At 34.6% G+C, this 72,089-nt stretch overlaps 2 protein-coding genes, 1 long non-coding RNA gene and 1 pseudogene across 3 annotated transcripts; 1 reads left to right on the top strand and 3 right to left on the bottom strand.

Annotated features, from left to right (window-relative positions):
• Positions 1–28,246: 28,246 nt before the first annotated feature.
• LOC105791272 (probable methyltransferase PMT17) lies at positions 28,247–30,863 on the top strand. The gene is made up of 5 exons (XM_012619276.2): positions 28,247–28,992; positions 29,180–29,390; positions 29,467–29,743; positions 29,853–30,320; positions 30,405–30,863. The coding sequence occupies exons 1-5, from the start codon at positions 28,318–28,320 to the stop codon at positions 30,634–30,636; spliced, it is 1,863 nt and encodes a 620-aa protein (XP_012474730.1). The 5' UTR covers positions 28,247–28,317; the 3' UTR covers positions 30,637–30,863.
• Positions 30,864–31,070: 207 nt separating this feature from the next.
• LOC105793259 (polygalacturonase 1 beta-like protein 3) lies at positions 31,071–32,965 on the bottom strand (annotated as a pseudogene).
• Positions 32,966–56,587: 23,622 nt separating this feature from the next.
• Positions 56,588–58,634, bottom strand: LOC105791271 (uncharacterized). The gene is made up of 4 exons (XM_012619275.2): positions 58,570–58,634; positions 57,806–58,456; positions 57,639–57,720; positions 56,588–57,515 (listed from the first exon to the last, which is right to left on the bottom strand). Exons 2-4 carry the CDS (start codon positions 57,859–57,861, stop codon positions 56,682–56,684), a joined length of 972 nt encoding a protein of 323 aa, XP_012474729.1. The 5' UTR covers positions 57,862–58,456; positions 58,570–58,634; the 3' UTR covers positions 56,588–56,681.
• A 1,908-nt stretch (positions 58,635–60,542) lies between these two features.
• Positions 60,543–61,521, bottom strand: LOC128042930 (uncharacterized). The gene is made up of 2 exons (XR_008198531.1): positions 60,813–61,521; positions 60,543–60,736 (listed from the first exon to the last, which is right to left on the bottom strand). It is a non-coding gene; the product is annotated as an uncharacterized LOC128042930 (long non-coding RNA).
• Between the last annotated feature and the right edge of the window lie 10,568 nt (positions 61,522–72,089).

Below are 72,089 nucleotides of genomic sequence, written 5' to 3'. Positions count from 1 at the left end.
TGTTAAGGGACTCATCCATTCTGATAGTGAAAAGTGCATGACTACTATGGCTTTGGTGATTAATAGGTTGGTTATCTTTCTAAAGGCTCAAAGCCATGTTAGTACATCTTTTACTAAATTCATAGATCAAGTTGATTACAAAGTTAATATTCAATTTTAGCCATACTTTTCAAGATTATCTGATATTTGAATTTTGTTAGGTGCTTTAGTATGCTAGTTTTATTCGATGCATTAAACGTTTGTTCATATGGATGAAAGTAACTTTAAATGCAAGACAAGCCTATTTTGCAGCTTTTCGTTTGACATGCATCCTTTTGTAACACCCCAAAATAGGGCCTAAGAGTTTCGAGGGTATTTTAGGAATTTTATCCTATATGTGCTCAGAATTTCATAAGGTTGGTATTCAATAATGTTTTTGATAGTGGCTATTAGGAAATTAAGTCAATTTTTGATAATGGGTTTTAAATTTATTTAATTTTGATAGGACTAATTTATAAAAGATTCAAAACTAAGAGTTTTTATGAAGTAATTTGCCCAGAATTTTAAAATCAACCTAAAAACCGTATTCTCCAAACTATTTCACGATAGAAACTTCCCCCATTATGTTCTTGACGTCCCTTTGTTTCTTTTACTCTCCCAATCAATTTTTACTCCCAAATCCTATTTACTTTTGATCTCCAATATCTTTTGAACTATAAATCTCCATTGAAAACCAAGAAAACACCCAAAAACTTCATTAATTTCATCATCTTCTTCAAGACTGAATTTTTTAGAATTTCAACAAAGTTTATTTTTCTTACATTCAAGGTAACCAATCATCTTCTTATTAGTTTCAAATGTTATCTAGACTTTTAAACTGAATTATTAGCCATTAAAACACATCTTTTGGATAAAAGTCAAAAATTTGGTCATTAATGGTGGATTTCAGGTTTATGGACTAAAACTTGGTTAAGTGTTTTTCAACTTGTTTTAACATTATTAGAAGGTTTCTAAAGTTACTTTAAAGTCTCGTTAAGAAATTCTAAAGTTTTAATGAATTTTCGTTGTAATGGCCAAAACTTGTCGAAAAATTTTGATACCTTGAAACTTGTAGTTCTGTGTAGTTTCAATGTTGGGAAGTAGTTGTAGATGAATGAAACTTGTTTCATACGAAAAGATTAAGTGTAGACCGAGCTATTTGAATTTTAAGTTCATCATGCTAAAGGTTTCGGTTAGAGGAGAATGTAGCTTAGGCTTATGTTTGTGACTATTTAAGGTGAATTATTGACTGATTTTTCATTGAATATTTATGTGGTTTGTCTTGTTAAAGTTTCGGAGTCAATAGGACATTCAACGAGTAGAGACAAAGGCAAAGAAAAGCTTGTCTGAGCTTTTGGCTTTCCGGTGAATGTTTTGGAATAGTTGTTCATAGATGATTCATTGTGTAATTGGGAATTTAGAGGTAGCCTAAACCCCTAGTCTAAACTCCAAGTGTAAGTGTTCTCACACCTACGTTATAATGTGATAAATGTGTGTTGTGCAATTGTGAAAATATGAACATGTATGAGATACTATGATATGTATTGTAATTTGGTGATGACTATTATGAAAGTGAATATATGAGTATGTAATTCATGCCAAGAGATAGTACATAAGTGGGTACATTTTCATAATACGTGACAGTGGTTATAATGTGTTGATGATATGTATATATAATGAGCATGTGTGGAAATTGATATGTAAATATGTGTTGATAATGTGGATATTTTGGCCTTATGAACTTTGAGACCATTGGATATAGTGGGCATGCGATAGGATTGTGAGTACTCACCTTTGGGTTGCGATATTTGCCGCGTTAAGGCCTAAGATAGTTTTTAGAGAGAAGGGAATGTTATCCAAGTTCCATTCAGCGGGATATGTGTGTTTGGTCTGTTGGAGAGTGATAGCTATATGCTTCACTTGTGGAATATGTTTTATAACGACCCGTTTTTAGTGAAATCAAAATAGTGGTTTCGGGACCACAAATCCAAAGTCAAAAAATTTATTCTAATATTATTTTGTGGTTTATAGCATGATAATATGATGGTATAAAAATTTCGTTAAGAAATTTTACCATTTGTATGCTCTATTTGTGAAAAAGGACTAAATTGCGTAAAGTGTGAAACTTGTGTTCTATTAGCTAAAGATATTAAATAGCTATAGAACTTTGAAGTGGAGGTCCTTATATGGTAATTAGACCATTAAATGAGTTAGTGGATGTGCATGGCTTGGTAATTGAGTAATTTTTAAAGTTAGGTAAGGGTAAAATGGTAAAAATGTAATTAATGAGAAAAATAAATAAAAGAAAAACCAAAAAGCTATCATCTTCTTCTATTTTTCATGCCATAGTTGAATTCACAATAGGAGAAGGGAATAAATTTTTGCTCAAGCTTTTTCTTTGCATGTAAGTCATATTTCATCTCATTTTCGTTGATTTTTACTTTTTCGGAACCGTTGTAGCTTAATCTGGCTAAATAGGGGACTAAATTGCAATATGGTTGAAAGTCTAGGATTTTTTCATGAGAGCATATTAGTTGTTCTTGAAGTTTAATGGAAGAAAATGAACCATTGTTGTTAAATAAATAACTTTTGTTAAGTGAGTTTTGATGAAATTGTTAATTAGGGGTTAAATTGAGAAATATGAAAATTTTGTGATAAATGTGTGAATTTATGGAATATATGGGCTGATATGAGCATATATAATATTTGGCTAGGCTTGGATGTAGTGAAATTTCATGAATTTCATTTTGTTGCAAGCCTAGGGACTAAATTGTAAAAAGGTCAAATATTTAGGGGAAAAATGGTAATTTTTCGATAACATGAAATTTGATTGAATTGAATAGAATAAATATTATATAGATCAAGAAAAGTCACTTTCGGAATTAGATCGATGCAAAGATAAAGTATTGGATTGATCGGTCGATTGTTTCCGTGTAAATTTGAGGTAAGTTTGTATGTTTAATAAGAATTAAATTATATGTGTTTAAATGCTTAGTTGATATAATTGTGATGATACGACACCACGAAAATTCTCGACAAGGTATCAGCAATGTGTGGATCCCGGTTGAACCTTTGGAATAGATATGATACAAATGACAAGCATTAGGGGTTACTATGTTTTGGATGCTGGTCTCATATATGTAATTGACCATTTAGGTAACCTTTGAAGTATGTTTGGTATTTTTTAAAGTGGTCAAATGAATGTGTTTATGGATATCATGTTATGGTGTGAAAGTACATGTTATAAACTTGAAATATGTTGGACTTGAGAGCCTATTTATACCATGGTTTTATGTATTTTGATGTGTATAGGTTGACACCAATTTGGGTGAGAAATATGGCTTGGAAAATGGCCTATTTTTGTCTACACGGGAAGAGACACAGGCGTGTGTCTCAGCTGTGTATGACACATGGCCAGGTGACACAGTCGTGTGTCCCTTGTAATTTCCTTAGAAAGCAAGTCAGTAGCTTCACACGGCCTAGCACATGGGCGTGTGGCATGGTCGTGTGGCACAAGTCAGTATACCTTCCAGTTTTCACAAGGCCTAACACACGGCCTAGCACATGGGCGTGTGAGGCTATTTAGAAGGGTACATGGCCTGGCACACAGGCGTGTGGTCTGGCCGTGTGACCCAAGTCAGTGAGTTACACGGGTTTAGACACGAGCTAGGACATGGCCATGTGATCCCTTTTCGATTGCCCACACGGCCTGAGACACGGGCGTGTCTCTGTACCGTGTGAGACACATGGCGTGGCCACACAGGTGTGTGTCCCCTGCACTTTGAAAAATTTTAATGTTTTTCTAAAGATTTCTTGAATACTCAGTTTAGTCTCGAACCACCTTTAATGTCTATTTGGGGCCTCGAAGACTCGTAACAGGGACTGTATGAATGTATTTGGATGGATTTTGATTTGAATGATAATTGATTATGAAATGTATGATTGTTTAGGTCATAAGTCCGGTAATGCTCTGTAACCCTGTTTCGGCATTGGATACGGGTTGGAGGTGTTACATTTATTGGTATCAGAGTTACGGTTTAGTCGATTCTCAGACTAACATAGCATATGTGAGTCTAGCTATACATGCCATTTTGTAACCTGTGATAGTGTGCCATCACCAGACAGTTGAAAATCATGTTTTTCATATAGTAATGGATCCAAATTGAGCAGACTCCAATGATGTTGAGAGTAATGCGCCAACCTCCATTCGCGGGGCAACGTCGTTTCGATCTAGACCCGTGTCTGAGGGTCGTGGAGGAGATGCTAAGGAAGCCTTCTTTCAGATGATGAATGAGTGGTTCACTGAGTATGTCTGAACGAATCCAGCTGCTCAACAACCTCCACCCCCACCTTTTCCCCAACCGATCCCTATAGCTCCTCAAGTCTTAGAACCGGTACGTTTGAGCAAATCGCCTGTGGATAAAATTCAAAAATATGGGGTTGAAGAGTTTAGAGCTACAATTGATGATGACCCTGAGAGAGCCGAGTTTTGGCTTGAGAATACGATCCGAGTTTTCGATGAGTTGTTTTGCACACTGTCAGAATGCATTAAATGTGATGTGTCTCTTCTGAAAGATGCAACATTTTAGTGGTGGAACATATTAATATATGTAATGCCGAAAGACTGAGTCACATGGGAATTCTTTCAGATTGAGTTTAGAAAGAAATATATAAGTTAGCGGTTTCTTGATCAAAAGCGCAAGGGATTCTTAGAGCTAAAACAGGGTCATATGACCATAGCCTATTATGAAAGAGAGTTTGTTAGACTGAGCAAATATGCCCGAGAGTGCATTCCAACCGAAGTGGTTATGTCTAAACGGTTCGAAGACAGGTTGAATGTAGACATCAAGCTTTTAGTCAAGATTCTTGAACTGAAAGAATTTGTTGTGTTAGTTGATAGAGCACACAAAGCGGAAGGGCTTAGCAAAGAAAAGAGAAGAGCCGATTTCGAGGCTAGGGATTCGAGAAAGAGGTGACAGGTAAATCATATCATTCTTCATTTAAGAAATCGAAGGATTTTCATAACTGTTCGACAGCTTCAGTGGGGTATTCTAACAGAGATCGTGGGAAGCAACATGCGAGTCCAAGAGCTCAAGCCACTTCAGTAGCGAGCATTGGTAGTGTCAAGACCAACAAACCTGAATCTCAACGATATGGTAGACAACATTTTTGAGAATGTTGGATGAATGACAGAGCCTATTTTAGATGTGGCTCGCAAGAGCATTTCATTCATGATTGTCCTGAATTACCTGAGAAAAATAAACTTCCGACTGCTCGACCGAGCAATACAGCTGCAAGAGGGAGACCACCCCAAAACACTGGAAATGTGAGTGGTAGTAGAGGTGCAACAAAGGATTCTACTATGAGATCTGAGGCACGGGCGCCAGCCAGAGCTTATGCCATTCGCGTTCGCGAAGATGGATCGGCCCCAGTTATTATCACTGGTACTTTTTCTCTTTGTAACACTGATGTAACTGCACTGATTGATCATGGATCAACCAATTCTTATGTGTGTACAAATTTAGTGTCTAGTAAGAGTTTACATGTTGAGTCCAGTGAATTTGTGGTTAAGGTATCAAACCCCTTAAGTTAGTATGTTCTAATTGATAAAGTATGCAATAATTGTCTTTTGATGACTCGAGGTTACAAATTTTTTGCCGATTTAATACTTTTACTACTTGATGAGTTTGATGTGATATTGGATATGGATTGGCTAACTTTGCATGATGCGGTTGTGAATTGTAGATGAAAAATTATTGTGTTAAAATGTCAGAACGGTGAGACTCTACGTATTGAATCTGATGATTCAAGTGGGTTACCTATTGTAATATTGGTTATGCTAGCATAGAAGTATGTGAGAAAGGGTTGTGATGCATATCTTGTATATGTACTAGATACAAAAGTGTCTGAGATGAAGATTGATTTAGTACTAGTGATTAGTGACTATTTAGATGTATTTCTAGAAAAGTTACCCGTGCTACCACTGATTAGAGAGGCTGAATTTGCTATTGAGTTAGTATCGGGAACATCACCGGTATCGATAGCTCTGTACAGAATGGCTCCGACATAGTTTAAAGAGTTGAAAGCTCAGTTGCAAGAGTTAATGGATAGAGGTTTTGCACGACCAAGTTTCTCGCCCTAGGGTGCACCAGTTTTGATTGTAAAGAAGAAAGATGGATTAATGAGATTGTGTATCGACTATCGACAGCTCAACAAGGTTACGATTAAGAATAAGTATTAGTTGCCGAGAATTGATGATTTGTTTGATCAATTGAAAGGAGCAACAATATTTTCAAAGATTGATTTGAGATCTGGTTATTATTAGTTGCAGGTTAAAGATTCGAATGTGCCAAAAACTGCATTCAGAACCAGGTACGGGCATTATGAATTTCTTGTTATGTCGTTTGGGTTAACTAACGCTCCTACAATTTTTATGGATTTGATGAATAGAATTTTCAGACTGTATTTAGACAGATTCGTTGTTGTATTCATTGGTGATATTCTGGTCTATTTTCGAAATGAGTCTGATCATGCCGAGCATTTGAGAGTTGTGTAACAAACTTTGAGAGATAAACAACTATTTGCTAAATTCAGCAAATGCGAGTTTTGGCTCCAATAAGTTGGATTTTGGGGACACATTGTTTCCACGGAAGGCATCAAAGTTGATTCGAGCAAGGTTTCAGCGGTGGTTGACTGGAAACCACCAAGAAACATTTTTGAGGTTAGAAGTTTCTTAGGGTTAGCAGGCTATTATTGAAGATTTGTAAAAGGATTTTCAATGATAGCTATACAGATGACTCGGTTATTATTGAAAGATGTCAAATTTGAGTGGTCTGATAAATGCCAACAGAGTTTCAATCAGATGAAAGCACTGTTAACCGAAGCACCAGTTTTAGTTCAGCCTGAGTTGGGTAAAGAATTTTTGATTTTCAGTGATGTATCATTGAACGGTTTGAGATGTGTTCTAATATGAGAAGGCAAAGTAATAGCATATTCTTCCAAACAATTAAAGACGTACGAGAAGAATTATCTGACACACGACTTGGATTTAGCTGTTATTGTGTTTGCATTAAAAATTTGGCGACACCTCTTGTTTCGTGAGAAGTGCCACATATTTACCGATCACAAGAGTTTGAAGTATTTGATGTCATAGAAATATTTGAATTTGAGACAACGAAGATTGCTCGAATTGTTGAAAGATTATGAGTTAGTGATTGATTTATCATCCGGGGAAAGTGAACGTAGTCACGGATGCTTTGAGTAGAAAATCTTTGTTTGCTTTGAGAGTGATGAACACGAAATTGACTCTGTCTGATGGTGGATCAATTTTAGCCGAGTTAAAAGCTAAACTGTTATTTCTTCAGCAAATTTGCGAACCTCAAAAATGTGATCATGCATTGCAGACTAAACGAGTACAATATGAGTCAACTTCTGATTTTGAATTTCAGATCGGACCCAATGGTTGCCTATTGTTCTGTGATAGAGTTTGTGTGCTGAAGAATCCAGAACTTATACAAAAAATTTTGCACGAAGCTCACAGTGGTACCTTATCTGTTCATCCGGGAAGTAATAGGATGTACAGTGATTTAAGGCAAATTTATTGGTGGTCGGGTATGAAACATGACATTTCTGACTTTGTGTCCAGATGTTTGATTAGTAAATAGGTTAAAGCCGAACATCAAGTACCTCCAGAACTATTAGAGTCAGTGATGATACCATAGTGTAAATGGGATAGAGTTACAATGGATTTCGTATCAGGACTACCTTTATCCCCGAAAAAGAAAGACGTTATATGGGTTGTCGTTGATCAATTGACGAAGTCTACACATTTTATTCCGATACGTATAGACTTCTTGACAGATTAGTTGAGTTGTATATCTCAGAGATTGCCAGATTGCACGGAGTGCCAGTTTTTATTATTTCAGATAGAGATCCACGATTTACATTACAATTTTGGAAGAAGTTACAAGAGCTTTGGGTATGCGGTTGCATTTTAGCACCACATTTCATCCTTAAACTGATGGTCAGTCTGAGAGAGTGATTCAGATTCTTGAGGATATGCTTCATTACTGTGTCTTAGAATTCGAAGGTAATTGGGAAAAATATTTACCGTTGGTTAAATTCGCATACAATAATAGTTTTCAGTCGAGTATAAAGATCGCACCGTATGAAGCTTTATATGGTCATAAATGTTGAACTCCATTATAATGGACCGAACTTAGTGAGAAAAAGATACACGGGGTTGATTTCATCCGAGAGACCAAGGAGAAAGTGAAAGTGATTTGTGACAGTTTGAAGGTCGCTTCAGATCGACAGAAATCGTACGCGGATTTGAAACGTAAAGATATTGAATTTCAGATCGGCGATAAAGTATTTCTAAAAGTATCGCCTTAGAAAAGAATTCTCTGTTTTGGTCGCAAAGGAAAGTTGAGTCCTTGATTTATCGGACCGTATGAGATTATCGAAAAAACTGGGCCAATGGCTTATCGATTTGAATTACCATCAGAGTTGGAAAAGATTCATAATGTGTTTCATGTGTCTATGTTACGATGGTACCGTTCGGATCCTTCGCATATAATTTCTCCGACCGAGGTTGAGATTTAGCCCGACATGTTGTATAATGAAGAACAGATCAGAATTTTGGCACGAGAGATCAAAGAGTTGAGAAATAAGAGGATAGCCTTAGTGAAAGTTGTTTGGCATCATCACGGGATTGATGAGGCTACTTGGGAACTAGAGGAAACCATGAGAAAACAATACCCTAACCTATTTTCTGGTAAGATTTTCGAGGACAGAAAGTTCTAAGGGGGGAGAGTTGTAACGGCTCGTTTTCAGTGAAATCGAAACAGTAATTTTGAGACCACAAATCTGAAGTCAAAAATTTATTTTAATATTATTTTTTGGTCTATAGCATGATAATATGGTGGTATAAAAATTTCGTTAAGAAATTTTACCGTTTGTATGCTCAGTTTTTGAAAAAGGACTAGATCGCGTAGAGTGTAAAAGTTGTGTTCTATTAGCTAAAGGTGTTAAATAGCTATAGAAATTTAAAGTGGAGGTCCTTATATGGTAATTAGACTATTAAATGAGTTAGTGGATGTGCATGGTTTGGTAATTGAGTAATTTTTAAAGTTAGGTAAGGGTAAAATGGTAAAAACGTAATTAATGATAAAAATAAATAAAAGAAAAACCAAAAAGCTACCATATTCTTCTATTTTTCATTCCATAGTCGAATTCACAATAGGAGAAGGGAAGAAATTTTTGCTCAAGCTTTTTACTTGCATGTAAGTGTTATTTCATCCCGTTTTCGTTGATTTTTATATTTTGAGAACCGTTGTAGCTTAATCTAGCTAAATAGGGGACTAAATTGCAATATGGTTGAAATTATAGGGTTTTTCCAAGAGAGCATATTAGTTGTTCTTGAATTTTAATGGAAGAAAATAACCCTTGTTGTTAAATAAACAACTTTTGTTAAGTGAGTTTTGATGAAATTGTTAATTAGGGGTTAAATTGAGAAATATGAAAATTTTGTGATAAATATGTGAATTTATGGAATATATGGGCTGATATGTGCATATATAATTTTTTACTAGGCTTGGATGTGGTGAAATTTCATGAATTTCATTTTGTTACGAGCTTAGGGACTAAATTGTAAAAAGGTCAAATGTTTGGGGGCAAAATGATAATTTTTCCATAACATGAAATTTGATTGAATAGAATATAATAAATATTAAATTATTTAAATTTGATTATATAGATCAAGAAACGCAACGTTTGGAATTAGATCGAGGCAAAGATAAAGTAGTGGATTGATCGGTCAATTGTCTCCGTGTAAATTTGAGGTAAGTTTGTATGTTTAATAAGCATTAAATTATATGTGTTTAAATGCTTAATTGATATAATTGTGATGATACGACACCACGGAAATTCTCAACAAGGTATCGGCAATGTATAGATCCCGTTTGAACCTTAAGAATAGATAGGATACAAATGACATGTCAATAGGGGTTATCGTGTTTTGGGTGCTGGTCTTATACATCTTACCGGTGGCTGAGTTTCTGACATGTGTTGCGGTTACTTTACAACCTATGTGAGTAACACCGTGTAGCTACATCTTAACTTACAGCTTGTGTGAGCAGACCTAGTGATGGCTCGAGAATGAGCATCTATATGAGATAGAGGTGGTTTTGACCATGTATTGGCACTTAATGTGCGAGATATCCGAGTATTCGATAGTACTCCAAATGGTTTAAGGGGTAGATATGATGATACGAGGTTATAAGAGTTGATAAGAACCAGTATAGGTATTCATGTGAAATACGGAAAGTAATTCATAGTTGATGTATTCATACATGACTAACATGATTGTGATTATGTGTTAGGCTTTGGGCTAATTGAAATTTTCCTATGTTTTAATTATACTTATCTAAATTGTGGATGAATGGTAAGTTGTATTTATTAGTCATACGAACTTACTAAGCTTAATAGCTTACTCTATTTTAATTTTCGTGTTTTATAGTGATTCAGAAGCTCGCTCGGTTTGGAAGTTTGCGGAGATCGTGTCGCACTATCAAACTCTCATTTTGGTATTTTGGACTTTGTATATTTTGGTTAAATGCCATGTATAGGTGTTTTGGCTAATGTGGCCTATATGTCTTGTTGTGTTTTGGCCATTTGAGATGGATTGTAAGGTGGTCACATATTTTGATATGTATATATGTTCAAATGGCCCTTTGATATGTGGTGTATGGTTGCTATATGAATGTCTAGCTTGTGAAATTGTGTTTGGCATTAATTGGTTGAAATGGAGATGATTATGTATGCTAAGTTTTAGGCACAATGTCTCATATATGTAATTGACCATTTAGGTAACCTTTGAAGTATGTTTGGTATGTTTTAAAGTGGTCAAATGAATGTGTTTATGGATATCATGTTATAGTGTGAATGTACATGTTATAAACTTCATATTGGTTGGACTAGAGTGCCTATTTATACCATGGTTTTATGTATTTTGATGTGTATAGGTTGACACCAATTTGGGTGAGAAATATGGCTTGGAAAATGACCTATTTTTGTCCATACGGGCAGAGACACGAGCGTGTGTCTCAGCCATGTGTGACACACAGCCAGGTGACACAACCGTGTGTCCCCTGTAATTTCCTTAGAAAGCAAGTCAGTAGTTTCACACGGCCTAGCATATGGGCATGTGGCTTGGCCGTGTGGCACAAGTCAGTATAGCCTCAAGTTTTCACACGGCCTAACACACGGCCTGGCACACGGGCGCATGAGGTCATTTCAAAGGGTACACGGCCTGGCACACGAGCGTGTGGTCCGACCGTGTGACCCAAGTCAGTGAGTTACACGGGGTTAGACATGAGCTGAGACACGGCCATGTGATCCCTTTTCAATTGCCCACACGGCGTGAGACACGGGCGTGTCTCTTGACCGTGTGAGACACACGCCCTGGCCACACGAGCATGTGTCCCCCGCACTTTGAAAAATTTCAATATTTTTCTAAAAATTTATTGAATACTCGGTTTAGTCCCGAACCACTTTTAATGTCTATTTGGGGCCTTGAGGGCTCATAACAGGGACTATATGAATGTATTTGAATGAATTTTGATTTGAATGATAATTGATTTTGAAATGTATGATTGTTTAAGTCATAAGTTTGGTAATGCTCTATAACCCTATTTCAGCGTCGGATATGGGTTAGGGGTGTTACATGTTTGACTCTACGAGTCTATGTGGTGTGTTGGAGATTCGTGCACTTGATGAGTGGTGATAGAGTCCACTTTATGTTTCATGATCCCAAGAGCCAAACTATCATTAAATGTATCTAAAATGTGTGATATGATATATGCCTGAATTGTCTTGTAATCATTAAGTAAATGAATTCTTGAAGAATAATGAAATATGAGAACTTTGATATAGAATTAGAGATGCCATGAATACGATATATGATTGTTTAACTATTGCAAAGTGACTTGCTTGCGTAGTGGTTGCTCTGAGCATTCACTGAGCTTGTTAAGCTCACCCATTCCATTTTAACCTTTACAGAGTAGTTGCATTTCCGATGTGAGTGGTGTGGCCTTCGAGGAATTGATCCAAGCCATTCTCTTAGTTTCTATAGTAGGTGTAAATTGGTTTATTTATTATATGGGACTTTAAGGCAATGTGGTAGACTTTAATCAGTTTTGTTAAGTCATTTTTGGGCTATTTGCTTTTTATTGATGTTTGGAAGCATGTGGACCTGAACACAGTATATTGGCTACTGTCTTAGACATTTTGATGCTTATTTGACTAGGTGAATGAAGCATGATGTTTAGGGATTAAGTTGAATGATTTTAATGCTTGCATATGCTTAAATTTTGTAACCTGGAGCAGAGGTATCAATATTAGGGCTTTAAAAACAATACCTCTGTATTTTTTAAGAGTGTAGGAAGACAAAATAGAGAATTGGTATCGATACCTCGGCCCGAGAATCGATACTCAGGGTAAGTTTATCGATACCTTGCAAAAGGTATCGATAATTTTTGATGTTTTAAAATTTGGTAAGAAACAAAATGCAAGTTTGGTATCGATTTTCCGTGTGGTATTTATACCACTTAAAGGAAATATCGATACACCCGAGACAGTATCGATACATACGTAACATTTTTGGGAAAATTGGCTAAGTGGTCCCAATGTTCGATGTATGCCCATTTTATGTTTGATTAATGTGTATTAGCACAGTTAAACGTTAATTTGGGTTTGCATGACTTAATATTCGCATTATTGCTATAGTAACAAAACAATGTAAAGATGCTTGTATACTAAATGTGTTGATTATGATGTAACTGATGTGAGACGGTGGTGTAGCGTCGTAGAACTCGGGTTTGATGATCAGGCCGGGTATAGGGTGTTACACCTTGTTTTAGGAATTTTAACAAAGTACATTAAAAAAAGATAAAACTAAGAAGGTTGAATAACACATAATAAAAAACCAAGTTAAAAAATAGAAAAGAACAACCTTTTTATTAAACAAAAGAAATCAAATCACCATCTGAGGAGGCTCGAGTTTAGAACTTATCACTACAAGAAACACTCTAACCATCAATGCCTAAAAATCTCTCCTTTGATCCACGGAAACTTGAAAATTCTTAGGTAGAAGACAAAAAAGGAGACACCAAGGTTGAAAAGCACAAATAATGGGGGCGAAAGGCAAAGCATAAGAGGCTTTAAGAGAAATGAAACCAAATACAACATCAAAGGAAGGGTAAAAGAACCTTAGAAGTGTTTTACAGAGAGAATGGAGAGGGAACATGCTTGAATGAGGCCTATTATACTAAAGTGTAATTATAATTTAAGCTAATATAATATTTAATAATTTAATTATCAATTTACATGTTCTATATTAAAATTTTATTAATATGCTAACTCATAATTATTTTTGTACTTATGTGTTTTAGATGTTAAAACTTTTATTAAATAAAATTATAAGTTAGTATTTTGTACATCGATGGTGTACTTTTTATTCCACAAGGCTAAAACATTTATCACATATTTCTTTCTAAAATATTTATTTTAAAAATATTTTATTATACTTGTAAAGGACATTTGTCAACCCTTGACTCAACTTATGGAGTCTAAAAACTCTATTGACGATTGTACCAAATATTTTCCCTAAAATTATTAATAAAAAATAGATACTTAGTTGACGAGTGATAAAATATTAATAATTTAATTATTTTAAATATAAATAATTATAAATTAAAAGTATATGAAATATATAACATAGTAGTAAATAATAATATTTTGTAATCAATTAACAAGATAAAGGTGAATATTGTAAGAATAATTTCACGAGTAAAAACGTCATGGATAAAGTAATAATAAATTATATATAAAATAAAAATAAATAGTTGATACTAGAAGATAATAATTTTTTATAATTACAATTATAAAAATCATATAAAATTTAAAAGACGAAAATGAACAATAATGATTCTTTATAAAGAAAAGACGAAGATGAATAATAAATGTTCTTTGCAAAAAAAAAAAAGAAGAAGGAAAGACGGAGATGAACAATAAGTATTCTCTACAAAAATTTATCTCAAAAGAAAACATGAAAATGCACAGTCCCTGCAAAATTTTTGTAATTCAGAGAATATATTCTCTGCAATTGTAATAATAATCTAAAAATAACAATTGTGTAGAGCGAGAAAAATGTCTATAATAATGCAAGGGACCACATTGTCTAACAAGGACGTTGTAAAGAGTGATAGGAGCCTTCTATAAAAGGTTCTCGGTTTGGAAATAAAAGACACGACGCAAATACACGGCTCAAAGTTTCTATTCAAAACTTTGAAAAATTTAAGTTATTGTTATAAAAAAAATTTAAATTAAAAAAAATCAGATTTAAGTTTTCAAAAATTCCAATCTTTAATTTTTTACTTTCATCCATCCTCAGATCTTCGAGACTTGTTTGGTACCAAAGCCAAGGAGGAACATGTAATTCTAAGTTTTGTAAATCTTCAACTTTTTTTTCAATATTTTCGAGTTTTGGTTTAACTATCTTAATTAATGTATTGTTATTTTTGTTGAGTACTGATACACTGTCCAAGTAGCCATGGGCTAGGTGTGTTAAGGACGTAGTATCCTTGCAGACAATTTTAGTAATTTAGAAATTTTGATAGTAGAACCTGCCTGTAGGAAATATGATAAAAAAATAAATAAAAATGTTTCCTTTCTTTAGGAGAACCAACTATTCTGCAAGTTTTACTTCCAATCATTCCCAAGAGTCTGACCAAACGCTCAATAACACTGTTAGTGATCAAGAAGAACATTATGAAAATGCTCCCCAAAGGTGTGATAATTTGACTCTTCCAAGAGTTCCAACAAACCAAATTTATTAAAAAAAACAACATTTGGAACTTTAAATGCCTTTTGTAGTTATGTTATAAAAACAAAAGAAAAAAGTTTACCTATTCAAAAAAAAAAAAACTTTTCAATTATTAGATAAAGTTGTCATAAATAAGCTTAAAGAATAAAATTATAAATAAATTCATTTCGGATTAGTCCAAGTCAGTGTCAAACCACTTAGTGTTGAAGCCACCAAAAATACCTCAATTTTAATTGCTTTAAAGGACCAAAGACACATAATAATGTTTAACGATTCCTTACTAGGAACAGTTGAAAAAAGCCAATGTATTACCCCAATACATTTTAATTGCTACCCAAATTGTATGGTTTCATTAAATAATAAAAACATTTTAAAATCGTTGACCTTTCAAATTCGTACTCATAATTACAAGATGCACCTTGGATTCGAAGTGCTAACGTTAGTCTATCGGCTCCATTTCAAAGCCATGTATTTCGTAATCAACACCAAGGCTTTAATCCAAAGCTCAAAAGGAGAAACTATTTTAATAGAAACAGACATCACACGATCTCATACCACAATTCCAAAAAAAAATACAATGGCATGAAATCCATCTCCCTGTTAGATGGAAGCTAGAAGGTGCTACAAATCCTATTACAAAAACCCCTATTAGAAACACTTTCTTAAGTGGAATTTCTCAACTAAGATGACACAATTGAATTAACATTCGATAAGCCACCCAAAATGCCCCCGAGACATTCTTTTGAAATAGGAAGTACTAGTATGACATTTAGGTGGTTAAATATAGAAGAATAATCAAATCCTGAAACACAAAGAATAGATTTTAGGATTGCTAGAGCCTTTGTCTCTTCCATCCTAATAGCATTTAGAACCAATTTACAAGGAATAGATAATTCTTCAAATATAGCCCAACCTATCTATACCAGACAGGAAGGGAGCCCCCAAAATTCACCTAAGATGTCACCAACGTACTTATCAATGACTAATAATGCAAGACTAGAAAAAAATTCTAAAACTTTTGTACTAGAAAAATCTTTTGAGATTAATAAAGAATGATGTAGAAAATACTTTTATTCCAACTAGAATAAAAAATATTACTTTAAAATTATGATAATAAGAAAGAAAATATTCTCCAAGAATATTACAAATTTATGAACACTCATAAAATCTAAATAAAATTCTTTGAAGGGTTTGAAGATCATTATTTGAAATCTATCAATACAATAAAAATTAATACTAGATGACAAACAAATAAAGGACAAGTTAAATCTCAACATCCCCATTTAACGGAGGTTCAATATTTTTATAAAAAAAACTGGAATAAAAGCAAACCCTTTAAGAATGAGAGCTCATAATGTAGGAGAACAAATCTCATCCAAAGACATTAAAATAAGAGTGGAAAAAAACAACTATACAAATCTCAGCCTTCATATGATAAGAAAACAATTAGATTATATTGAATATTTGGTAGAAAGATAGCTAATGAGGAAAGAATCAGTAAAATAAATGATTGAAAAAATTTCTAAAGAACCAATATTTGCATCATATGAAATACCAAATCTTTCAGAAAACCCCAAAATAATTTCTTAACAGAAATCCAAAATAGACTTGATGCTTTAGAAAGTTATAAGTCTAAATTAGTAGCCCTAGATGCCCCAATGCAGGCTCAAACTTAGTTAACACATTGCACCAATCTTCTTAATTTGGCTCTAACTAGGTAGATGAACAATGTAACACCCCATTACCTAACATGATCGACGGGTCTGAGACAAGCGATGCCATATTTTTTGTCGGAGCAAATATGGTCACAATTTCTATCAATTCAATACTTTATGTAACACCCCAGATTTTGGGGTTAGAAATTTTGAAATTTGTACGTAGGTTCAGCGGTTAGGTCGAACAATTGTGTTTGTTTTCGCATTTTAATGTCAGAATGAGCTTGTTGGTTCAGTGGTTATAAGCATGGTAGGTTACTTTCGGGTCTCATGTTCGAGTCCTTATGAATGTTTTAGATATTTATGTTTTTTAATTCTTTTTTCTATTTATTATTTATCTTATTTTAGTTAGTGAATTAAAAATTAAAGCACGTTCTTTTCTCCCTCCCTAGCACATTTTTTTTGTCTTCTCCTCCTTCCCCCTTTCGTTTTTCTCGGTGGTTTTGTTTTTGGGAATCGTTGTAGTTTGTTCTTCTTGTTTTCTTTTCGATTTCACATATCATTGCTCTCACATTTCCTTCTAATAGGATTTTGAACCGGGTAAGTGTTGTCTTTTGGAATGTTTTTTTTGTGACTTTTAAGTTAAATTAGTCGAGTTCTTAGATTAGTTCTTTGTGGAATTGAGATTTCAATTAGGTAGGTGGTGACGTCTGATCCGTTTGGGGGCTTTGGTTCACGAAATCAAGTGTGTGTTCAAAATTTTTTTTTCTCTTTTATCAAATTGTTACTTAAGTTCCGTAAAATTTGACAGTTTCTGTGTGTTTCTGAAATTGACTAATCAAAATGTTGTGTTGGTTTTGAGTTGTTGTTGAATCATAGGAAATTCTGCAATTTCTAGTATTTTTTTTAGTTTAAGCAACTAGGGGTCAGTTTGGTGGTGAATTACGTGATTTTCAAGCAATTTCAGTATGGTTTCGTGATCACACGGGTGGCCAAACGGGCTTGTACCGCACGCAGGCGATACACACAGTTATCTATAGTTGAAGATTTAGGGTTTTAGATGACTTTTGGTGCCACACGGCCATGTGGTTGCATTTTAGGGATTTTAATCGATATACACACGAGCGTGCATTTGGACACAGGTCGTGTCACTTAGCCACACGGTGTGTGAGACTTCCACACAACCGTGTCTGCCCTACACTGTATTTTAGCCATTTTGGATAGAGAGTTACACGGGCTGTTCACACGGCCATGTCACTCGGTCACACAGGCGTGTGTCATAGTCACACAGGCGTGTGCCTCCTCTCACACAGGCATGTGATCTTCCACATGGGCGTGTGGACCTTCACACGGCCTAGGAACTGTCACACGGTTGGGGCACACGACCGTGTAGCCCTGTTTCTCAAATTTTGTTTTGTGTTGCGTTTTGAACCGTCTTGTTTCCTATGTAGTCCAACATTCATTGAAGCCTATGTAAATGTGTAGGAATTCTGCTTCCGTTTAGATTCGAGTGTGTGTCCTAACTCATGTGTGACTTGTGTGTGTGTATGGTATTGATTGAATGGATGGATGTGTGCTCTTGAAGGCATTGACTGAATGCCTATGTGCTCTTGACGATGTTAGGTGAATGTGAAATTGTGCTTATTGCTATGTTGCCGAATACTCCTATGAGCATTGCTTCTATTAGTTTGAATGTGCTATAAGCTTGTTTTATTCACTATGTCGGTATACAATAAGCATGATTATTTGAGCATGCATAAAATTGGGGTTTTGGTTAAGAAGAGAAGGAAGTTTGATATGATTTTGGCAGTTTTAACTGCAATTCATTGTACAGCGGTTTACCGCACTGTACTACACATATGCTAGCTCAGCGCATAATGTTATTTCAATGGCATAGTTCCACATTACGTGGTGTATACGATGGATGAACCTATTATGGTTCTATGTAGTACGCAGGGTGGACGGGCCTTCTGTAGCCCTTATGTGGTATGCAGGGTGGACGAAAAGGTATTTGGTTGGATGGGTGGGTTTTCTGTTTGTCGCATATTTTATGCATTTGAATTTATGACTGTTTGTATGATCATTAGCACATTTATGAAATGCTTTGAATAGTCTGTGTTGATTGGGTACATGAGTGTTTGTTAATGATAACTTTCCGTTTATCATATTGCCGTTTGAGATGTTTGTATGTGATTTGTAAACATATGCTTTACTGGATTATATGTTAAGTTACTCAGTCTTTTGCCTTTTGCCTGTTTCAGACTCACACTGACCTCGTGTAGCTCAACCCTTAGTTTTCTCCCTTTCAGGTACTCTCGTGCTCTGTAGCTAGACTCAGCATATCGAAGGTCTCAGATGGGACAGGTTTGAATTAATAAAACAAAGTGTTCCTTCAAATCTTAAATTGTGAATTATTTTTGGACTGTAATTAAGTAAAAGAACTGTGGTATGAATTTTATTTTGGACTAAATTTTAGTAACTACAAAATTATATTTTTGAATGTTTTTAACTTAACTTAAATTTTTTTGTTTTGAATCCTAAATGGTTAAACGGTTTAGTTCGAACTTAGCAAACTGTGCTCGAAATGAGATGTTAACAATTCGTTTTATAAAAATTGCTTTTAGATCACTTCAGTGGTCAATGTCACCTCCGAGATCTGGCTAAAACTTTTAGGCTGGGTTTTGGGGTGTTACACTTTATATTCACTAACATGTTCATTACACCATATATTATAATAAATAATCTTTTTTGGGGTTTCTCTGAGATAACGAAAGCTCTTTCGATAACCTAAGACCAACGAAGGACTAAAATGTAAAGTTTCCAAACTTTACCGAGCTAGCATTGCGCCTTCAAGGGTGCAATATCGCGACTATGAAAATAGTGAGTTGACGTTGTGACCTCAAACATGGAACATTGCGATGATGATAAACTGATGTTGCGACATCAATAGAATTGTTTTGTGACTTTGAGGGCAGACCCCTATCACGATTCATTCACTTGTTTTAACCTGTTCATTTACAAAACTAGGTAACCTATAGGCCTAAAAAAATACCATGAAACACATTTCATATAATCTAATCATGTAAAAAATTATATAAGCCTTAACATTTCATAAACATTTCAATAACTAACATCTAATGGACAAAATGTTAAGTTAACCATTTACAATATAAAAACTGATTCAACCTCAAGTACATACCATTTATTGAAACATAAATAACTAAGTGTAAATGATTCAGATGTTGTTTCACCTCTCAGGACTTCGAGATCTACTGATACCTTCGCATGGAATACACAAATTGTACGTTGAGAGATAAAGCTTAGTGGTACTTTCATGATTAAAGTCAAGAAAACATTTATACATAATGTATAACATCTTCAATGTATCATCTAGTAAACAATCATAACCATTACCATTCATATATCAAAAACCAAGATTATACATAATCACATATAATCAAATTCATAAACTTTCACCATGAACAATCATTGCAACATAACATATAATACTTTTTACTTACATTATTACATTCTATTTCAATTCAATCTCACCGTTTATACATATCATTATTCCATTTTCGTATCAAATCCATTGATTTGTCATATTTCCACATCGGCCCTCCGAGCTTGTATAACCAGTTTGCATGATCTTTCATATGCTATCGATATTTATATATCGTATATAGGCATTTTTATTACCAATCCAATTCAAACATCATTTAAGCAATTCACTTGTTATAGTACCTATTAATTTTACTTGGACTTGAACCGATAGACAAATTCCAACCAACACATCAATTTGGCACCAGTGCCTCATTGGAACATCCGAAGTATATAAATTGCGCCCAGTACTTATCGGTATAACCGAAGTAAACGTTGTACCCAACACTCATCGAGTGTTCAAAGAAAAATGCACCTAGCACTTATCAACATATAGTCGAAGTAACCCATACTCAGTCTATCCTATGACATGCCGACTATATCCGAGTTTGCCCAAACAATTAATAGGCTACCAATGTTCAATTACGTTATACAATCTAATAAATATATAATTTCTTATTCAATTTTATAATCACATTTCAATTCATCATTAATTAACAAATTTCTTATATCACATAACATATTTCAATCCATTTTCATATAACATATCATGTATCAGTTAAATCATGCTACTTTGTATTTTGTTCAATTCAATCCAATATCTTGATATGCAATATCAATCATAGCAATTCAATTTATACGACAATTATATACTCACCTCAAAAATCAATCATGCAGGAAACATGAATATGCAAACAAGTATATTGATCTTGAATCATAAAACTACAAACCAAATCCTCGCGTCACTTGTCGATGAATCTCATTTTTCTTTCTCTCTTGACTGTCCAATGTCGTCTTAAGCTACATACAATAAAACAATAAGTAAATTATATACATTATCATCTAACTCACATTACCTTTCTTGGCCGTCAAAGAGAGGTGCGGAATTGGCAACACTATCGGAGTTGCTAGCAGATCGAAATCGGAGGGAATCAGTGCCAATCAGTCACAACAACAGCCAGCCTTGGAATAAGATCAGTCATTCCAGCAAACGTAGGCTTGAAAGCCGGAGTGCGTCAGGTTTTCGAGTCGATCCATATCCAATAGCTTGATTGGTCGAATGACCAGGAGGGGCTTGCTAAAAGCCATTCACCGCCTTTGGAAAAGGATTCTCGCGTCCCCTTTCCTTCCTAAAATCTGCCTCCAGCAAGACGCCAAAAGCCGTATAGTGCAGGAGCCCTGACGTGAACGGACGTTTTCTTTGTCTAAAAACCGGAGACATCGCACCTGCAGTGTCTCAATCTCCTCATCAAAAAAATCGGAAGTTGGGAGCGTTCTCTTTCTCCCTCTTTGTGCTTGAGCTGACTCATCCTCACAAAATATCTTGGTGAGAAACTCCTGCTCTGAATGGGTAAAGGAGGTGAGCTTGGAGATTGACTGGGAAGAAAGCGAAAACCTGGGTCGGCTGATAAATGAGTTAGCTCAGGCTCAGGGCGTGAAATTAAATAGATAAGAAAGGCTATTCCTGATCTGAAGAGTTGAGTTGCTATAGTTGAATTTTGGAAGGCTCAGGTTTGTGGTATTATTTATATAAGTCGTTTTGATCCCCGCTAAAGGTAAGCAGGGGAGATCTTTGAAGAGCATCCAATCCTGATCTTTTCACTTTCGAGATCGAAGAATCATAGCTATCAGTGCATTGGCAAAGCAGACCCAAAAGAAGAAGGAAGTCGAGCTGTAGTTCGAACTAAGGATAGACTGAATTCAAATAAGCCTTCACTTTCAATCCGTTGAAATGTATGGGTTAGGATGACCAGCTTTCGTACAAGAGTTTACCTAGAAAAAACCTGACTGTGAGACCGACTCGGCAAAGAGAGAGGAAAGTCAACCAAGTGTTCAATCTATTAAATAGACTATTTTTCTTTCATTAAAGTTTACAGATAAGTAAGATATTGAAAGGGGCAGAAATACAAAACCAATCATATTTTTCATTTTATTCAATTTAGTCCTTATATTTGGGATTGCATATCTTAAGATATTTAGCATCAGATCAAAATTTGATTTCACATTCTTTCATTAGGACCCTATACTTTCTTTTCCTAGCATAATTTCATAACATGTTTTCAATTTATTCAATTTGGTCCCCAATGTTACAAATTTATTATCAAGCTTTACAATTTAGTCATTATCATAATCTAAACTTAATTTTTATCAATTTCAAGCCTAATTCATCAAGTTTTCAACAATGGAAACTTGCTAAAAATTCAAAAATTGAAAAAAATTGATATATGGGCTAGCTAAATCAAGCTTCCATGATCATAAATCTATAAAAATCAAGAAAAATGGCTTAGGGACTTACTTGCAATAGTGTTCAAATGTTAAAAGGTGTTGAAGGTTTCTTTGTTTCTTTAAAAATGGCGGATGACAAGGAAGAAGATAAAGTTTTTTCATCTTTCTCCTTACTTTCTCAGCTATTTATATTAAGCTTAATTGTTTAATTAACTCAATTAACTATTATGAACCTTTAATTAAGACATTTTCTTATACATTAATTTATTATTGATTAAATTAAGTGTCCTCCAATATCTTTTCCTACTAACCTTAATAGAAAAATGGTTTAATAACCATTTTAACCCTTTGGATAATTGCTATCTAGGTCCCTAAGAATTTTCTTAATTAAAACTCAATAGCGATTGGACTTTTACAGTTTAGTCATTGAGTTTTAATTAACTACTTTTTCTGTTAAATTACTTAGTTGATCTTTATCATACTTTCGTATTAATTCTATAAATATTTTTATTTTATTTTTACGGACTTGGTTTGCAAAAATGAGTTTTCCAAAATTGTATTTTCCGACACCACTGGAATTCAGGTCATTACAATGCTCCCCCTTAAGAAATTTCGTCCCCAAAATTTACTTGGAAAGAGGTAGGGATCTTGAGATATCATTGACTCTTCCAGTTCCTAGGTAACTTCTTCTGCGCTATGGCTGCACCATAGGACCTTCACTAATAACGCATGCTTATTTCTCAGCTTTTTTACTTCTCGAGCTAATATCTCTACTAACTCTTCTTCATATGATAGATCAAGTTGAACTTCAATTCCTTCCACCGGTATAATATGAGAAGCATCTGATCGATATCATCGGAACATAGACACATGAAACACATTGAGAGTGTTTTGCAACTCCGACGGTAGGCAACCAGTCCAACTCTCTTACTGATCTAAAATGACCCAATATACCTAGGACTTAGCTTTTCTTTGCGACCAAAGTGCAAGATCTTTTCCCTCATAGAGACTTTTAGAATACCTTATCACTCACAATATATTCAATTTCATTATGTTTTAGATCAACATAATATTTTTTTTCAATCTAAGGTTGCTTTCGATCTGCCTCTAATTAGCTTTACCATATCTTCACCCAATAATCATTTTTACTAAAGTTCTTTTGAGCAGAAAATGGTAATCTAACGAAAAAACTTATACCATGAAATTAACTGAATTGTATATGATTTCAAGGTTGAATATGATTTGATTCATACATGTTACTAAGTTAGTTGATGTATATGAGTTGTGTTATAAGTTCTTGATATGTTAATGGACTAACATCTTGGTGTATGTGATGATATATGATAGTTGTTCCAAAATGTGCTAAAGGATGCCAATTGATTTCAATTATGTTAAAATTTTAAATTATTGAATTCCTAAGGTAAGTTAAGTAAATTTTCATATGGACTTACTAAGCATTTAATATGTTTACTCTGTTGCCTCCCTTTTCCTTGTAGATTACTGACTTATGGACCATGTCGATCGGATTTACGAGAAGCTCACACTATCCTGTAATTGATTCGATAGTCATTTAATCGCTTTAAGGCTCTGTATTGTGGCATGTAAATAGGTGTTATGCTTTAATGGTTTATAAGCTAGTATGACTTGAAATCATTTCATATTTGAATTTGGAAATATTGATGTCAATATGTATGATTATGGTTTGGTAAATGTTGTCTTGTATGAATGGTAGGAAAAATGGTATGTTGAGCTTAAAATGGCATAGTAAAATGTTAGTTTTGAAGGGTTAAAAGGCATGATAGTATAATTTGAGTCTAAATAGGTTAATTGGTATGTTTTGGTGTCAAATTGTGGCATATTGGGTCGATTGATTTGGAATTGGTTAAAATCCAATGTTTGGTATGAGTTTGGATTGGTTTTATGCAGGTACAAGTGTATAAAGAAGCACAAATTGTGTAAACAGTTTGGTTGTATTGAAATAGTTGCGAATGGCTTAAATTTTACCAAAAACATAGTCCATGTCCCGATGAGCAATCTTCCTCATCGCAATGTCGATCAACAGTGTGTCATATTACGATGAAGAGTGTCTTAAAGTCACGACGTGACCAACTAATTGGCGACGTCACGACATGGAGAGGGTGACATCACGATGTAGGCCCTGAATTTTCAAAACTTTACAATTTGGTCCTATTTCGTGCTCGAGTCAACAAAAGAGCTTTCGTAAGCTCAATTAAAGCCTGGATTTAATTTTGTATCATAATGAGCATGTGTTTACAACATGTTTGAATGTTCAATTGATTGATTTTTGGTTTATTTGGCAGTAATTGCTCCGGCAACGATTGTAGCATCTTATAGCTTAAACCCATCGATCGGGACGGGCGAGGGGTGTTACAAGACCCAAATGAAATTAGTTCCCAAATAAAAAAATTGATTGAGTCTCTCTCGATATTCCAAGAAGTGGCATTAGCCTTAGCTCAATCCAAAGAGGAAACTCATCTCAAACAAATTGTTGCTAAAGAAGCCAATATTTCAAAAAATAGAGAGATTATTTTATGTAAACCAAAATTTCTCAAAAATATTTTAAAAGAAATATCTCTTCAAGATTTTTTTCCAAAAGAAGTAGCATCATCATAGATTGCTACACAAAAATCTTCACAATATTTTACAAATAAATGTTTTGAAAAAAATTTCATTATAGAGGAAGAATTTTCTAAAAGACCTCTGCATATTATTATCAAAGAACTTTTCAAAGGATAGCATTTTAAGTCATTAGACTCACAAAAAACCAACAATATTATGAAAACATACTGGTTTAGACTAGATTAGTATTGTTCAAAAATTGCACATATCCAAAAGACCCAAACTTTATTATTCATTCAACAACCTAAATAATTAAAATTCTCAAATCAAGAGATAAGGGTGAAAACCTAAACTCTCCAAAGAAATTCCCAACCAAATTCCCCACTAAAACAGACCATCACCCATATTTTACATACTAGAACTATCAAACAGCCTGGTACAATGCCTTCTTTATCAACAACCAACATATGAGACACTCTTGATTAATATATTTCAAGTATGACACCCAATATCCAAATTGGTTTCAAGAGTAGTAGAATTAAGGGGGTTTTTTATTTTTTTAATATCCTACCAGAAAAAACCCAAAATTTATGGCCCAAATTCTTTGACAATTTCTAGACAAAACCAGAAAAAAAAACATATACAAAACAATCCATTTCTTTTCAAAATTGTGTATTTCTTGGATTGTCTCCTAGAATTATGCTTATGAACAAGACCAATACATGAGAACCTAATTGTTAGTTCGAAATTTCAGAGAAAAATGGTGGGACAAATTGAATGATGAAAAATATGACTCCAAGTGTTTAGACGATTTTTTTAACAAAAATCCAAGATTATGCAAGTTCACTGCCCCAATCAAACCACTGCAAAATTTCATCAAGCTAAATCGATCGCCAACGCATTATTGGCTCAGACCAAAACCAAAAAAGAATATAAAAGGCTTATGACTGAAATGCTCAGCTCAATAGATTCTGACTCAAAAGATGAGAAATCCTTGACATCTTCAATCAAAACGGTGGATCTTATATCCACCACAATCGTGACAATCACAAAACCAAAAAGAGATAAAAAATAAGAAGGAAGGGGAAAAGAATAAGAAGATAATTGTTTTGAAATAATTGTCTGCAACCTTCAAAGATTCACTACATACTTGAAGAAATTGTTCCAAAAGAAGACAAGAAAGCCAAATAGTAAAGATTCTCTAGAAGACAAAAGGCAAAGATGAACAATGATGATTCTCTACAAAGAAAAGATGAAGATGAACAATAACGATTCTCTACAAAAATTCTCCCAAAAGAAAAGACGAAGATACACAATAGAGATTCCCTGCAAAAGTTTTGTAATTCAGAGAATATATTCTCTGCAATTGTAATAATAGTCTAAAAAATAACAATTGTGTAGAGGGAAAAAATATTTGTAATAATGTACTAGATCATATTCTTCCACATAGACGTTGTAAAGAAGGAAGAGCTGTCTATAAAAGGCTCTCAATTTGACAATGAAAGACACCTCAATACACGATGCGAAAATTCTCTTAAGCAAAGTTTCACTCCAAAACTTTCAAAAATTTAAGTTTTTATTTTTAAAAATTTAAATTCAAAACAAATAAAATTTAAGTTTTCAAAAATTCAAATATTTGAACTTGAAAAGTATACCTATACTAATAAGTATAATTTTAAAACACTAACTTACAATTAAACTAAAATTATATATTTTAAAACATCAAATCAATTAATAAATTTTATCATAAAATTTGTAATATTTATATTTTAAAATAATTCACATGTAAATTGATGCAAATTTTAAAATAAAAATTGTATATTTAGTTTCTATTCATATCATGCTTTAAATATTTTTAAAATTTTGTTAATGTTAAAGATATGTGACCCAAATTTTTTAAATAAAATAAAAGTGGCAAAATACAGTACAGGCTGCACAAGTGAAATCTGTATAGAGTATGATTCCTCTATTTGATGTTGATTAGAATAAATTGTTTTAACATTACTACATTACTTCTATTTGATTTGACTTTGATTAGAACATGGTTTTACAAATCTATAAATAGACGTAGTCGTCTCTCCTCTTGTATCATTCGAATTCGACATAGTGAATTTTCTTTTTCTCTACCCGTGGTTTTTTTTCCCAAAAGGGTTTCCATGTAAAATATGTGTTCTATTTTTCTCTCTTTTCTTGCCATTATCGACATTCTATTTTTTACAATTAATATTTTTGAATTTAAGTTGTATTAATATTATATAATGTTTATGCATTATTTAAGGTTTGAATTTAACGAGTATTCCGCATTGGGGCTTGAAGTTTTATTTTGTCTAAATTAGTCCATGATTTGACAATTATTCTTATATTGAAGTCTGAACTTTTTTGTGTGTGTGTTCAAGTTAGCTCCTAAACTTGTCAATTGGTCAATTTCATTGAGAAAGAGTTGGAGGAAAAATTTAAGGTCCCAATATGAGAACAATTGTCTAGTTTAAACCCCAACGTGAGAACAATTGTCAAGTTTAAATTTCAACACATAAATCATTACCAACTTGAGGCTCCAAAAGAATGAATAAACCCTATTACATAAGAAAGATTATTTTAAGGGTAAACTACCGTAAAGATTAGCCAACTATAGTTTTTTTCTTCATCTGACTATGAAAAGTTAAAAAATGGTTACTTAACTATTCAAATTTATCATTTTTTTTGTCACCGTTTAACTAATGTAAAAATGAAAACAACAAAAAATCTAAGATGAGTGACCAAAAAGAATAAATTTGAACAGACGAATGATCATTTTATAATTTTTTATAATTGGTTCATAAAAAAATAACTAATAATTTGATAATCATTTTATAACTTTTAAATATGAATGTTTGAAGTTGGAACCTAAAAAGCGGGAGAAAAATGGAAGTGTAAAAGCAATGGATATGGATGGGAGAGAAAAGAGGCTGTTCACTCTCCTGTGAATTCTCAACATCTTCCCATTTCCCTTTTTTTGTCCTTTCTTTAGACCAAATCCACCCTCTCTTACCTCAATTCTCTCCTTCGTGTCCTTAAATTCAATCCCATTTTTGGTTTCAAACATCCCTCAAAAACAGGTTTTTGAGAAAAGAAAACAAAGCCCACCAGCATTATTATAACGTAAAAACATGTTTGTCAGTATCAGGATCATTTGTTCTTAATTACCTCGTTGTCTCCGAAGGAAAGTTTATGATAACATAACTTGAGAGAATGTCTGTAAAGATAATATATGTTTGTTGTTTACTTGGTGCTACTATGTTTTGATTCTAATCGTTCACCTTATCTTCTTTCGTATATCATTAGCCTGTGATGAGATAAACTGGATATATTAACGTGATGGCCAGAGAGTACAGTGGATTGCAAATGCATCATCAGCTGGAAGCAAAGAGGAAGCGTCTCACGTGGATTCTTGGGGTGAGTGCTCTCTGCATATTATTTTATGTGTTGGGAGCTTGGCAGACTACTCCTAGCAGTCAATACGATGTATACACAAGAGTTGGTTGCGATAATAATAGCGCTACACCAGACAGCAATGGCAGTAATCAATCATTAACAAACTTGGACTTTGCAAGCCATCACCAGGTGGCTCTCGACAGTTCAAAAACAATCAGTCAATTCCCACCATGTGATATGGCATACAGTGAGTACACTCCTTGCCAAGATAAAGTGAGAGGAAGAAAATTCGATCGCGACATGATGAAATATCGAGAACGGCATTGTCCCACCAAGCAAGAAATGCTCCTCTGCCTTATACCAGCTCCGCCCAAGTATAAGACCCCTTTCAAATGGCCTCAGTCTCGTGATTACGCATGGTACGACAACATCCCTCACAAAGAACTCAGCATCGAGAAGGCAGTCCAGAACTGGATTCAAGTAGAGGGTGATCGTTTCAGATTCCCTGGGGGAGGCACCATGTTCCCTCGGGGAGCCGATGCATATATTGATGACATTGGCGAGCTCATTCCCCTCACTGATGGAAACATCAGGACAGCTGTTGATACTGGATGTGGGGTAAGTAAATGAAATGAACATCCTCTTGCATTATATTTGCTTGCTTTTCCTGTCTTTTATCTAACCGTGAATTCTGTTTGGGCTCCCTATCAAGTTTTGGTCTATGTTATTGTTAATAACTGGTACTTGAAGCGCGTACTATTTACCTTGCCTTGGCTGATCCGTTTATTATTTTCTCTGGTGGTAGGTTGCCAGTTTCGGTGCTTACCTGTTGAAGAGGAATATCTTGACAATGTCTTTTGCTCCAAGAGATACACACGAAGCACAAGTCCAGTTTGCACTGGAACGCGGAGTTCCTGCAATGATCGGAATCATAGGTTCCATGAGGCTTCCTTACCCAGCAAGGGCTTTTGACTTGGCTCATTGTTCTCGTTGTTTGATCCCTTGGCAGAATAATGGTAAGGCATCTCTATCTCATCGTTCTATGGGTTGAAACTTGTATATTAGCTAATGGTTGCCTTTAATTGGGGATAGAGGGTTTGTATCTCATGGAACTGGACCGCATTCTAAGACCTGGGGGTTACTGGATTCTCTCTGGTCCTCCTATCAACTGGAAGAAATATTGGAGAGGGTGGGAAAGAACAAAGGAGGACTTAAAACAAGAGCAAGATGCTATCGAAAACGTTGCTAGACGCCTATGCTGGAAGAAAGTGACTGAAAACAACGATCTAGCAATTTGGCAAAAGCCCATCAACCACGTCGGGTGTGTTAAAGAGGTCATGTGCAAATCAGAGGATCCAGATACAGCTTGGTACTCTCTTTACCGTCTTTCATACAATTAATTTCCTCCTTTGATACCCATGAATATAAAGCCCTTTTTGGGTCTCATTTTCCTTGTCATTCTCATTTGTGCTAAAAAGGTACAGAAGTTTGGAAGCTTGCATAACCCCAGTTCCACAAGTATTGAGCTCAGATGAAGTTGCTGGCGGTGAACTATTAAAATGGCCGGAGCGTGCATTCTCTGTTCCTCCTAGACTTAGCCGTGGCTCAGTACCAGGCCTCGGTGTTGATAGATTTATAGAGGATAACGAACAGTGGAAGGATAAGATAGCACATTACAATCGAATTATTGCTCCCCTACGCTCAGGCCGATATAGGAATATTATGGACATGAATGCTTACCTGGGGGGATTCGCAGCAGCTGTGGCAAAGTATCCAGTGTGGGTCATGAATGTGATCCCTGCACATATAGACTATGACACTTTGGGAGTTATTTATGAACGAGGTCTAATTGGTACGTACCAGGATTGGTGCGAGGCATTCTCAACATATCCAAGAACCTACGACCTCATCCATGCTAGTGGCTTGTTTACTTTATATCAGCACAGGTAAACATTCTATTTCTTTCGGAAGATGAGATTCTCAATGTTTGATGTAATTTGTTTAAACTCATGTATATATGTTGCTTGAAGGTGTGACATCACTTACATCTTGTTGGAGATGGACCGGATTCTGAGGCCGGAAGGGTCAGTTATATTTAGGGACACAGTGGAGCTGTTAGTGAAGATAAAGAGTATAACTGATGGAATGAGATGGAAGAGTCATATCGTGGACCATGAAAGTGGACCCTTCAATCCTGAGAAAATTCTTGTTGCTGTCAAAACTTACTGGACTGGTGAAGCAACAAAAAGGAAACCCAAGTAGAGATTTATATATAGTGTATCCCTCTTCCCCTCTCTTTGCACTTTCTGTCTCATTTTTCATCTCGGGAAAATATTGTCTGATAAACTGAGATTTCACATAACTGTTCCTTTTCTAAGAGTAAAAGTGTAGGTTTAATTATAAAATTTTGTGTATTTTATGGATGCAATGTAAATGTAAGCTGTTTTCTTCAAACTTCTCTCTAACTGTCATTGCTTTAATAACGATAAGACCACGATTGCTATTATTTGGATCTTCAGGTCTACGTATCTTTCCAATTTGCATGCTGGAACTGTGGGTGTTTTGTCGAAAGATGGCTTTCCTTTCTTTGTTTCTTTTTCGGTAAACAACCCTAAAATTGTCTTCTTGAGGGAATGATGATTGGGCATGCCACGTTGGAAAATGTTTTACATGTATTTCTTTCATTTTCCACATAATTAATAGATTTGGCAACAGTAAAGCAAATACGGGTACAAACTCTAATGGCAAGAAACTGCCTTTGATTCCTCTAACGCTTCCTGTCTTTATGTTCTGCTTTGACCCCTTCACGTTCTCCATCGAACCAACCTCCACGTTTGACCCCAAAACCGAGGTGGCGAAATCGATCATGTCCTCCACCGACCCCACACACCGCTTGGTCTCGCCGGGCTCCGCGCTCACTCGCACTCTTTCAAAGCGTCCAGTGTGGAGTTATCCCCCGCGTGGAATATCCGCTTCAATTCACCAATCTTGGAGGAAGAAAATGGTAGTTTAGAAGCAATAATCAGGGGCAAAATTGATTTTTACGGGCATTTTATCTCTAATCTCCAGCATTGGCATCACGGTTCCCCGCTTGAACAACTTCCCCCGGAAGAATTTGCCCGGCTCCACCCATTTATTCACGACACTACCACTGGCCTTAAGCAGTTTCAAAGGAACTGCCATAGTTGTATCTACCGAAAACGATGCCCTTTTTTGAATAATCCTTAAAAGTGTTGTTTCTTCCATAGATTTTGAACCCAATGGGTTGACCCACTGCTCCTTGGCCCTACCCTGTGAATTTATCGGTTCCTTCATTGAAAGATTGGTCGTAGTTTGAAAAATTGACTTTCTCTCCATTGGAATTTTTAGTGTAAGATTGGAAAGAATTGTCACCCACATTGGATTGATCGCGATAGCTTGAGAAACTGTTGACTGCCGCAATGTTGCCATCTCCGTAACTCTTGAACGTATTTGTGCAGCGTTAGAGTCGAATCAGTATGGAGTGAAACTGTCATTCACACCATTGGCTGCTTTTCCGAAACTGGAAAAACTTGACCCTACGACATAGGCTCCTTTTCTATAACTATTTAAGTCGTTAGGAATGTCGTTACCGTTTTTGCCGTAATTCGAGAATGATTGCCCGTTCCCGGCGTTGGCATTCTCGGTGTACTGCGTGAACGTGGATAATGGAAGAAATTGTTGAGAGTTGGACTACAATGCAACATGGAACCAGCAGCCAGCTACTGTCAAGATCAGCAGCAACAATGCAACTGCAATGCAGCCATCGAGCTCAGCAGCATTGCTTGGTGCGCAAGATTAAAGTTGGACCGAATGAAGCAACCAACTTGTTCTTTTGTAATTTAGTTTGGTTCAATCTTAGTTTACACATAAAACTAGTCAAATGAAGTTAGTGATAAGATCTTTTGATGTAATGGCTGATTGGTCAGCTATTTTTTATTATCATTTCAGCTAGTGTTTAGGCTTGTATTAGTTGGAGCAGTTAAACAAATTAGGTAACTGTCAAGTTTATTTTGTAGCTCCTTTATATTTAAAAATTTGAATGAAATACATTGTTGATCAGTTAAAAATTTTAATGTGTATTCAAGCTTTGTTTTGCTGCTTTGTTTGCTTTTCTTTTCTGCTTCGATTCTTCATTGCTTCTATTTTGCAAATCTGTTGAAGCATGCTGCCAATGTTCCAACAAATGGTATCATGAGCCCGAGTCTTTGAGGGGCCTTTGTCATTCGGTTGTTTTCAAACAAAACCAAAGTTTAAAACAGTTAAGATCGAAGCATCTAAACTCAGACAAGCAGAATAAGTTTCACTCCACCACCACCACCAGTGTTCACTGGAGAAAACTATCACATCTGGATAGTCAAAATGAAGACATACCTCCAGGCACACGATCTCTGGAGTGTAATCGAGAATGATGCTGAACCACCTCCATTGAGAGCCAATCCCACCATTGCTCAAATGAGGCAGCATTCTGAGGAGCGAGCCAATAAGCACAAGGCTATGACCTGTCTGCAAAATGGAGTGTCTGATGTGATATTCACTCGCATCATGGCCTGTGACTCACCAAAGCAGGCATGGAAGAAGCTGAAGGAGGAGCTCATGGGGACTAACAAGACAAGGCATTAGCAAGTGATCAACCTCAGGAGAGACTTTGAAAATTTGAGAATGAAGGAGTCTGAGACCATCAAGCAGTACTCAGACAGGATAATGGCCATTGTCAATAGCATAAGGCTCCTTGGAGTGGACTTCACTGAGAGCAGAGTTGTTGAAAAGGTCATCACAACTCTCCCTGAGAAATTAGAGTTAAAGATCTCATCACTTGAGGACTCGATGGACTTATCAGCCATTTCATTGTCTGAGCTGATAAATTCCCTATATGCACTTGAGCAAAGGAGGGCAAATAGGCAGGAAGAGAATCCTAAAGCTGCTTTCCGGGCAAAAGCCAGTGAAGGCTCGAGTTTGAGTGCTAAAGGAAAAAAGCCTTGGCACAATAGGAGAGTCAAAACAGGAAGGGATGAAGCAAAAAGGGTGTTTCCACCATGTGTCCACTGCAAAAAGACAACACACTCAGAGAAATATTGTTGGTTTAGGCTAGACATCCAATGCAGGAAGTGTAAGCAATTTGGTCATGTGGAGAAGGTGTGCAAGGGCAAGCCAAAGGAGGCTACTCAACAACAGGCTCGACCTGCTGAGGATCTGCAAGCTCAAGAGGAGCATGTGTTTACAGCAACCTGTTTTGTTGGCACAACAAAGGCCAGTAGTGATTGGCTATTAGACAGTGGTTGCTTACACCATATGGCAGCTGATGAGAAGCTGTTTAAGAGCCTAGACAGAAGCTTCTACTCGAAGATCAGAATTGGAGATGGGAAGCTAATTGAGGCTAAGGGAAAAGGCAATGTGCTGGTTAGCACTGGTTCAGGTAACAAGCTAATCACTGATGTGCTCTTTGTACCTGACTTAGACCAGAACTTGCTTAGTGTAAGCCAAATAGTTGAAAAGGGCTATACTTTGGTCTTTAAAGATGGCTGCTGTATTCTTCAAGACATGCATGGTGAGGAGCTAGTTATGGTCTCTATGGCTGATAGGTGCTTTATGCTGGATGTTAGTCAAGTGGAAAGAAATGTTTACATCAGCCTTGCTGAAAGTACTGACTTGTGGCATAGGAGATTAGGCCATGCTAACCTCAGATCCCTTGATCTGTTGCATAGGCTAAATCTGGTTGATAACATGTCTAAGATTGAACCTAGTGGGACTGTTTGTGAGGTTTTTCAGCTTGGTAAGCAGGCTAGACTGCCTTTTCTTACTGATAGTGCTAGGAGAGATCAAGATAAACTCGAATTAGTGCATTCTGATGTTTGTGGTCCTATGAGAACACCTTCAATTAGTGACAACAAGTATTTTGTCCTGTTTATAGATGATCTAACAAGGTTGTGTTGGGTCTACTTCTTGAAGAAGAAGTCAGAGGTATTTGAAGCCTTCTGCAAATTCAAGGCATATGCTGAAAATCAGTCTGGCCGCAAAATTAGAGCCTTGAGGACTGATAATGGTTCAGAATATGTGTCTGATAAATTTCAGAAGCTTTGTGACAGTGATGGGATTCACCATCAGCTTACAACAGTTTATACTCCTCAACAGAATGAAGTTTGTGAAAGAAAAAATAGAACTGTGTTGAACATGGCCAGATGTCTGGTGTTTCAAAGCAAGCTTCCAAGTCAGTTTTGGGCTGAGGCAGTTAATACCTCATTATACCTGCTCAATAGGTTGCCAACTCGAGCAGTCAAGGCAAAACACCTTTTGAGGCTTAGCATAGAGTCAAACCAGTGGTAACACACCTGAAAGTGTTTGGCTATGTGTGCTATTCTCATGTTCCAGTGGAAAAGAGAACCAAGTTTGAGAGTGGGGCTATTCCAGGAATCTTTGTTGGCTATAGCAGTAACAAGAAGGGTTATAGAGTGTATGATCCTTCAGCAAAGAAGGTCTCAGTCAGTAGAGATGTGAAGTTTGATGAGGAAAAGGTGTGGAACTGGAATGGTGCTGAAGCAGGCATGTCAGAAATGGACCAGTTGGACTTGGTTATTGACCCTACAGAAGAAGGACCAAATGAAGATGATGCTGATGATACACCAGTGAGGGGCACCAGGACCTTGGCTGATGTTTATCAAAGGTGTAGTGTTGCTGTGATTGAGCCTACAGATTTTGAGGAGGCTGCCAAAGATGGAAATTGGATGAAAGCCATGGAAGCTGAGTTGGAAATGATTAACAAGAACCAGACATGGGAATTGGTGAACAGACCAGAACACAAAAAGGTCATAGGTGTTAAGTGGGTGTATAGAGCCAAATACAATGCTGATGGCTCTTTGAACAAGCACAAGGCCAGGCTTGTGGTGAAGGGCTACAGTCAGCAATATGGAGTTGACTTCTTGGAGACATTTGCTCCAGTAGCAAGACTGGACACAATTAAGCTCCTATTTGCTTTAGCAGCTCAGAAACATTGGAGGGTTCACCAATTGGATGTGAAATCAGGATTTCTGAATGGTTTTCTCAAGGAGGAGATCTTCATCAAGCAACCAGATGGTTTTAAGATAGCTGGACATGAAGACAAAGTGTACAGATTGAGAAAGGCACTTTATGGCCTGAAACAGGCACCAAGGGCCTTGTATGACAGGGTTGATACTTATCTGTCTAAGCTTGGATTTGTAAAAAGTACTAGTGAACCTACCATTTCTGTTAAGAAGTTAGAACAGGAGACCTTGTTGATTGTTTCCTTGTATGTGGATGATTTATTAGTGACAGGGAGCAAAGTTGAGCTCATTAATGAGTTCAAGGTTCAAATGCAGCAAGTATTTGAGATGACTGATTTGGGGATCATGACATACTTCCTTGGCATGGAAGTTCACCAGTCTGATCGAGGCATCTTCATCAGCCAACACACATTTGCCTTGAAGATCCTTGGTAAATTTTGCATGCAAAACTGTAAAACAGTAAGCACACCAGTGGCTCAAGGTGAAAAATTGACTAGCATTGATGATCAAGAAAGGGTTGATGAGAGGCACTATCGAAGCCTAGTAGGTTGCTTGTTGTATCTAACAGCAACGAGGCCAGACATTATGTTTAGTGTTAGTTTGCTATCGAGGTTCATGCACTGCTGTAATGAGGCTCATTTGAAGGCTACAAAGAGGGTCTTTAGATATGTTAAAGGGACAACAAACTTTGGTGTGATGTTTGAAAGTGGAAAAGAGCTGAGACTTGAAGGTTACTCAGACAGTGACTGGGCAGGATCCCTTAATGACATGAAGAGTACCTCTGGATACTTCTTCACACTTGGATCGAGCATGTTTTGCTGGAGTTCAAAGAAGCAACAGACTGTTGCTCAGTCCACAGCTGAAGTAGAGTACATTGCAGCTACAGCAGCGTCAACCAGGCCATTTGGCTCAGGAAACTGCTTCAAGACCTTAATGAAACACAAGCTGAAGCAACTGAGATTTGGGTGGACAATCAATCAGCAGTTGCTATAGCTAAAAATGCCGTGTTCCATGGGAAGACTAAGCACTTTAAGATTAAATTGCATGTTTTTTCGAGAGGCTGAACAAACAAGGGAAGTCATCCTTGCTCATTGTAGCTCAGGGGCACAATTGGCTGACATGCTAACTAAGCCCTTAGGAGCTGCTCGATTTGAGGTATTGAGAAGTGCAATTGGTATGTGTTGCATACAGTCCAAGGAAGAGTGTTGAGAGTTGGACTACAATGCAACATGGAACCAACAACCGACTCTTGTCAAGATCAAGACAACAATGCAAGCGCAATGCGACCATCGAGCTCAAGAGATTGCTTGTGCGCAAGATTAAAGTTGGACCGAATGAAGCAACCAACTTGTTCTTTTATAATTTAGTTTGGTTCAATCTTAGTTTACTCATAAAACTAGTAAAATGAAGTTAGTGATAAGATCTTTTGATGTAATGGTTGATTGGTCAGCTATTTTTTATTATCATTTCAGCTAGTGTTTAGGCTTGTATTAGTTGGAGCAGTTAAACAAATTAGGTAACTGTCAAGTTTATTTTGTAACTCCTTTATATTTCAAAATTTGAATGAAATACATGGTTGATCAGTTACAAATTTTGATGTGTATTCAAGCTTTGTTTTGCTGCTTTGTTTGCTTTTCTTTTCTGCTTCGATTCTTCATTGTTTCTGTTTTACAAATCTGTTGAAGCATGCTGCCAATGTTCCAACAGAAATATGTGGAAAACATTTTCCATTGTGGCATGCCCAGTCATGAAGAAAATAGCTGTGACCATTTTGGACAACTTTATTACTTTAGAGTGAGTAACAAGATAATTTACCCTAGATTTGATTTGAACCAATGCCTAATATATGCTAAACTAAGTTAATCAAATTAAAAGTTTCCCTAAATTAAGCTACTGTAATCAAATTATTTATTCAACATACTATCCCTCCTTCACCTTTCACTGGGCTTTGAGTGGACCGGTTTCGCAGTTTGAGAGGAACCGGTGTCTGTTATGGTTGTTGTTGCCTTCTCATTGTTATACTTTTTCCTTTTTCTTTTTTTAAATTTCACTGATAGCAATACAGATATCATTTGAGATCAACTAGCTATTTTCTATCGCAAGAAAACTTAAAAAGGAACAAGATGAAGGATAGAAATGTACCATGTATCATTTTCCGCCACTTTCCTATTTTGTTAATTTTATCTAGTGGTTTTCCAGATATTATACTTTTTGTCTGTAGAAGTTGCATAGTTATATGGGTGAAGCTGAAACATAGTCTTGGCTTCATTCTGTGATAAGTTTAAATGGTAGCAAGAGTTAACGGTAGCTCATGTTAGGATATATTTGACGATATTGAAATTCGTGGAGTAATTTTATGCAAATGGCTGTTGTCTTGAGTAGTTTTCACTTCCCCATAATTGGCATAAAATGGTCTCTTTTCAATGTTACTTTCTTTGTGTATAAATATGGTTGCTACCATTGAATAAAACCATCTTTATTTGTCACAGTCACTAGCATATATATGCACTACACCAGAACAGGTTTTTAGCGGCATTTTTTTAGGCCTTTAGCGGCGCTTTTTAACGCCACTAAAGGCATTTGCGGTGCTTTAAGAAGCGCCACAAAAAATGCCGCTAACGACAACGTCGCTAACTTTTGCGGTGCTTATAGAAAAAAAGCCGCTAAAGAACATGTTCTTTAGCGGCGCTTAGGAAAAAATGCCGCTAAAGATCATGTTCTTTAGCGGCGCTTTGGAAAAAACGCCGCTAAAGATCATGTTCTTTAGCGTCGCTTAGGAAGAAAACGCCGCTAACGATCATGTTCTTTAGCGGCTAAAAAACGCTAAAAGTAATGTTCTATAGCGGCATTGGTCAAAAGCCGCTAAAAGTAGTGTTCTTTAGTGGCGCTTATTTCTAAATGCCACTATTTGATATGACTTTTAGCTGCGCTTTTTTAAAAAACGCCACTAATTTTGGGATTTTTTTAAAATAAAATTTTATGTTTTTTTCAGCCCTCCTGCAACAACAAATCAAAAGCAACCAGATCTAAAGCAACCAAAAACAATAAATTTATATAATATTTCAAATTAAATGACTAAAATAGTATTAATTGATATAAATAAAAGTGAATTCATACTTTTCTTTACAAAAACGTTAAAAGTTAAAATGATAAAAATATTTATGCAATATACACTATGATGGCGGAAGTTGCGACTGCTGAAACATCTTCATCATAATCTGAAGCTGCTGTTGAAGTTCGTCGTACTTTTTGCTCTGCTATGCTTCTCTCGATGCCACATCTTTTTGAAGTCGTAGCTGTATTTCTTCATATTTCTTTTGAACCTCTGCTTCTCTCGCTGCTTCTCTCGCTTCTCTCGCTGTAGCCTCTGCTTCCCTCGCTGTCGCCTCTGCTTTAAGTTGTTGCTGAAGTTCTTCATATTTCCTTTGAACCTCAAATGTGGTCGCTTGCATCTGAGCCATCTGGTCTTTTAACCTCTGAACTTCAGCTTGAGATTAACTCCTCAAAGCCATGTATTGGTGCGAGCTGGATCCAAAATATTGGGTTGGGCTGATAAAAGATCCTTGAAATCGAACCCGACCATACTTTTCAAGACCCAAAACTTCAGTAATAATCCGGTTATCAATGTCTTCAAGATGAACAAAACTATCACTAGAAGCAATCACTTCGTACTCAGTCTTTTTTTCCTTTAGTTTTTCCTAATAAATAAATCACATAGTTAGGACGCAATATATATTAAAAAAACAAATGCAATATAACAATAGTCGCATTACAAGCAATGAATTAAACCATTAGAAAATAAACACTATAAATAACTAAAACAAGTCAAATCGTATTAAGTAAACATACCATAATTTCACCACTTTGTGAGTCATAGGAGATCCATCTTTCTTCTTATGTGTAATTTCAAAAGTTGAAGGCGTCCAACTTTTGACCGACGACGTTCCTACAATATAGTAGTAAAAATATTATTTAATAGAAAGTTATACATATTTGAGAATATTAAAAATTAAAATACCTCCGCCTCACTACACATGCAAAACTTCTCGACCCGTATGTGTGAGTGAATTTTGATTTCACTTTGCTTTTTCCAACTCGTTCACGATCCTACGTTATAAAATTTTTAGTACGTAAATAGTAAATACTATAAACCAAAATAATTACAATAGTTTGGAAGTACATCATACCTTGCCTTTCGAGAATGCCAAAATCTAACCGCATCTTCCCATTGCTACTTCAACATACCCGGCGGGACATTTTGCAATTTCTCATCGAGGGTTGTTTTTGTCTTATAATAATTTTTCTTCAAAGTACTTTTATTGTCTCTCCATCTTTTTCCCAATGCCTTCTTTACATAAGCATCCGAGACCTCTAAAGCAAACCTCGCCTACAAAAAACACAAGTTAATAAAGTAAATATAAATGAAACTATTTCCCAAGCATTACAGATGACATTAACATTTTGTTACCTTAATATTATCGAGGGCTTGGTTTTTGTTGCTATCGGGCATTTGACGCCATGACTCGTAGTTGATAGGCAACATATTCACATTTCGTGCTAAAATGCCCATGTATCCTGCTAAAAGTCGAGCTTCTGATCCAACAGGCTGACCAAAACTGTTTCTGCATACCTTGACACGCTCGACTGGATCTAACTCGTATAACTCTCTAAGTAGCGTACGTCCTCGACCTCTGCGCGTCCCACCATTTTCAGCTACAAATGGTATATTATAATATAAGAATTTAAAAAATAAATCAATTATAAGTCAACACGCATGTAAATTAAATGTAAAATTACTTTGAACTTCCGTAGGATCCTCAGGTGTAATCGGAACATTCGAAGATCCAATTGTTGTCTGTTGTTCAGTACTATTTGTTTCTGTCGAGTTTGGATCGTTTTGAACAATGTTTTCCCTTATAATTTTTCTTCTAGGCATTTTATCTGCAATACACATAAAATGTAATTAAACTTAATAACTAATTACAACAACAACAGCACATATAAAATAGTTGAAATATATAATAATACCAAGATTTAATACTAATGTAAGTTACATATAATTAAACAATCGTAAAATCTTACTACATCATTATTCGTAAATATCTTCATCCGTATCCTGACGAACCCATTGAAATTGTGCACTAGTACTAAGGATATTATCGATTAAGTTTTGTTCTGGAAATGGCAAAGTTTCTGATCTGTCGTCGATGTTATCTCTACTTCCACTGCCCATGTCAAACAAGTCTCTAGGGATGTTACGGAGTACAACGTACCAACCCTCATCAGTTGAATCTTTTGAGTAAAAAACTTGTTTGACTTGAGATGAGAATACATACGACTCATCTATCAGTTGTTGTCCTGTGTGAATCAATTGGTCAAAGTTCATCATTGTAAAACCAAATTGATCTTGCTTGATTCCACGAGCTGTATTAACATCGGCCCAATCACCTCGAAATAAGATGACTTTCCATTTGCCGTAGTAATCCAACTCAATTATGTCAGTAAGATGTCCGAAATATTCCACATTTCCCTCGACAGGATTATTGTCCCTAGCACTAGCATAACTTGTAATTGCAGAATTAACAACTATTCCACAATTTTGCGTTCTCCTCAACCTCTCGCGATATTTTGTATGAAATCTGAATCCATTGATGAGGAACGCACTATATCTTTTAACCACTCGATTTGGACCTTGGGAGAGCCATTTAACCGTCATTTACGTTCTTCCCACTCCAAACCTATTGAATGGAAAGTAAACTGAGTAATTAAAAATGTTATGAAAAAACATTATTATTTGTAAGCGGAACCTCCAACTGCATACTGTTTGGCTTAACCATTCATAAAAAGATTCTGTAAACAACTTATTGATATCTCGATGTTGTGTTCTTCTTGAAGCTAAACGAGATCTCAATATTTGTTTGTACTCACTATGTTAAAAAAATGTTCACTTTGTTAGAAGATAAACAATTATTAGTTTGATAAATATTTATCAAATTTGTAGAACTTACTTTCGTAAAGGTTCCAATGATTCGTGGTGAAACAGAACATACCGATATGCTTGTACCCACGATAAATGATCTAATTTTGCAATTTCAACTTTGACGATTGGTTCTCCAAAACTTTGGAACAAATAAGTATCGGCTAAGTTATGGTCCGCGAGTCCAGCATTCCTATTTGGTCTGTTCAACCTTGTTTCAACATCTTCCAAATATCTTGAGCAGAAGGTCATACATTCCTCTGCCAAGTAGCCTTCTGCAATCGATCCTTCTGGATATCGCTTATTGCGGTAGTAAGACTTTAATTTGGATAGGAACCTAAACACAATATACAACATTATCAAAAGTTGTAACTAAAGGCATAGAGGTGAATGAAGGAAAAATTTAAAAATTTTAATTAACACCTTTCTATGGGATACATCCATCGATAGAAAACGGGTCCGCCAAGAATTGCTTCGTGCGAGAGATGGATTATCAAGTGAACCATAATGGTGAAGAAGGAAGGTGGGAAGATTTTCTCCATGTTGCATAAAGTCAAAACGTCTCGATCCTGTACCTTCTGAAGTTCTTGAACATCCAAAACTTTGCCACAAATGGCTTTCATTATATTGGATAGTTCAATTATACAAGACGTCACCTTCTTAGACATACAACATCGTAGAGTAACTAGAAGTAAATCTTGCATTAAGATGTGATAGTCATGTGATTTCAGTGAATATAATCTTCGATCTTTAACACTAACACATCGAGATATATTTGATGCATACGCATCTGGAACCTTTATATCCTTCAGCACCATGCAAAACAGTTCTTTCTCCGTCTTGGACATTGAGAAAATAGAAGGCGACAACCGATATTTCCCATTCGGAAGTGGATTGGGATGAAGATCAGGCTGAATTCACATTTGGACTAAATCAAGTCGACTCTGAAGATTGTCTTTTGATTTTCCGTTGACATTCAAAATTGTACCCACAATGTTCTCGCAGACATTTTTCTCAATGTGCATAACGTCAAGATTGTGTCGTAAAAGGTGATGCTCCCAATAAGGCAACTGAAAAAAAATACTTCTTTTTTTCCAGAAGTCCGCCTCATTAGGATCGTCCTCTGCGTCGGAGTCATCATCAGCTTCATCATTTGATCTTATGTTTCTTTGCATGTTCGGCGGTTGGTTCATCTTCCCATAAATGAAATTCATATCTTCCAACATGAACAAGATTTCAGAGCCACTGGTCTGCGAAGGAGCTTCTCTGAACTCTTCAGTACCGTCAAATACAGAACTCTGAAATCTAAATCTATGATTTTTCGGTAACCACCGACGATGCCCCATGTAAGAGAACTTCTTCCCATTATACAACCATTGCGATCATGTTTGTGCAACACAACAAGGACACGCGTAACGACCCTTGGTACTCCAATCGGATAAATTGGCATAAGCGGGAAAGTCATTAATGGTCCACATCAAAGCTGCACGTAAATTAAAGTTCTCTTTTCTCAGCACATCGTATGTCTCGACACCGGCCCATAATTGTTTTAACTCTTCAATAAGTGGCTATAAATAAATGTCGATATCATTCCCAGGCCCTTTCTCCCCAGGGATAATCATAGATAAAATAAGGGAAGATTGCTTCATGCAAATCCACGGAGGCAGATTGTAAGGAACAAGCACAATCGGCCAAGCATCTTGACGCAGATACTCATGATCTTGAAAGGATTAAATCCATCAGATGCTAGCCCAAGCCTCACACTCCTAGGATCACTTGCAAAGTTTGAAAATTTATTGTCAAATGATTTCCAAGCTAAAGAATCTACCGGATGCCTCATCTTCCCATCATCGGTTCGTCCATCATGGTGCCACGTCATAGACTCCGCTGTCTTTGACGACATGAAAAGCCTTTGAAGCCTTAGTATCAGTGGAAAATATCGTAAAATCTTGACCGGCTTCTGTCTTGGGTGTGCAACATTTTCATCGTCGTTCCCATCTTCTGTGTTTCTATTTATCCAACGTGATTGGCCGCATATATGACAACACTGTTGGTTTCTCCGATCGCCCCAATACAACATCCAGTCATTCTGGCAACTATGAATTTTGGTGTACCCAAGACCTAAATCTTTTATCATTTTCTTCATATCTTTGCATGATTGAGGGATTTTTGCAAACGGAAACATTTCTCTCAAAAACTCTAACAGCATTGTCAAAGAGTTCCCGGTCCACCCTCCCAAACATTTTAACTGAAAAAGAAGAATACAGAAAGACAATTTTGAGAATTTTGATCCCTCATACAGTTCTTCGTTCATGTCATTAAGTAGCGCGTAGAACTTTGCCGCTTCTCCATTCGGCTCTTCATGATGTACACTTCTTCCGGGTTCGGTAAAAGCATTTCCACCAAGATTACAATCATCAGATGGCACAAAGTCAGGTGGGAACGACTGTAAACCATGACTGTGAATATTAAATGCTTCCCGCAACATCCCTTCCATGTCATCCCTCTAATAGTCGATGGTAAGCGATACTATCATAAGATACATCCATCCTTGAAGAGGAAGTACTAGGCGGGCATTCTCAATAAAAAACCATTGTTTATAACCCCGAACAAAACCATCAACAATTAGATGCTCGTATACAACTTCACGATAATGCCAGTTTATGTTGACACACTTCTTACACGGGCAAAGAATCATGTTCTCTTGGCTTGCATATTGAAATGCAAAATTTAGAAAAGTTTGTACTCCATTTCGATAACCGCTGCTAACCCTTGACAAATTCATCCAAGACCGGTCCATTTCTTATTTCTTGAAGCCTAATCTTGACAATAAATTGCATGGGTTTAGGATTTAGGAATAAGTATAATTAAGCTATGTAAGTTATGTATTATATAAGTTATTTATTATGAAAATTATGTAAGTTGTGTATTATGAAAATTATGCTATGTAAGTTATGTAAGTCATATAAGTTATGTATTATGTAAGTTATGCAAGTTATTTATTATGAAAATTAAGTAAGTTATGTAATTTATGAATAATTAAAAAATGTAAGTTATGTAAGTTGTAAGTTATGTAAGTTATGTATAATATTAATTAATTAAGTTATGTAATTTATGTATAATATTAATGTAAGTTATGTAATTTATGAATAATTAAAAAATGTAAGTTGTAAGTTATGTAAGTTATGTATAATATTAATTAATTAAGTTATGTAATTTATGTATAATATTAATGTAAGTTATGTATAATATTAATTAATTAAGTTATGTAATTTATGTATAATATTAATTAATTAATTAAGTTATGTAATCGAGGATGTAAGTGGATCACTCCCCTTTAATATTTACTACTTTTTATCATTTCAACACTAATCGAGGACGTAATAATTCATATTTATTGCATAAAAATCAGAAACAATAACAAAAATTTTAAAATTTCAACAAATTTAAAAATATTCATAAAAACAAATATCTACAACGGTAATAAAGTATACATTATATGAAATGTTATCAATATCATTAAAATTTTAATATAAGTATTTTTGCAAAATAAAAATAATTTAATTAAGTTTGAATATAGAAAGAAATGATAAAAATAAAATTAAGACTGAAATGACGAATAAGTAAATATTAATAATAAATTTTTTTTTGTGCCTTACGTTAAATAAATTAATAATATATTTATAATTAAATAAAACAATAAAAGCTAAATTTTATTTAAGTAATGTAATATATATATAAATTTTAAGTAATGTAATATATTTAAGTAATGTAAGTTATAAATTTTAGTAAGTAATATATTTAAGTAATGTAATATATTTTAGTAAGTAATGTAATATATATATTGTAATTTTAGTAAGTCATGTATTTAACATTCATTAAATCGGGCAGCCCATTTTACAATGTATATACAATATCCAAATCTCGTGTGTAAGAAACAAACAACAGAGAAGTAACAAACTCATTGAACAAAGCAGAGCAGACATGTAGGAACTTGGTGTGAAAGGAACTTTTTGTTCTCCATGTGTTCTATATCAATGTTTGAATATGTGTCCGGAATCCAGATATAGCTGGCAGATGGATACTTTAGGAACAATCGGAGAATGAAGAAATCGTGTAACATAGTTTAACATTGTTTACCAACTACAGAGCTAATTACAGAGTGCTAGAAAATCGATTACGTTCTAAGAAAATTACTTTCAACAATTTTTACTGCAACATGGAGAAAAAATTTAAAATATATAAAGAAGGAAGAGCAGCTAAAGCATTTACCTGTAGATGCAGTTTTATACTAATTTACTCCAAAGCCTCAACAATATATGAATAAATTAGGCTTTGTCCAGCCCCACCCAATAAGTTTTTCTTAAAAGAGATTTTAAAATGCACAAAAATTTCCAAGTCATTCAAATGTTTTTACCAAGTTAAAAGTTTAAATAACACTTAATGCAAAAACTGTGATGCTTATTTGAGGAAATTCACAATGAAGTCAACTAAAATTAGAGATTGTCGAAGAGTAAACATTTGTAGTTTTAGTTTAGTTGTTTACCCCTTTTTAGTAATAACTAAATAAATTCAACTCTGAAATCAGAAGGAATAAAAGTAAGGACGTTTTGATTAAAATAATATCAGCAAACTTACCTAAATACGAGCTGATCAATAACGCAGTAACAAATGGTTAATCCACAATTTTGAGTTCTCATTTCTTTAACAGTTGGGCAAATGCAGTGTTACTTCTGGGGAACAAAACTTGAACATAAGAACAAGTGTTATTTTTAACTCTTCAACAATGAGAAGAACAAACTAGAAAGCAAACATAGAAGATCGGTACTTCTTCCCAAACCCTAGACACGTAAAAATTCCCAAATTCCCTAAATTCCCAAACAAACTGGTACAAGCTTGGTGATTGAACTTGGACTCTAAACCCCAAATTCCCAAATTACACTGAACCCAAACCCTAAATCAAGATACAGTGTTTTGAAAGAAAAAAGCTTACCTTTTAACCACAAATTCCGCAACTTTGATAGTATCCTGTCAAGATTGACTCAACTGTTGCTTCATTTCTGATGATTTATGAGTTCTCCTCTCCCTTTTTTCCTTTGTATTTTCTCTTTCGTTTTTATCCCTTTCGTTTTGTCCTCTGCTTCTGTTTCTGTTTGTGTTCTGCCTTATAGAGAAAATGATAAGTTAAAACACGATGAACAGAAACGGCGTTGTTTAGCCAAAATTTTAAGACACTATTGCGACGTTTCTTAGAAAAACGCCACTATTGCTTGTATATTTGTGGCGTTTCCAAAAAACGCCACTAAAAATTGAAGTTCTAATCTGAAACGGCACCGTTTAATAAACCTTTAATGCATATTTCTGGCATTTTCTATAAAAAAACGCCGCTAAAAAATAATTTGCTTAAGCTAAACGCCGTCGTTTAGCTAATATTTTAAGTCACTTTTGCGGCATTTCCCGCGAAAACGCCACTAGAAATTAACAGAAACGGCGCCGTTGAATTAATATAGAGAAAATGCTAAGTTAAAATTCGAATACAGAAACGGCACCGTTTAGACATTGTTTTAATACCCTTTTGCGGCGTTTACTGAAAACACGCCGCTATTGATTCCAAAATTTCCGGCGCTATCACGAAAACGCCACTACTACTTAACGTACAACAAGCCAAACGGTGACGTTTCAAGTAATTAATTCTAAACTTTTTATAAGTTAAAATTCGTGTAGATAAACGGCGTCGTTTACTCAAATTTTAAAGACACTTTTGCGGCGTTTCTTGAACAAACGCCACTACTGCTTCCCACAGTTGCGGCATTTAACAGTTAAAACGCCACTAAAAGTTTAACTATTCATTCGAAAACGGCGCCGTTTTGTAAATTTTAGAATTTTTTGTCATTTTTTGTTTTTTTTTATTTCATTTCTTATGTATTTGGTCCTAAATATATCCATCCATATAAAATATATCAATATATTTTTTAACTTATTTATGAATTCTATTTAAAATAATATTTAAATATATCAATTGGTACTTTAAATTGATTTTTTAAAATATTATTTAAAGAAATTAATCTAAACTAACCTAAAACCCTTATTCGACCCTTAAAACCCTAAACCCTAAATTCTAAACCACTAACCCTTAACTCATAACTCGTAACCCCTAAACCCCTAACCCTTATATCCCAAACCTTAAATCCATACCCCCTAATCCTTAAAATAGCACGGCCATCCAAAATAATCCCTAAATCTTTAATAATCATAAAATAGTTATAATTGATTAAACAATAATTAATAGTAAAAACTTTTTGTAATATTATCTTTATAATATTTTTTTTTGTATAAAGTTTGAAATTTATAATATTTAATTTTATTGATAAATAAATAAATTTAAACTATATACTTATAATTTCAATATATTAAATTTATTATTATATATTTTAGAAATATATAAGAACATATTTAATATAAAAATTAATAAAACTAATTAATCTAAACTTAAACTCTAACATAACCGTTGAAACCCTAAACCCTAAATCCATAACCCCCTAAATCCCCTAACCCCTAAAGCATAACCCTTAACCCCTAAATTCCCCTAACCCCTAAACATTAAATCCCAAACCCTAAATTCATACCCCGGCCTACTCCTTAAACTCTAAACCATATACTATAATTAATTCAATATTTAAAATTAATATCATCTCCTTTACGATTATATAAGAAATTATTTAATATATAAACTTAAAAAATCAGTAATATATCCTTTTAAATAATAGTATTTTAATTTTTCCATTTTTAACAAATATTTTAAATTATTTTAAATCCTTGAGCATTAGCGGCGCTTTCCTAAAAACGCCGCTAAATCCCCAACAGCTCAGAAAACGGCGTCGTTGGTCTTAGGTATTTTTGCGGCGCTTTTCCAAAAACGCCGCTAAAGCCCTAAGCATTAGCGGCGCTTACATAGAAACGCCACTAAATCCCCGACAGCTCAGAAAACGGCGTCGTTGGTCTTAGGTATTTTTGCGGCGCTTTCCTAAAAACGCCGCTAAATCCCTGAGCATTAGCGGCGCTTACCTAGAAACGCCACTAAATCCCCGACAGCTCAGAAAACGGCGTCGTTGGCCTTAGGTATTTTTGTGGCGCTTTCCCAAAAACGCCGCTAAATCACTGAGCATTAGCTGCACTTTCTTAGAAACGCCACTAAATCCCTGAAAGCTCCGAAAACGGCATCGTTGGGCTTAGGTATTTTGACGCGCTTTTCTGGAAACGCCGCTAATGTTTATTTTCAGCGGCGTTTTCCATGAAGCGCCGCTAATGATCTATCTTTAGCGGCGTTTGTTATCCAACCGCCGCTAAAAACGCCGCTAAAAGCCTTTTTTGGTGTAGTGATGGTGTCAGGGCCTTATTAAGCTCCAACAAATTCGGTCCATCGCAACCGCTGCCATATTTATTTGAAGATCCTCCATGTTCCTTGTTGGTAGCCTGTGCTTTAATCTTAGTTTTATTTTGGCCATATCATAAGATTTTAGATATTACAATCACTAAGTTGTCAGAAAATCCATCTAGAATCACCAGCTTCATCGAGGACTGCACTGTTCTTATTTCTTTGACCTCCATTCCTTTATTGAAAATGCATACATGTCAAGGCCCATGCCTTGTTTTCTTATAAAGCTAGAAGTTTTTTGGATTATTGACAATTGGAATGGCGTTTGATGCATAGTAATAACACTTGCAGTTCATACGATTTGCGATAATTATGTTTATCTCAGTGATACACTTTTTCATACTTTCAAATGTTCTTATTTATATGGTTGTAAATTCAAGTCAAATGAATGTCCCTGAGAATTGTGGTGATGAAGCGTACTCTGTACACTTCAATTTTGGTTAGTGTTTTATATATTTAAATTATTCGCGCCTAACTACATGTGATTTGATTTTGAAATTTTATGATCAAGTGGTCTACTTTAGTTTCGCAACATTTATCGTCAATGCTTGTTCCTATTAGGTTTCGATTTTAACTCAAACTTGTTGCTCCACTTAATGTAAATTTAATATTCACATTACCTTTCCTTAAAAAAAATGGTGATGAAATATAGAGAGTCACTAACCTCCCGTCTGTCCTCATATGAAATACATATTATATGTATTTTACTAACCTCTCGCCTATGCCCATATGAGATATATACATTATATATATATGAAATGTTTGCAAAGGAGGATCTATTTCATGAATTTATAGATTTTTATAAGTGTTATCTGATGGTGATTCGTTTTTTTCTCCTTTTTGAGACTAGAAACTAGATCGTTTTCACAACCTTCAGATAGGCGGCTGGTTTCTGCTGTTTTTTAGACTTCAATATGAGCCAAAGTACAATGTATTTATTTGTAATATTGAATAACACCTGCAGAAAATTGTCACCTTGTACTGAAATACTTACATGTATTCAAGGATTTTGATATGTTTATACATGCAGTGCATTCTAGATTATCGTTTACACTGCTATATGGCATTTATTTTATGGTTTCTACCTAAAATTGAGGCGATGATTATGTTCATGTATTCAAGGATTTTGAAATGTTTATACAAAGTTTTGATATGTTCGTTTTGTTTTGTGTTTTTCTTTTCTTTTTTTTTGTTACTTCTACTAAAACTTTGTTCTTGATGAGGTTCCAATCTTGCATGATATCCACTTAGTATGCCTTGTTGCTTGTTTTACTTGTTAAAAAGAATCATGCTTGTGTTTGATGTTTGCTATATTTAGTTGTTTGTAAGAAATTCTCAGTAGCCTTTTCTTTTTTAGCTTTGACAAGAACTGCCCGTGCTTGTATGTGCTATCCTTACCGTTCTACTTCAGTTTTATTGAGCCTAGCTAGCTGGGTTCTGGTTTATAGCAAGCCTCATGGGCGGTTATGCCCCATGGACAATTACCACCCGCCGCTGCGGATGCTTCGATCATATGCTACCACCAAGTATTCTCAAATTTCCCTTTAAATTGCTGCTGACCTTGCTTTTCGATTTGGACCCTGTATCAACTTTTAAATTGTTACTTAATCATCCATCTTGTTGCCTTATTCTTTCAAATTTTGGCAGCTTGGAGGATGTAATTTTTTTTATTGTTTTGCTGACTTATCCCCTACAGATATTTGGTCTAGAAATACTGTTATTATAACTACCACTAATCTCAATTCTTGTTTTATTCCCCATGACGGTTACCACCCCACATCTCAGTTCCCACATTCTCGAGCAGTTACACCTTACGGTTAACACCCAGTATGCTTATCTATGTTTGCTTGTACATGCATGTCTATATATTTATATATTTGAGAAAAGGAACCCGAGAGGGGCTCCCACGAGTAGTTATACCCCTTTATATGTTTGTATATCCGTATAATGAATATTGTGAGACAAAGAGAGCTCGCGAAGGATTCCTGTGGGTGGTTATACTCCTTTGCATGTTTGTATATCCGTATAATATATACTGTTAGGCAAAGGGAGCCCATGAGGGGTTCCTGCAAGTGGTTATACCCCGTGGCATGTATGTATATTCATAGTGTTTTTTGAAGGACAAGGGGAACCCCTAAGAGACTCCCGCGAATAGTTACATCCACTATTTATGTTTATGTCATATCTATAAATTCTACATGCTGCATCTGTAACTCCACTTTCATCACATAAATCCAAGCCGAGTAAACTTAGCCAATTGGTTGTGATTCGACACGAGAGAACCTCACTCTCCATGTAATTTTGAGGTGTGAGAGCCAATGGTAATGGGATCGACCTATGATTTTTCTCGTAAATCTTCCGCCTTGAGCAAAAGCAGCACTACTATTTTTTTCATAAGCCTCCCCCATGTGTCTGGGAGTAAGGTCATTTTATAACTGTCCGTAAGTCTCCCCTATGCGTCTAGGAGCACGGTCACTTGATTACTTATCTAGTCACCACACTTGTCATCCTTATGTTTACTTGTTGGGTAGACATACCCATCGACAACTTAGTCAAGTCGTCATACTCGTCAGCAACCTGGCCAAGTCGCCATATGCACCAACATCTTGATCCGGTCGCCATACTCATTAGCATCTTAGCCGGGTTGTTACACTCGTTAACAGTTATTTTTGGATCAGCATTATGATACCACCTCTCATAAGCACTTCGTCAATATTACTCGTAAAAGAAACTCAGGCCAAATGCTACATCCGCTACCATTATTTATAAAAATGAATAATCCTCCCGCTCACATCTTAACAGACATTATGCATTTCTTACATTTTACATCACCAAATGGATAATACGCACTTGTTACATTTTATATTGTCAAGCAGATAATACGACTTTCTTACATTTTATATCGCCCAACGATAGTATACATTTATAACATTTCATATCACCAAACAGATAATATGCATTTCTCGCATTTTGTAACGCCAAAGGATGATTTTTACGTTTTGCATTTTATGTTGCTAACGAACGGATCACACAACTTACATTTCACACTGCCAACGGATATCCCGAGTCCCTCTACCTAGAATGGGTAAACCACCACCCCTCTTTCACTTTCGTTGATCAATAATCACCGATCACAAACCTTTGGGTCCCTGTACAAAACAAATAACAAGTTGATTCGATACTAATTCCTTTCACCATCATACCGTTTATTTAAACCTCTACGAATATTCATGTTATGAATAAATTGCAGATTACGTAAACATGTTTAACAGAACAACACATAAGATAAGATCGAAAAACTACTCACTCCCCTCTTTATTACATATAAGCTCTGTTATTTCTTATCTAACTTATTTTGGCAGATCTTCTTCATTCTTAACGTATCTTAAAATAGAGAAATTTCATCATATTATGTTGTTTTTATTTCTATTAGTGTTAATTTACTAAATCATATTGCTTACATCATTCAACCTCATTTTCTCACCTACAGTTTCGGTATCATTTTCATTACTCATAATTCTTAATTGATTTCTAAAATCATATACAAAATAAATAATTCAAATAAAAGATTTAATGCGTCATAAAATTATTTAATGATTTTAATAAAAAATAACATTTTCATACATATACAAATAATGTCACTCTAAAACTTATCATATCCTATGCCATTAGTGGATATTTTATTTTATTTTGATTCATACTTTAAGAATATAAATAAAATTACCACTCAACTTTAATGCCATTTAAATTATCCATTAAACTTTGAATTTTAATTATTTTTCCACTATTTTTTATTTTTAGATCTTCATTTTAATTATTTGAAAACAAAATTTAATGGAAAAAATGTTAGTTTAAATATTTTATTTTAATGGTGAAAATTAAGTTAATTTATAAAATTATAAATTAATTTTGAAATTTTATCTAGCGGAAGGAGAGGGTTTTTACCTAAATATTATAAAAAAAATAAAAATTTACCAAAATATTACAACTTTTTTATTATTTATCAAAATATTATAACTTTTTTTTTATTTACCAAAATATTTAAACTTTTTTATTATTTACCAAAATATATCAAAAAAAAACCAAAAAAAAAAAACAAAACCTGCAAAAAAAATCTGACAATGTACTGGTCACCCCAATGGTATTGGCGGCACCAAAGGTGCCAAAACCATTGGCGGCACCAATGGTGCCAATACCATTGGCGGCACCAATTGTGCCAATACCATTGGCGGCACCACTGGTATTATTTATACCACCTCTACCCAGCTGAAGAGAGAAAAATCAAAAAAAAAGAAAGCAGAAGAGAGAAAATTCAAAAAAAAAAAGAAGAGTTGGCGCGGAGAAGAAGAAAAAAAGGAGGTATTTTTTAAAAATAATTGATTATATTATTGTTATTATTTTGTATATTTTGTAATATTTTTTGTAATATTTTTGTTGTAGTTTAGATATTAAGATTAATAAAACTCAAAATAAAAGTATTAGTTAGTATTATTATTATTATTATTATTATTATTATTATTATTATTATTATTATTATTATTGTTGTTGTTGTTGTTGTTGTTGTTGTTGTTGTTGTTGTTGTTAGTATGAAGATGTTATTAATGTATTAAGATGTAACTTAGTAATATTATTATTATTATTGTTAGCGTAAAACTAGTATTATTATTATGGTTACTTATTATTTTTATTTACGTAAAAAAGAAGTTAGTAAAAATTAGTATTATTATTATAGTTAGTTTTTGTTAGTAAAATTATTAATTTTAGTGTGTATTATTTTGAGTATAAAATTATTAATATTATTCGTAGTATAAAATTAATAATTTTAGTGTGTATTATTTTGTGTAATATTTTGAGTATAAATTTTTTTTAAGTAATTCAGTTACCGTTCGAGATTTTTTATGATATTTTGTTTTTTTTGACAGATTAAATATTGAAGATGGATGCTAAGTTTCTTGTATGCGTTTATTTCGATGGAGTCATATTGACAACAAGTGTTGGATGTGTATTTGAATGCCGGCAACAAATAGCAATGAGATTTAATAGAAATGTATCGTTCGATGAAATGAAGGCAAGGATTAATGCAAAAATCCATAGACGTTGTGGGAGAAGGATATCAAAAATTTTCTACAAGTTTCCAGTTTCGACAAACCCGGTCAAATTCGTCGAAATGGAACTTGTAGACGACGAAGACGTGGAGACAATGGTCGATTTGTACTGTGGGAATGGGAGTGAGAAGAATGCACCGATTCACTTATTTGCTGAGTTAGTCGGTATGGAGCAAAATGCATCTGATGAAGAAGACGGGGCTGAAGAACCGCGGATGGTGGCTCCAATATCATACGTAGATAGTGAATCAACTATGGGTGGGATCGGTATCGACTTGAATTTTACACCCGACGTTGACATGGTTGGTGGTGAAGAAGAATGTGCCGGCGAAGAAGAAGGTGGTGGCGATCATTGGGATGAAGAGGTCGATAGTAACGCTGATCCCGATTTGGACGATGTACCTAATGATATTGACGCTGAAGATGTCAACGCTTGTTCAGTCGGGGAGCAGATGCGGCGTATTGTGATACACAATAATCTTGGGCCACACATGTCGCTCATAGATCCTGACGCAGCGTACGTATCTGAGTTTCCGGAGTACCCTGAAATATATCATGCTCACGGGCAGGCCGTAACATCTGATGATGATGAGTTATTCATAGGCCAGAGATTCAGTTGCAAAGAAGATTGCGTATATGCCATTAAACGGTACAGCATGAAGATATCGGTGGATTATAAAGTCTCCGTGTCTACTCTGACAATATATGTTGGGGAGTGTTGGAAGGCAGCGAAAGGCTGCAATTGGCGGGTACGAGCTGCATTCATTAGAAGTTCTCAGATGTGGGAGATACGAAAATTTGCTGGTCCCCATACATGCACATCAACACGTATGACAGAAGATCATGGAAAACTTGATTCGAAAACTATTTGTGCGTGTATCATGCCAATGGTGAAGGATATGCCGACCATTAGAGTTTCGGTACTCATTGCGGAAATACAAGCACGATTCCAGTATCGAGTCTCATATCGGAAGGCATGGGTAGCTAAACAGATGGCGATGGAGCAAGCGTATGGGGATTACGATTCGTCAGATAACGAGCTTCAAGGTTGGATAGTCGCTATGCAGAGAGTACGCATCGGGACCGTGATTGAGTTGCGCATCAGTCCATCTTACGGCCGGATGAGCGATTAGAGTCGGCAAAAGGATTTTCCATCGATGTTCGGACGTTCGATCCATGTGTGGGCATTTCCCCACTGCAAGCCACTTGTGCAGGTGGATGGGACCTGGCTGTATGGAAAGTATACACGAATCGCTTATTGCGCTTGCTCAAGACGATATGAACGTGCTCCCGATAGCATTTGCTATCGTAGATAAAGAGAACATGGAGTCTTGGGAATTCTTCCTGACAAATCTGCGCAGGTATGTTATTAGGAACGATAACATTTGCATCATCTCTGATAGAGGGAAGGGTTTAATTGCAGCTATTAGGCGTTCCGGTGTGCCGTGGAGATCCGTTTACTGCATTCGTCACATTGCGTCTAACTTCCATAAAGATTATAAGAATGCAGACTGGAAGAGACAAGTCGTGGCAATGGGTAAATGATAACCTTATATTTTCAATACAAGCTGTAATGTTTTATTTTATCCACTCGTCAGCACTTATTTTTCGTTAATACATATGCAGCGTACGAGTTAGAGCCACATATTTTCCGGCAAAGAATGACCCGACTTGAGACTGACATGGAGGGGCAGACAAACACATCTTTTCGACAATGGTTGCGCACAATGGAGCCGTGGCAGTGGGCTCAAAGTGCTGACGAGGGCTTTCGTTACGGCCACATGACCACAAACTTAGTCGAGGGGATCAACGCAGTCTTGTTGAAAACACGTCATCTTCCGATTGCATCGGTATTTTCTGCTACTTTCTACAGGCTGGCCACTTTGATGCCAAGAATGGGTCAGCAGCAAGTCGACCAGATTCAAGCGGGACATGTGTTTGTTGAACATGTGAGGGATGCAATGGTCGTAAATCGTCGATTGGCGAGGTCAATGAACGTGGAAATATATTCACGACGACTGGAAACGTTTCGAGTTACTGAGAACATCGGTCGTCGACCTAGGTCCTACGGAGTTGATCTCGGGAACAGACGGTGCGAGTGCAGGAAGTTCGAAACACTTCATTACCCCTGTGCGCATGTCGTGGCAGCGTGTGCTAAAGTCAACATTGCTGCTGAACAATATGTGGATGATGTGTACACGCTGGAGCGCACATTGCGTGTCTGGGAGAATGAGTTCCCCGTCCTGCCGGACCTATCTACGTGGGAGGTGCCGCGGATCACTTTCGAGCTTCTCCTAGACGCAGGGCTACGGAGGAATCCAAGGGGTCGTCCGCAGTCAAAAAGAATCCGTAATGAGATGGACATTACAGAGAAATCTGACGGAAAGCGCTGTGCAATATGTAGGTTAAGTGGTCATAGCCAGAATAAATGCCCTAACCGAAACTTTCATGTCGGACAGTCGTCGGGATCGGGGGGAAATCGGGATCGGTAATTTTAATAATAATAATTTTTCTTATTCGGCTTATGCTTACGCTTAAATTGTATCCATATTATTTCCATATGAAGTTATAATATACCATCTGAGCGTTGTCGAATTATTAAGATTATAATGAAAAAATAGAGGCATTCATAATTCGATTCAGCTTTAATATAATGAAAAAATTGAATAATTGATATCTATAGATAAAATTCAAAACATCCGAGATATCTAAAATACAAATAACACGAGTTATAAAATGAGTGCATTAAACCCCTACATTTGATGGTTCGATGGTGTTGTCCGGGGGGTATACCTACGCGGAGGTCGACGCTGACGGCCTGGGTGACGACCAACATCCTCATCGTCCGCAGGTGGGGGCGTGGAAAATATAGAGGGAATGTCCTGTCCCTCGTTCACCGCCGATGAACTTGAACCATCATGAGTCCCATAGTGCGACGGATACGTCTCAGACGGGCCGGGCATGTCGTACTGCGGCCGGGGGGAGCTGAACAGTTCAAAATCAAACGCATATTCGCCCTCTGCATAGCTCGGATAATGTTCACCGCCCAAAAAATCCGGATGATAGCCATGTGATTCCTCATTTGGTTCTGATTGTTCGGGCTCTGCCTGTTCTGCAGGACAAAATGCCGTCGGAATCGGATCCATCATGCTGTCTGCTTCCGATCCCCTAACTTGCTGAGCATACGGGGGGACTATCGTCGATTGCAGTCCAAGTAAATACGGCTTCCCGCGACTATGGTACCATTTTGTATACTCTCGAGATGGCTGCAGGTCGGTAGCCATAACCATCTGAGGAATTCGGCTCATTCGATCGTACCACAGTGCGACGTATTTCCGGTGATATATTCCCCAGTCCAATTGAACCCTTCCTCTCTTTGTCAAGCCGTGATCTTCCCGCAACTGGCATGGCGGATCCGGGATAGGTTGGATGCAGCCGAACTGCCGAAGCACCCGATCACCGTGATACCACTCGATGATGTTGAAATTTATAATTGGTGTGTTTGTGCACCATGTGTGGGAATCAATGAGTGCGGACGGGGGTACAACATTTGTAATTTCCGGCCTCCGATACGGCATCCATATAAACTGCATGAGTAATAACATTGTAACGAGTTAGACCAATAACATGTGAGTAACATATAGAATAGAAACATGTGAGTAACATATGGAAATACCATGTATGTCATGAATATTAGAATAGAAACATACCCCTTCCCGAGCATGCTGTTCAATCCTCATGCGGTATATCGGGACATCACTCGACTTTCCGATTCCTGGACGGGTCGTCCACCTACCAAAAATAGTATAGGGTTTAAGGTTGGTAACATTACTCAATATATTATGACTAGAAATAATGACAATTTTCATTTTATCACCTGAGTGGCAGTGGATATAGATAGGGTTGGTGACTAACGCGTGCCAAAAATGGCATCCGATAAAGGGCCCATAACTGCAGCAGTATCAGGCATCTGCCAATGTCTTTAACTTGCGGGTCTCCCGCCCGACAAAGCTCATTGTACAATGTTGCTAGAACAGCCGAACCTCAACTGTACGACCTACCCGTGGACAAATCAGCAAGCAGAGGCAAGTACGACAAATGGACACTGTCGCCGTTTCCATCAGGCATGAGTAGTGCCCCTATCATATGCATGATGTACGCTCGAGCAGCGCACATCAACTCACCTTCACTTATCACCGTGATATGGTGACTCTCCTAGGAGTTGATAGCAAACTGCAGCCGGATCGGTTAATGAAGATAGTCCGGTAACGGGACTCCCGCCAACTGGGAGCCCAAGCTGCACTGCAACGTCCTCTAACGTCACCGTGCACTCCCCGCACGGAAAATGGAAAGTATGGGTCTCCGGACGCCACCGCTCTACTAGCGCGGATAATAAATCAAATCGCAAGTCGGACGACCGGATCAATGCTACTGACCCAAATCCGGCTAGCTCTAGGTACGGCATAAATCGTGCATCCGGAGCTATCTTTAAAACACTCACGCGGCCCCTTAATACTCGGTACGATTCCTGATAGTGTTGAATAACAGAAAAAATATTACGATTGCATAATTTATTTCTATATACTGTGTATATCCTTTTTAAATAAATAGAACTCCTGATTAACAAATAATAAATCATACCGAGTTATTAGCCGCATCAGATATATGTTCAGCGTTTCCAATCAATCCAGCCATTGCGATGCCTGCAAGTTGAAAAAAAAGTTAGTAAAAAATTCTAACTTCGGCCATTTTTTCGTATTTTTTTCTGCGCATTTTATTCTTTTAAAAATATCATAATTCCTAATTTTATATTTTTACATTCTTTCAATGCATAATGTTTGAAATTTATTAATCGAGTGTGTTATTTAAATTAATTTGCGTAAAAATTAACCCTTACCCTTGCCCTTTGCTCGTATAATTTTCTCAATTTTATTACTTTAAAGAATAAAATATTATTCTCCTATTTTATTTTTTAAATTATTTTAGTACATTTTCTTTGAAATATTTTGTATTAATTGTTTCGAATTTTACAAAAGTTAGTAATACACTCGCCATTTGTTCGTATTTTTTCTCCGCATTTTATTACTTTAAAAATATCATTAACTTAGTCTTTTATAATTTTACATTATTTCAGGTGCATAATGTTTGAAATTTATTAATAAATAAAGAATGATTAAAATTAATTACCCACATATTGGTACCGCCTTTTTATTCCCTCCATAACCATTTTTTCCTCTATTCTTTTGGTAAATAAAATAAAATTTTATAATATTTTGGTAATTTTTTTGTAATATTTTGGTAAATAACTCAAATAAACCATTTCCCCGCCTTTGGTCGTATTATTATTTTTCCGATTTTTATTACTTTCGATAAAACTATATTCTTTTGTATTTTATTATTTTATATTATTTCACTACATTTTTCCCAATTATTTGTTTAAATTATTTCTGAATTTTTTAAAACATTTACTAATACTGATCTTACTTGACCATTTATTCGTATTTTTTATCCGTATATTATTATTTTAAAATAATCGTTATTTTATATTTTATAATTTTACATTATTTCAATTTATTATGTTTTACATTTATTACATGTACATTTTTCGTATTTTTTTCGCATTTTATTATTTTCGATAAATATACAATTCTCGTTTTTCTTTTCGTATTTTATGTTTTCTTAAATATACTTCTTTGTCATTTTCTTTTAATGCTATTTTCCTAAAATTTTAATTTCAAATTCATAAGTAAATTTCATAAAAAATTCTCTAATCAACATACAATGTACTTTAACTTTTTTTTCATTCTAAATATATTTCATAAAATATATATGCTAAATAAAATAATAAAATAACTATAATATACATTACATAAATTTTAAACACACAAATATTACAAAAATTTTAAATTTATAAATAAAATTACCTTTTTTCCCTTTTTTTCCTTTCTTCCCTCTTCTTCTTCTTTTTTTTCTCTTCTCCTTTCCTTTCTTTCCTTCTTTCTTTCTTTTTCTTCTCTTCTCCTTTTCTTCTTCTTTCTTTCCTTTTTTCTCTTCTCCTTTCCTTTTCTTTCTTTCCTCTCCTTTCTTTCTTTCTTCCCTCTCCTTTCTTTCTTTCCTTTTTTCTCTTCTGCCCCACCACCGACCCCCCCCATAAAACCCATTGGTGCCGCTTAATGGTATTGCACCATTGGTGCCATTAATGGTTTTAGCACCTTTGGTGCCTAATACTATTGGGGTGACCAAAGACATTGTCGATTTTTTGCAGATTTTATTTTTATTTTTGGTTTTTAAATATATTTTGGTAAATAATAAAAAGTTTAAATATTTTGGTAAATAAAAAAAGTTGTAATATTTTGGTAAATAAAAAAGTTGTAATATTTTGGTAAATTTTTATTTTTTTATAATATTTAGGTAAAAACCCAAAGGAGGACTTGAATTTTTTTTAAAACATAAAAGATAATACTTTATTTTATTTTATTTTTAGAAATGAACAATGTTAATTAATTATTTTAAATACTTAAATAAAATATTTAAAATAATTTTATTAAATTGAACTTAACTTAATTTAAATTATAATTCAATAGTAAAACTTAATTTTAAAAATCAAAGTTCAGTTTCAAAATTCGAAGTGACAATATTCATTATAAAATTGGAGTAAGGTGGTCAGTTTATCTTTAATTTAAAAGCACAATGACAAGTATCAATAAAACTAAAACATAATGGTGGCAGTGAGCTTGAGGTTAGATCTAAGGATTGAGGAGGTACTGCTGGAAGGTGACGCCCTGTCAGTGATAAAGAAGATGAATTCCTGCAATGAAGATGGGTCGGTTATAGGAGCCTATATATATGATGCAAAGTTGAAAGCAAAGGGGTCCAAAAGATACTTATTCCGGCATGTTCCCAAGGATGCCAATAAAGTCGTCCATATAATAGCAAGGGAGGATTTGAGGAGGGGTGGGATTACTTATCTGAGAGAATGTGTGTCGGACTTCGCGAGGGACGCGGTGGAGAATGATCGGTGAGACCGGCAGTTGGAGGAAGGGGGAAGAAATGGTGGGATCCTTCTCTGACGTCATCGCACTGGGCGTCGAGGTTATGTTCCTCAAAAAGGGTTTTGGAAGGAGTATGAAGGCGGGGGGAAGGAACAATAACGGATTTTGGGGGTGTGGGAGGTTACCGAAGACTGCTGTTACCTAGGGTGGGTGTACGAGACTCGGGATTAAGGCTGGGTGGGGAATGTGATGAGGGACGACTTGGAGAGGCGAGTTTCCTTGAGGTGGTGATGGGTCGCTGTTTCGACGAGTTTCAGGGTGCCTCGGGTATGGACAGTGGAGGTGTACAGCGTGATTGAAACCTAGGAACAAAGGGTTGTTGTTTTGGATTCCATGGCGCTGCTGATGGTCCATGTAAAGGGAAAGTGAATGTGGCTTTGGGAAATGAAAGAGTTCTAGAATGCTCTATTGAATAGATGCCAGCTCTGCGTTGGGTTGTTTTATTTTGTTTGTTTATTTCCGTTTTTCTGATTGGGTTTAAACTATACCCGGCTGTTTTGTTTTCTTTATTTTATTATTATAAATAAAATAACTCAGTTTCCCCTTTTTTTTAAAACCTAACAACATAATGGCAAATTTTAATTTCTATCTAAAATATATTTCAAATTGCAATGAAAAGTTGTGATCTGCCCTGAGAAGTTTTTAACCAAATAACCTGAAAAAATAATTTTAAAGGTTGGGGTCAACTCAATTGAGCAACGAATAAGTAAAAATAGTAAAAGAAATTGAGCACACAAATTTAATATGGAAAAATCCATCCAAAGAGAATAAAAATACTGGGCAAAGATAATTTTACTATAATGGCAAAAGAACGAAATGTACAAAAGATGGGGATAAAAACTAAACCCCGAAAACAAAGAACCCTCAAAACATAAACATAAAATTCTCTAAAAGTGTTATGAGTTCTAATATTGGGTGTATTTTCTAAGATTGTAAAAGAGTCTATTTATAGGTCAAATTCATAGGTCAAATAATAATAAAATAATCTAGATTAATCAGAGTTTGATTGAAACAAATAAACAAAGTTTAACTGGAAGATTATTTCTCAAATATGACTGAAATAGGAGTAATACAAATCTCCACATTGACTCATATTTCCACAACGCCATCGTTGTCAAAGCCTGCCACGTGCCTATTTTGAACTATGCAGGGAATTAACTAAGTCGAATCTATGCTTAGAAACTGGAAGACTTCTAGCCTTCGACTTGTACACTGCCAAATCAAAGCTAACACAGGTCTGATTTTCACGAACACAGTGCCCTAACTTTTCAAAATTTGCATCCAAAAGAGAACCTTTCTTCAACGAAACGGTCATACATTTTTTCCCTCCTATGACCAAGTTGCCTCCACTCCAAACGAGTTGACTTCGACTCCGTAATAGACGAAAGACGTCTAATTTCACTGGTCACTGTAGAACCTTCTAAAATATAAAGACTGTTGGTTCTTTTACCTTTTAACAAAACAAGAGCTCCACAAGATACTTTAATGTCGCTCGACTCGATGTTGATTCTGCATCCTTTCAAGTCTAAAATACTCAATGAGATAAGATTCTTTCATAAATCAGGTACATACCTAACATTTGCGAGTGTCCTAATTGTCCCATCGTGTATCCTAATTTTAACAGTACCAATACTAATTACCTTATTGTATGAATCATTTCCCATGCGCACAACTCCACCTTCAATCGAATTGCATGTGGAGAACCATTCTCTATTGGGACACATGTGGAAAGAACATCCCGAATCTAAGATCCACTCGGACGCAAGCTTGGAGTTATCGCTTGTTGACACTAAAAAGAAATCATCATCGCTTTCATCGGCCAAATTAGCACCAGCTACATCTTTCTCGTTACTTTCAATAACTTTTTTATTTTGCAGTTTATCTGCTTTGACTTAACCTAACTTTTTACAATAGTGACACCTTTTGTTTCGCTTATTTGATGCTATTAAAACGGAAGCTTGCCAACCAAACTCATTGTCGAGTTTGTCTCTACCCAAAAGTGACCCTTTACATTTTCAAACGAGAGTTTTTCACTGCCATAAATTAGGGTCTCCCTGAAAGACTTGTATGAAGGGGGTAAAGAGTATAATAATAGCATAGCTTGATCTTCATTGTCAATCTGAACCTCAACATTCTTTAAACCATTTAAAAAAGTAATAAATTGACTAATGTGATATCTAGGAAGCTCACATTTGTTCATGCGAAACGTAAATAGATATTTTTTCAACACTAAACGGTTAGCCAGAGACTTAGTCGAATAAAGAGTTTCTAACCTTTTTCACAAGACGAATGAGGTCTTCTCCATCAATAACTTCTGCAATTCCGTATTCGCGAGGCATAACTGGATTGCAAACAAGGTCTTTTCATCAAACTCTTCCTATTCTGTTTGATTTAGATTCTCAAAAATTTTCCCAATAACAACCTTTTTCAAGCCGGTTTGAGCTAGAATTACCATAATTCGAACTTACTACAGATTGAAATTTATGACACTATCGAACTTCTCAATTTCAAATCATGTTGCTGCCATATTTGAACAAGTTGATTTATGAAAATTGAACTAGCTTTGATACCACTCGTTGGGGATTGACCCGAATAAGCAACGAACAAGTAAAAATAAAGGAAATTAAAAAATTGAACACACAAATTTAACATAGAAAAATCCCTCCAAAGAGGATAAAAAACCATGAGCAAAGATAATTTTACTATAATGGCAAAAGAATGAAGAGTACAAAAGATGGAAATAAAAACTAAACCCCGAAAACAAAGAATCCTCAAAATGTAAGCACAAAATTATCTAAAAGTGTTATGAGTTCTAATCTCTAATGGGTGTACTTTCTAATGTTGCAAAAGAGCCTAAAATAGGAGTTTGATTGAAACAAATAAACAGAGTTTAACTGGAAGATTATTTCTCAAATTTGACTAAAATAGGAGTCATACTTAACAGTGAGATTTATTGTTAACTTAATATTTTGAATAACTTTAAATAATTATTTTTTAATTTTAAAATTTTTATTTCATATTTTTATAATTTGTATATATTTTTATAATTTTAAAATTTTAAGTTCAAAATAATAAATATGTATTTTTATTTTAAAATTTTTATTTTGCTAACGTGCACTACAACGTCATCAATTATTTTTGATGTGAAAGTCTAATCCAATAGTTGCTAATGGCCACATCAACAATGTATGGTTAAAGATTGAAACACTTATCAAATAGTTTAATTAATGCAATTTGAGAGTTTAAAATTTTAATTTATTTTTCCCTAAAGTCTAGAACTTTTTACTCTAATCCTATTTTAAATAGTGTGCAATATACAATTGTTTATACTAGAATACATTATTTCATATTATTTAGGAAAACCACAACTTTAAAAAAAATTTGTACAATAAGTTTAATATATTGTAATTAATAAATATAACTAACAAATGCATTTGTCACAGGCCGCGCAAATGAGCCCGCAATTGATGCGCACATTTCAAGCCCTTCATGTTCCTTTAGGGTCATTCGGACCAACAGAACTGACCTATTGCTTGAAAGAGACTCAAGGCTTATCTACTTTGATCCTAGTTAAAATTTAAACACTCTAGTAAATTGTATTTTTAATAGGATGATTATTGTAAATATTAAAGGATAAAGATGTATAGAGTTTAAATTCCTTTGGGCTCTCATATTGTAGATAGACACTAATTTCAATCGTTGGTGTAATTTGATCTGTACCGTTGGATATAGGGAGCTCTAGGGGAGCTCAACTATAAATAGAGCTCTCCCTCTTTATTTGTAATCATTCATTGTATTTCATTCAAAGTAAGAGATTATTTTTTAGAGTATTTACTCAAAAACTTGATGTGTTGTTATTTCTTATAGCTTTTTTGTTTGATTTAAGTCATTTTGTCTTTTCTAGTTACTTCTACTTTATTTAGGTGCTTTAGAAAAATTTCTTTGTGAATTCTTATTTTCGAGAGTTAGGCTGATTTAGGTGGATTTGAAGCAAATAAAGATTGTATGCTTACCAGACTTAAATTCTAGTTACGTGACACGTTACACCTAACTTTATTTTAAATAATGGTTAATTATATATCTAAAACGTTATTAATTGTAAGTATATCTTATAATTAATAAGATTTATCCAATTTTGTAAATAGTGATTTATTTTCATTAGAAGATTTTTGTTAAATGTTTGATAATAGATAAAAGTTATTAAAGTTTTCATTGAAATTTATAATTTAATTTTCAAAATTCTAATTTTTTTAAAATTATAATTATAGAAAAAATTTAAAATTTTATAAAATTTTAAAGAGAAGACTTATTGTAAAAAAAAAAATTCATATAGATGACAACATGACCACTTTTTGTTATAGGGTTGATGTAGATTTTAGTTCATAATTTGTAACTAATTGTTTAAACTTTTTAAACCTAATTGACAATTAACCAAGTTAGGATTTATTTCAAGAACTTGGTTGATGCGGTTAACTTTGTACTGGTGGTCAATAAAATAGAAACATACGCCTTCAATGTTTTAAAAAAATATAATATTTAGAATTTCAAAAGAATAATAATATAAAATTTTATTTATTTTATTTCATGTGCATAATCAATCTAGATAAATTGATGTCTAAAATTTGATTAATTCAAACATGCATATTGTTAGTATTTTTATATTTTTATAATTTCAAAAATAATAATATAAAAATTATTTTTTATTTCATGAATATAAATGGGTAATCAGATCTAATTCTCTAAGTTGTTTCTGGACATGCATCTTTTAGTGATTTTTATTTTTTTATGATTTAAAAATAATAATATTAAATGCTACCTTTTTGTTTTATGTAAATGATGGACTTGGACACATGATTGTCTAAATTTAGATGAATATAGATATCCATTTTTTAAGTTCATTCTGGACATGCATTTTTAGTATTTTTATAATTTTAAAATATTAATATTTTAGAAAAACTTGTAGATATTTCTTTTTTAATTTTAAATGTTGAGCTCTAACGTCCAAAAGTATGATAGATTTACAGGTAAATAATAGGTAAAGAAATTACAGCAAAGGGATGACAGTAACTGTGTTGTTCTTAAGAAGATCCTACCTTTATTTCTTAAATAAAATCAAGACCATTTAAAGAGGATTGACAGTGAGTGTTAGAGAAAGCGTCGACTCTTTTGTACATTGCAGCGCAGCCAATTCCCATCTTTAAAATTTTATAATTTTTAAAGAAATTGTATATAAATTCAAAAGAATTATAACTTTAGAAAATAATAAGAAATTTAAGATTTTTTATAATTTTTGATATTTTAGAAAAAAATTCAACTTTTAGAATTATTGTTAAGAAAAATTTCAAAAGTATAAAAAAATGATATTTTAACTACAGTTTAGAGGCCATAATAGTTATTAATCCTTTGAGTTAATGTGTCGTGCTATCATATGTTAAGATAGCAACGAAAGCTAACGGACAAGATACCAAAATGTGACAATCCAATAGTGTTAATGATTATTATGTAGATTTTAAAAGTTGAGTAATCAAAATGTAATTTTAATCAAAATTTAGTGACTGTTCATGTAATTTATCTTTTTAATTTGCATAACATTAAACAAAGGACGAAAAAATAATAGTGTAATACAATTCTTTATTAATATAAATTTTAATAATTTTATATATTTATGAAATATATTATTATTTAATTAAAATAGATAAAATAATAAAAGAGTTCAAGTATAAGTATTAATAAATAATAAAATATCATATCATATTTGATAAGTATATTGAAATAATTAAATGAAGCATAAGCTTCAAAAATTTTTTTTTAAAGCACATTAGATTTATGTTAGATCAACATGTTTCGGTGGCACTGAATGTAGTCATGCTCATAGGGAACAATAATTAGCAGCGTTCGACAATTGACAAATAAAAAGAAAAAAGAAAGCCTGAAGCCATGCCAACCAGTTCTTTAAGAAAGTCAAAGATCTTAAGTGGCCTCCGTATTATTAGAATTCATTTTTATAATCAAATTTATCAGAATATTAGAATCATTTTGAGTTTTTCTTTTATTTTTAACTAAAATTCATGTATGTCTATTATACTCGAACAAGCATTATCTATTGGAGATGTAAAGTGTTTGAAAGTGTTTTTGTTTTTGTCATAAACAAGAAAACAGAATTACAATCAGAATAAATTGAACAAAAGCATCATTAACCTTACCTTGTTAAATAAACTCTAAAATTTCATTCTGGACACCATCTAAGACATGAAGACTTGTCTTTCGAGCTAAACTCATCTTACCCAAACAATCCGCAGCATGGTTAAGTTCTATAGGTATATGTCAAATGCACCACTGTCCTTTAGCTTTCAAAATTCTCCGAATCCTCCTAAGCACTGTAATACTAGAATCTGTCCACCAACTTTCCGTTAAAGCCCTAACCACCTCCATATTATCAGATTGAATCGTGATCCTTTTGAATCCTTTGTTGAGCAAAACTAGAAGACCATCTAAACTTCCCAATAACTTAGCCTCGAAAATCGAGCATCATCCCAAGTAGTGGTTAAACCCTAAAATCCAGTTCCCATGTTGGTCTTGCAAAACACTTCCAACAAATCCACTACTATCACCAAAAGCTACTGCCTCGTAGTGAACAAGTGTGCCCACGTATTCCCTATGAAAGTCCAAGAACCATTAACTTGATGGGAAAGTTGATAGCCTTTGTGACTTAGTTCAAACTGTTGTGCCCAATTAAGAGAAACCTTTACAGTTTCGAGAGTCGTCCAAGTAATATCCTAAAATATGAAGAGATTATTGTTTTTCCAAATGTGCCACACCATTAATCCGAAGAGGCAAGACCAAATTACCCCACTCCAGGCAACTGCACATGACACGCAAGATTAGAAGTTAACCATTCCTGAAGAGATCTGGAGAAAAAATGTTGCTGACTATCAAAAGGTAACACCTGTAGCCATACTTCCTTTACTGCCAAACAATCTTGAAGCACGTGGAGTGTATCTTCTGTTTCGTAACCACATACAGGACACAAACTATTATTCCCAATCCCCTGTTTAGTCCTTTCTATATTAGTCAGAAGCATTTGCCTAAAGGCAAGCCAAAGGAAAATTTTAACTCTATGTGGCCCCTTGTATTTCTAGCTATACTTCCAAAAGGTATCCTTAGGATTCTAAGAACTTAAGAAAGTGTTTTTAAATCAATTGAGTCTTAGCACGATTGGCATTAGTATTGTTGCTAGTGTAGGAGGTCATAGGTTTGAGTGCGATGAAGCACATTATCCTCCTATTTAAAGGTTGGAGAGGAGCTGTGGGTAGTTCTAGGTGTTTTTAAAAAAGTGTAATAGAAAAATATTGTGAAAAAGTGTGATTTGTTAATTTAATATAATGATATATGAAATATAACTTTCAAAATACTTTTTAAGTAATTAATATAAATTATTTGTAAATTAGTGATACCTAAAATTTTTAAAATTTTTAAATATAATAATTAATTACATTTAAATAATTTAATATAATGATCAATTCTATTTAAATAATCTAATATAATAATACATAAAATTTAAATTAATTTAAGTTTTATATACCTTTTACATAATTAATATAATTAAAGGTATTTTGATATATATTTTTACTTTCAGGCACAAAAGTGCTTTTTCATTACTTCTAAGATGAAAATTTTTTTTTTGGCTTTCCCACCACAACGAAGAACACCCTTTAATGAGTTTTAGCCATAAACTTCTAATGATTAATACCCCTAATTGAAGAACTTTTTGAATATCTTATGCTATAGGATGGTATCTCAAGTTCATTTTTATTTCTTGTCCTCTTAACAACGTTATTATTCCTCCATTAGCTCTTGCATACTAACCTACTCTAATGCAGTATCCCTTTACAAACCAAAAAAGCTTCTCTTATAGCTAAGAGGGTGGCCATTAGTTCATATTTGATTTCTAAGGTGTTTTAATAAGTCGTCATGATGTTGCCTCTATTAGAATCGTAAAAGAAGATCTAATATAAAACTTAACAAACCAGGATCTATCATGTCAGATCATCAAGAATAAATCAAGAACAAAACTAGATGCGGAAGCGTACCTGAATCCATCGATTTATTGAAATCTTCAGATCTTATGGTTTTGATCTTCCAAATTAGCACACAGGTAATTTAGAGAAAATGACTCTCTCTTTCCTAAAGATTGGGATATTAGAAAAGTTACATATGTGTAATTTGGGGACCATAACCTTAATATATAACCTTTCCACATTAACCCTAATTTCTAATTAGCCCATCATTAATTAGAAATTAGTTACTAGAGTATCTACACATATTTGACCTATACTTTATTTAATAACTAAAGCCCAATAAACCTTAACCAAATTAGATAACTTTTGATTTAGGCTAATATTTTATGATAGTAAATAATAACATGTAATTACTATTATTATATATGTAATCTCCCACTTGAACCATATATATATATTAATTACTCTATAATTACATATCATTATATAACCTTATGAGCTCAAAATTTTACTATCATATCTAAAAGGTATTCTGAACAATCTCATCCATTAATTATGTTTACATAGAACCAATGCGACTTTCATTACATATATCTTAACTAAATCCATCCATGATCACGTATATTAACATAACCAAATGACATAGATCAAGTATGGATGTAGCATAGAAATTACATGCAATGTGAACCAAACATGTCTATTTCCAACTGGTCCTCCTTAGCCTTAATGAGATCAAACTTTACCAAAATCAGAGTGTGAATAAACCAAAAAAACTTTATTTATGTAAAACATAACGTTAAGTTGAAATAACTGAAAATTTGTCTATAACAGAAAAACATTTAAAATTACAAACTTCCACTAAAACTAAATATCCTGGAATGACATTACACCCATATGAACAGTGTGCTCTTATAAAACCTTGGGTGTAGTTCCTTAGTAAGTAGGTCTGCTATCATGGAGTTTGTCCTAATACGCTTTATAGGCACCTAACCACTCTAAAATTTTTCTTTAACAACCAGTAGCTTAAAGTCCATGTGCTTTGAATTTTATGTGCTCATGTTGTTATTGGAATAAAAAACTACCAATTATTGTCACAATTTGCACCCTAGTGAAAAAAATTGCATCAATATTCCATCAAAATTGGAGTTTGTATACCTGATGAGCTCTAACTTATTAGACCTCAGATATGTAAGCATGTAATATTTTGTTTTCTAAAGATACCTCATAACCTTCTTGGTTGCTATCCAATGATCCATACTTACGTTTTCCTAACATCCCAACAATGTACGCAATATCCGAACACATACATACTTGAGCATACATTAGACTCCTAACAGCTGATGCATAACGAATCTTTTGCATTTCCTGAATTTCAAGGTTACTTTTAGGGTAATAAGTAAGATTAAATTTGTCTCCTTTAGGAGTATGGGTGTCACCTGGTCTACGACCTTGCATGCTAGACCTTTTGAGTACTTTATCGATATAACTTTTTTGTGATAATTCAAGAAAACTGTAACGGCTCGTTTTCAGTGAAATCAGAACAGTGGTTTTGGGACAACAAATCTGAAGTCATAAAATTTATTTTATGATTATTTTATTGTATATAGCATGATATTAATACCGTATAAAATTTTTGTTAAGAAATTTTACCGTTTACATGCTTAATTTGATAAAAAGGACTAAATCGCGTAAAGTGAAAAGTTGAGTTCTAATAGCTAAAGGTATTAAATAGCTATAGAACTTTAAATTGGAAGTCCTTATATGGTAATAATACCATTAGAGTTGATAGTGGATTTTAATGGTTTGTCATTATTGAAATTTGGATAAATTTTTAAGGTTAATTTTGGTAATTAGTAATTAAAGTTAAAATTAATTAAAATAAAATTTAAGTTATCATCTTTATTCATCATCATCAACCAATTATGAAGAAAAAATTATAGCCATGGAAGCTTGAGGTTTCGGCTAAGCTATTTACCTTGCATTTGTATGAATTTTTGTCTCGTTTTTAATTATTTCTATGTTTTCAGCATCGTTGTAGCTTAATCTAGCTAGCTCGGGGACTAATTTGTGAAACTGTGAAATTTTTAAACTATTAGGGTTTTTCCATTGTTTAATATACATGATTTTTGATGTTTGATGATAGAAAATGGATAGTTGTTGTTAGATAAACAACTTTTGTAAAGAGATTTTTGATAAAATTGTCAAATAGGAATTAAATTGAAAAATAGAAAATTATACATGGTAAAATTGTGAAATAAATGAAGTATAGGGCATTCTAGGGACCTAATTGATATTTGGATATAGTGGGTTGTGGTGAAATTTCATGAATTTCCATTTTTATGAGATAGGGACTAAATTGTAAAGAATTAAAAGTATAGAGGCAAATGGCAATTTTGCCAAAATATGAATTTGGGTTAAATTTAATGAAAAATATATTGAATTGAGTTAAATTTATCCATATAGATCAAGATAGACCTCGTACGGCTTTAGATCGGGGCAAAGAGAAAGTCTCAAATTAATCGCATCCGTTTCTACGTAAACTCATCAAGGTAAGTTCGTGTAATTAAATTGTGAATATATGTTTTATTTTGATATATTCATGAATTGTAAATTTGTTATATGTATACATGGTTGCATATCCAACGACAAATGACAATTACGAGCCCCATTTGAACATTAAGAATTTGTAGGATACAAATGACATGTCATTAGGGTTTACATGATTTGGGTACTGGTCCTGAACGTCCTACTGATGGATGATTTCCTACATGTGTTTCGGATACTCCATAGCTCGTGTGGGCAGCATCGTGTAGCTACGTTCCGACCCACAGCTTGTGTGAATATACCGATCTATAGCTCTAGTAAGCATACCGATTCACAACTCGTATGAGCATACATGTACATGAATTGGCAGATTACAATTATATGAGCTAGCACACTTTGTGTGAGCTATCTAGGATATCCAACGATATTCTAAATGGTTCAACAGACAATATTCTGATACGAAATGGTAAGAGTTCAATATGGATTATTACAGGGACATATATAAATTACATGGAAATATTGTTACATGGTACATGAAAAATTGAAT

Source organism: Gossypium raimondii, chromosome 8 (genome assembly GCF_025698545.1).
Source record: "Gossypium raimondii isolate GPD5lz chromosome 8, ASM2569854v1, whole genome shotgun sequence".
Lineage (NCBI taxonomy): Eukaryota > Viridiplantae > Streptophyta > Magnoliopsida > Malvales > Malvaceae > Gossypium > Gossypium raimondii.
Note: the sequence above shows the minus strand (reverse complement) of the source record. Positions and strands in the feature narration are given on the sequence as shown.

Bases quoted from the DNA above. Each gene is read 5' to 3' on its own strand.
- LOC105791272 (XM_012619276.2), top strand. From the start codon at position 28,318: ATGGCCAGAGAGTACAGTGGATTGCAAATGCATCATCAGCTGGAAGCA. The intron at 29,744-29,852 runs GTACTCTCTTTA...TGTGCTAAAAAG, and splicing joins GAGGATCCAGATACAGCTTG to GTACAGAAGTTTGGAAGCTT. The intron at 30,321-30,404 runs GTAAACATTCTA...TGTTGCTTGAAG, and splicing joins TTTACTTTATATCAGCACAG to GTGTGACATCACTTACATCT.
- LOC105791271 (XM_012619275.2), bottom strand. From the start codon at position 57,861: ATGCCATTTTTGGCACGCGTTAGTCACCAACCCTATCTATATCCACTG. The intron at 57,721-57,805 runs GTGATAAAATGA...TATTTTTGGTAG, and splicing joins CTATATCCACTGCCACTCAG to GTGGACGACCCGTCCAGGAA. The intron at 57,516-57,638 runs GTATGTTTCTAT...TTACTCATGCAG, and splicing joins AACAGCATGCTCGGGAAGGG to TTTATATGGATGCCGTATCG.